We start from the raw sequence: 72089 nt of genomic DNA, 5'->3' as shown, positions 1-72089 counted from the left end.
AAGTAATGGATCATCAAATCCCTGAAGAGTTTAAACCTGTAAACATCGAATCCTACGATGGCACGACAGACCCCGCGGTTTGGATCGAAGATTATCTCCTTCACATCCATATGGCCCGCGGCAAGGATCTCCACGCCATCAAATATCTCCCGCTCAAGCTTAAAGGACCAGCTCGGCATTGGCTTAACAGCCTGCCCGCAGAGTCAATTGGGTGTTGGGAGGACCTAGAAGCCGCATTCCTCGACAACTTCCAGGGCACATACGTGCGACCACCAGACGCCGATGACCTAAGTCACATAATCCAGCAGCCAGACGAATCGGCCAGGCAATTCTGGACACGGTTCTTAACAAAGAAAAATCAAATCGTTGACTGTCCGGATGCAGAGGCCCTCGCAGCCTTCAAACATAACATCCGCGACGAATGGCTAGCCCGGCACCTAGGACAGGAAAAGCCGAAATCCATGGCAGCCCTCACATCATTAATGACCCGCTTCTGTGCGGGAGAGGATAGCTGGCTAGCTCGCAGCAACAACCTCAGCAAAAATGCTGGTAGTACGGATACTAAGGACCACAATGGCAGGTCGCGTCGAAGCAAAAATAAACGCCGCGTTAACGGCGACGACAAGGAGGATACGACAGTCAATGCCGGATTCCGAGGCTCTAAACCCGGTCAGCGGAAGAAGCCATTCAAAAGAACCACTCCGGGTCCGTCCAATTTGGACCGAATACTCGACCGCTCATGTCAGATACATGGCACCCCCGAAAAGCCAGCTAACCACACCAACAGAGATTGTTGGGTATTTAAGCAGGCAGGCAAGTTAATTGCCGAAAACAACGACAAGGGGCTGCACAGCGACGACGAGGAGACCCGACCGCCGAACAGTAGAGGACAGAAGGGTTTCCCCCCACAAGTGCGGACGGTGAACATGATATACGCAACCCATATACCCAATAGGGAGCGGAAGCGTGCACTAAGGGATGTATATGCGATGGAGCCAGTCACCCCTAAGTTCAATCCATGGTCCTCTTGCCCGATCACTTTCGATCGAAGAGACCATCCAACCAGTATCCGCCATGGCGGATTCGCTGCATTGGTTTTAGACCCAATCATCGATGGATTTCACCTCACGAGAGTCCTGATGGACGGCGGCAGTAGCCTGAACCTGCTTTATCAGGATACAGTGCGCAAGATGGGCATAGACCCCTCAAGGATTAAACCTACAAAGACGACCTTCAAAGGCGTCATACCAGGTGTTGAGGCCAATTGTACAGGCTCAGTCACACTGGAAGTGGTCTTCGGATCCCCGGACAATTTCCGGAGCGAGGAGTTAATCTTCGACATAGTCCCGTTCCGCAGCGGCTATCATGCTCTGCTCGGACGAACCGCGTTCGCAAAGTTCAACGCGGTGCTGCATTACACATACCTGAAGCTCAAGATGCCAGGCCCTCGTGGAGTCATCACGGTCAACGGAAATACGAAACGCTCCCTCCGAACGGAGGAACATACAGCGGCTCTCGCGGCAGAAGTACAGAGCAGCCTTCTAAGGCAATTTTCGAGTCCGGCCGTTAAACGGCCGGACACGGCCAAACGCGCCCGGAGCAACATCAACCAAGACCACCTGGCACGTTCCGAGCACGCGTAGCAATGCGGCCCCAACCCCAGCCCTTGCATAATTGCAAGACCAACTCTCCGCGTACATCATTACGCTCTGGAGATACCATGGGCCTAGGGGGAGGGGCACGACCACAACAGACCCAGAGTGCGGCTCGACCACACCAAGGGCTCACAAGTGTGTCGCCCCTTTTTTATTATTTTCCTCCTTTGTATACACAGGACTCCGTTCACCAGAGGCCCCGTCCGGCGGCGAAACCCGCCGAACTCACGATGCAACAGCCAGGGAGGGAGAAGGCTGCGACGAACACTCAGGTGGTCTCCATTACGAGCATTAAATTTGATTATATACACCAGCCCGCAGCCCACCCCTGGAGGGAGACATGTTTAATCAGTCCAATCCCTTGCTTACCGCACTATTTGTATCATTCCGGACTCATAGAAGAATTCCTTGAATAAATAATGCAGCACTTTTTGCCTGTAATTGCATTACATATATGTTCACTAATGACATCTTGCACCCGTATATTTTGGTATGGCCGAATACACCAGGGGCTTATATTCCCCGCATTATGGTGTGATAAGTCCGAACACTTTCACAAGTGCGGCACCCCGAACTTATAGCATTATATGAATCGGCTCCGAATCATGTCTTGGGTCAATAGTTGGGTTTGCCCGGCTCCCACGTTTTGGTACCTTACGTTCCGTTCTGTCGGCTAAGGTGGCACTTGGAGAACCACTGCGATTGCGCCCCGGTTGAGCTGGGCGAGCGCCTCAGTGGAGAAAGCTAAAACTGACTGTCATGATAAGGCAAGAGACTGGTCGCTGTTCGAGAGGTCTTTTCGAGTCCTTAAAGACTTATGCCGCTTCAAGCGAAGAACCGGATAATGTCCGGCCAAGGCATGGATAGCGCCCCGAACTCGGTCTTCCGAATACTAGGGGCTTCGCCGAAATTTAAAATTATAGAATTCTATGGCTAAGTGAGAGTGTTCAAGCATTATAAGTCCGGTTGCCTTGTTCGTTGTGTTGAGCGCCTCCCTAGATGGACCCAAGAATGGGAACAAGAGTGCTCAAGTTTATCCCGAACACCCCAGCACTCGTGGCTTGGGGGCTGAAGCCGACGACTTGCCATCTCTCAGATCTTATGAACGGCCGCACAGAAGGTAATATTTTAAATCAAACAAGCGTTGCTTAGCGCATATGAACAAAGTTTTCAGCGCACAGGATAATACATAGCGAGTCTACTCAATAATTACATCTCTGGGGCACTCATCCGCAATCTTGCGGGCATCCTTCAGGACAGTCTTATAGTACATCTCGGGCGTACGATACTCCTTGCCCGCTGGCGGCGCGTCAGTGATAAGCCTCTCCGCATCCAGCCTGCCCCAGTGCACCTTGGCGCGGGCAAGGGCCCGATGAGCGCCTTAAATACAGGCGGAGCGCTTGATGACCTCCACCCAGGGGCACGCATCCACCAGCCGCCGCACGAGGCCGAAGTAGCTCCCAGGCATGGCCTCTCCAGGCCACAGCCGGACTATGAGGCCCTTCATGGCCTGCTCGACTACCTTGTGGAGCTCGACCAGCTGCTTTAGCTGGTCGCTAGGGGGCACCGGAAGGCCGGCCTCAGCGTACTGAGACCAGAAGACCTTCTCCGTTGAGCTCCCCTCCTCGCCACGGTAGAATGCGGCGGCATCGGATACACTGCGGGGCAGATCTGCAAACGCCCCTGGAGAGCTCCGAATTCGGGTAAGTGTCAGGTAGTTTACATTAACATGCTTGCTTTGCATGAAAAATGCCTTACCCGTCGCTATTTTCTTCACATCCTCAACCTCCTGAAGGGCCTTATGGGCCTCGGCCTTGGCGGCTTTGGCACTTTCGAGAGCCGAGGCAAGCTCGGACTCTCGAGTCTTTGAGTCGCGCTCCAAACTATCATGCTTTTCCATGAGAGCCTGGAGCTCTTGCCGCACTTCCGCCACCCGCGCCTCCTGCTTCTCTCGCTCTGCTCGTTCCGCGGCCGCTTTGCGTTCAGCCACGGATACGGCCTCCTTCAGGGCCGCCACCTCGTTCGTGGCCCCTGCAGTACCCACGTTATCCTTGTTATTTTTATTGCAACCGAAATCCTTTTCTATAAGGTAAATATTCAAAGTGGTGTTACTCACCTTCCTTGTCCTCGAGCTGCTTCTTGGCACGGCCGAGCTCTTGCTCGGACCGCTCGAGATCTTGCTTCAATGCACCAACCTCCGCAGTCAGTGCGGCAGAGGTCAGCAGCGCAGCCTGCAAACCCATATTGACATAATTTTTAGCAACCCTGCGTATATCTTTTTAGATCCTCAGTCCGGCTTTTCTTTCCGAACACCGAACCGAGCATCACGGGCTACTGTCTATGCGGTATTACATTACATAATTTTAACTTCTTACCTCAAAGCCTGTTAGAAGGCTGCTGCAGGCTTCGGTCAGCCCGCTCTTGGCGAGCTGAACCTTCTGAATCACCGCACTCATGATAGTGTCGTGTTCTTCCTCGATGGAAGCGCCTTTGAGCGCCTCCACTAAGTTGTCCGGCGCCTCCGGTTGGACGGGGGCTGCCGGTGTCACGGTCTTGCCCTTCTTGCGAAGGGGCCGCCTGCCGGACTCCGGAACCACTGCGGGTTCCGGTGCGGAGTCCGGGAGGCTGCCTTGCGGCGCCTCCGGAGCCTCCTCCTGATGGGTCCCTTCCTGGGATCCCACCTCGGTGTCCTCAGCGGCGCAAGGGGTGGAGGCAGTCGGAATGGAATCCACATCCGACGGAGCCAACGACCCGCTCGACAAAGCGGGGAGATCATCATCGGCCGGACTGCGGGCAGTATGCGGCATTAGAAGGACACTATGTGACACAAAAAAAATTGCAGATCATTCAGAATCAGGATACTTACGATCTTGCCGGAGGCCTGGCCCTCGAGGGCCACTCTTCTTCGCCAATGTTGGCGTTGGCGGAGCTGTCTGGGGGAATAGTCTTCCCCTCTTGGACTCTTCGGCCTCCCCTGTTGGGGAGGCCTTCCTCTTTCTCCCTCCCTCCTCTGGGAGAGAGTCTTCTTCCTCCTCCTCATCTTCGGGGGAGGAATCCGCCTCGGAGTCGTCGGACACCTGAAAACGGGAACTCTTTCGAGTACCCATGGCCACCTTCTTAGCCTTCTTCTCCGGCACCACATGTGGTGCCGGAACCAGCAGCCCCGCTAGACGGGCGTCCACTGGGTTTTCTGGCATGGGAGCCGGGCTGATGAGCTGCTCGGCCTTCTTCATCCAATCCTGTCAAAGGAAAAGGGAGATTGAAACCCGCTTAGGGTCGAACTATTAACAACAAGTGTCCCGTAAAGGGGTAGAATCACTTACCTCGTCATCCGGACGCTGCGAGTGAAAACCGCGATCTTCCGTCGCGGATGCGGGGGCTTCGGCGCCCTTAAACAGCACCCTCCAGGCGCCTTCGTACGTCGTGTCAAAGAGCCCGCTCAATGCCTGGTGCTGTGCCGGATCGAACTCCCACAGGTTGAATGCCTGTTCTTGGCATGGGAGAATCCGGCGGACGAGCATGACTTGGACCACATTAACAAGCCTGAGCTTCTTGTTCACCAGCTTCTGGATACAGGCTTGGAGTCCCGTCAGCTCCTTCGAACTACCCCATAGAAAGCCCTTCTCTTTCCAGGAGGTGAGCTGCACAGGGATACCAGATCTGAACTCGGGGGCCGCCGCCCACGTAGGGTCGCGCGGCTCGGTGATGTAGAACCACCCCGACTGCCACCCCTTGACGGACTCCACGAAGGCCCCTTCGAACCAGAGGACGTTGGGCATCTTGCCCAACATGGCGCCTCCGCACTCCGCCTGCGTGCCCTTCACTACCTTCGGCTTGACATTGAAGGTCTTGAGCCACAAGCCGAAGTGGGGCTGGATGCAGAGGAAGGCCTCGCACACGACGATGAATGCCGAGATGTTGAGGATGAAGTTCAGCGCCAGATCATGAAAATCCAGGCCGTAGTAGAACATGAGCCCCCGGACAAAGGGGTGAAGTGGAAAGCCCAGTCCGCGGAGGAAGTGGGGGAGAAATATGACCCTCTCATGGGGCCTGGGGGTGGGGATGAGCTGCCCCTTGTCGGGCAGCCGGTGCGCGATGTCGCCGGAAAGGTATCCAGCGCTGCGCAGTTTGGCGATGTGCTCCTCCTTAACGGTGGAGGCCAACCATTTACCTCCCGCTCCGGACATGGTCGGAGAAGGTTGAGACGAGATGCGCGAACTTGGGCGCTGGAGCTCGAGTGCGCGGAGATGGATAAGCAAAGGAGGAAGAAGGCGTAGGTAAAAAGGCGGATCCTTATCCCCTTATATATAGGCGGACGAAGACTATACGTCTCCACCGGCCTGGTAAAACTCGCTTATCTCCCAAGCGCCACCATCAATGGCGCGGTTGGGTTACCCACGTCCGTATTGATGAGGATCCCGGAATAAGGGGAACACGATCTCTGCTTCGACAAGACGTGCCAAGGAAACCGCTTCGCTAAACGCGCTGAGGTGGTGTAATAAAAAACGATTCAAGTAAAGGCTTGGTATTGGCGTGACGTCACGCTACAAGATACGTCAGCAGATTGTACATGTGTACATGATATTCTCTCTACGGTGGAATGTCGAAATTATTTTGCAGAGCCGGACACTATCCTGGTGTTCACAATCTTCTATGGATTATTCGGAGGAGGAACCCGCCTTGCAATGCCGAACATTATGCGCGTCGGACTCATCGTCATTGAAGCCAGGTTCAGGGGCTACTGAGGGAGTCCTAGACTAGGGGGTGTCCGGACAGCCGGACTATCATCGTCCGCTGGACTCCAAGACTACGAAGATACAAGATTGAAGACTCCGTCCCGTGTCCGGACGGAACTTTCCTTGGCGTGGAAGGCAAGCTTGGCGATACGGATATGTAGATCTCCTACCATTGTTACCGACTATGTGTAACCCTAGCCCTCTCCGGTGTCTATATAAACCGAAGGGTTTTAGTCCGTAGGACACAACAACCATTACAACAATCATACCATAGGCTAGCTTCTAGGGTTTAGCCTCCTTGATCTCGTGGTAGATCCACTCTTGTACTACCCATATCATCAATATCAATCAAGCAGGAGTAGGGTTTTACCTCCATCGAGAGGGCCCGAACCTGGGTAAAACCATCGTGTCCCTTGTCTCCTGTTACCATCCGCCTAGACGCACAGTTCGGGACCCCCTACCCGAGATCCGCCGGTTTTGACACCGACAATTGGTACTGAAGGGGAAGAGGGAGATTTTCCTCATCAAATACGAGCGGCTGCCAGATTGGTGTGCTATTTGCGGGCATTTGGGTCATCTGTTCAAGGAATGTGGCACTGGTATCTACCCTCCTTCTGCACTAGTTTTCAAAAACCTACGTGCCAAGTGGTTCAGGGGGGCAGGAAGAGGCCCGGGAGAAGAAAGAGACGCAGGAGGCAGCAGGGGCAGAGGCAGGTCAGGCCGGACCGGAGGTTGCGGTGGAGACCGGACAGGTGGCGGCCCTAGCTCATCCACAAGCAATCCCATCCATGATACAACAATGTCTGAAGTTGATGCAAACAGAAAGAGGGATGCCACAGAGGTGGTTCAACCTCAAGGAAAAACGGTGGTAGAACCGGCTGCTTCTGTTGAGGGGAGCAATCTTCTCGCACTTCCGCCGGCTACAGTACCTCCAAGCCCATCCAAGCAAGACCCAAAGAGGACTAAAACAGTGGTGACTCAAGTCGAAAAGAACTCGGGGAAGATTACCCCAACGAACAAAACTGATGCGCGTTTGGCGGGCCTCCCAGGGGGGTCGCGCCTAGCGCAATGAGTATCCTAACATGGAATTGTCGTGGGGCTGGCAAACCCGCGACAATTCATGAGCTTAGTGATCTAATGAAGCAACATGCCCCCTCTATTGTATGCATTCTAGAAACTCATATACAGGGCTCCAGAGTGGAGAATTTAGTAGGAACTCTAGGTTTTGATAAAAGTTCTGCAGTTAGCAGTTGTGGTAGAAGTGGTGGGCTTGGTATTTTCTGGAAAGATGAAATAAAGGTTGAAGTTATAGGGTACTCCGAATATCATATTGATGTCATCGTTGATGAGCTTGTTGAATCTCAAACAAGGGTGACCTTTGTGTATGGCGAGGCACAAGTAAATGAGAGATACAAAACGTTGGACACCCTTCGGGGAATAGCTGGTGCTAGCAATTTGTCGTGGGTGGTGATGGGATATTTTAAAGAAGTTATTCATGCTCATGAACACAATGGAGTAGGCCAACGTAGTCAGGCCTAGATGGACGCCTTTCGGGATGCACTGGACACTTGTGGCCTTGCTGATGTAGGCTACACCGGAACTGATTGGACTTTTGAAAAAAAGTTGATGAGAGGAACATACACGAGAGTAAGGCTAGACAGCTGTGTGGCAAACACTGCATGTCTCTTGGCCTTCCCGTCTTCGATAGTGGAACACAAGAACGCGGCGTCTTCTGATCATATACCTATCCTGCTGCGGTATGAGGACAAACCAGCAAGCAAGAAGGGCCCTAAACCTTTCAGATACGAAACTTGCTGGGAGAGGGATCCAACACTTGTGGCGGTGTTGCAAGATGGGTGGACACAGACAGAAGGGGTTTTGGTGCAATCAATGCATGAGCTGCTGTCGCGCGTATCGAGAGATCTATCTGCATGGGACAGAAACCACTTTGGGAACGTGCTAAGGGAGATCGCTCAATTGCGGAGTGAGCTGCAGCAGTTGCGTGAGGCACAAGGAAGAGCGGGGCCAACACATGCAGAAATAAAGATCAGCGATCGGCTGGTGGAACTATTCCATAGAGAAGGGATGCTTTGGAGGCAAAGAGCTCGCATTGATTGGCTAGTCCACGGGGACAAAAATACATACTTCTTCCACTTGAGGGCGTGTAGACGCAGGCGGAAGAACAACATCAAATCACTCCTTCGTAGTGATGGCCAATTGACAGAAAACTCAACCGAGATGGAGGAGATGGCAACCTCATTTTATAAAGAATTATACAACTCGGAAGGGGTTCAGGGGATGGAGCAGGTTCTTCAAACGGTCCCAAACAAGGTCACATTAGATATGAATGAAATGCTAAATGCTCCTTATACCCCAAAAGAAGTGAAGACACAGCTGTTTCAGATGTTCCCAACCAAAGCCCCCGGTCCGGACGAGTTTCCAGCTCACTTCTTCCACCATCATTGGGAGTTATGTGGAGAGGATGTAACTTCCGCAGTGTTGAGAATTGTTGAAGGGACCGAATCAGCAGAGAGTATTAATGATACAATATTGGTCCTAATACCTAAGGTAAAAAATCCAACTTTGTTATCCCAGTTCAAGCCTATTAGTTTATGCAATGTTTTGTATAAAATTGCCTCCAAAGTGATCGCAAACCGTCTGAAACTGGTGCTACCGGAAATAATCTCAGAGGAGCAATCAACTTTTGTCCCAGGAAGATTGATCACTGACAACATCATAACCGCATATGAGTGCTTACATTTCATGAAGAGGAATAAAGCAAAGAAACACCAGGCTTGCGCGCTGAAACTTGACATGATGAAGGCCTATGACAGAGTTGAATGGAGTTACTTATGGGCAATCATGCTTAAGTTGGATTTTAATGAGAGATGGGTAAATATTGTCATGAACCTTGTTATGACTGTAAAATTCTCTGTCATGTTTAATGGGAAGAAACTAGAAGAATTCATGAATTCATTCCGTCAAGAAGGATAAGACAAGGGGACCCAATTTCTCCATATTTGTTCTTGCTGGCAGCAGAGGGCCTTTCGTGCCTACTAAAATCCAGAGAGTCATCCAGATTGCATGGGATACAAGTGGCACCGTCGGCGCCACCGGTAAATCATCTTTTATTCGCCGATGACAGCCTGTTGTTCTTCAAGGCAAATAATGGGGAAGCTCAAGAGGTGAACCTAGTGTTAGACCAATATTGTCAAGCTTCCGGACAGAGGATCAATCACGCTAAATCATCCATGTTCTTCAGCAAGGGGGTGCCTGAGAATACAAGGTTAGAAGTCAAAAACTTACTGAATGTTCCTAACGAAACTTTGAATGAAAAATACTTGGGTATGCTGTTCGATATTGGCAGCTCAAAAAATGGTGCATTCAAATATCTTAAGGACCGGTTATGGAGCAAGGTACAAGGATGGATTGAAAACGCTTTGTCCTCGGCTGGAAAGGAGGTTTTAGTGAAGTCAGTAGCACAGGCTATTCCGGTCTTCTCCATGTCATGCTTCAAGCTCCCAAGAGGTCTCTGTGAGCATCTAAACATGTTGATCAGAAAATTCTGGTGGGGAAGTAAGAATGGAAAGCGCAAGCCACATTGGGTGTCGTGGAAAACCATGACGCAGCCGAAGAGTATGGGGGGACTGGGCTTCAAGGATTTCGAGTTATTTAACATGGCCATGTCGGTCAGGCAAGCATGGTGACTTTTGCAAAATCTAGATTCTCTATGTGCAAGAATTCTAAAGAGTATATACTATCCCAACTCCTCGATTCTGGAAGCAACGCTTGGGGGTCACCCAAGCCAAATTTGGCGCGCTGTGGTGGAAGGAAGAGATATGTTGAAGATTGGATTGATAAAACGCATCGGAAACGGCCAATCCACAAGCGTATGGAATGAGAACTGGCTCCCCAGGGATGAAATGATGAGGCCTTACGGCTGCCTGTCACCCAACCCACCTTCAATGGTTTCTGAACTAATTGACGCAACAACAGCCTCGTGAGACAAACAAAGGATCGCTGAGATTTTTATGCCAATGGACGTACAGGTGATAATGGGTATCCCCTTATGCACCAGGAATACTCCGGACTTCTGGTGTTGGCATTTTGAGAAAAGTGGAAACTTTACAGTAAGATCAGCGTACAATATGTTGGTGGCGACCCGGCAGCGAAGGGAGGCATGGCTGGAAGGCTCACCTGGACCGTCGAGCTCAACCAGGGAGGCCACCTCTTGGAAATCACTATGGAAGACGCAGGTCCCAGGCAAGGCCAGGATGTTCTTATGGCAGTGAGGCGGAAAGCAATCCATGAGGGAATTTTTCAGAGTCCACAGTCGATAACCAGGTTCATTGAGCGCTATCTTCAGGAGTTAACTATGACAAAGGATGTGGTGCTGCCGCATGCAAGAACCACAACGGCCCCTATGGGCGTCCCGGTGACGAGACCTAAAGCTCCACCTGAAGGTTATTGCAAGGTGCATGTTCATGCGGGAGTTCATTTTGCAAGACGTGGATCAGCCGTGGCTGTTTGTAGAGATGGCTCTGGAAACTATTTGGGCAGTTCAGCTCTAGTTATTGATAGGATGCATGATCCGGCTACACTGGAGGTCATAGCGTGCACGGAGGCGCTAGCATTAGCGGCTGATCTAAATGTTCAAAACCTGGTGATAGCTTCTGACTCTAAACAAGCTGTGGGTGACATCAATAGTGGGGCAATGGGAAGCACTGGAGCCATTATCAGAGAGATCAAGCTGCAATCTTTGCTTTTTAATTGTAATTTTACTTTCAAAAGTCGTGTCGTTAATTATGAGGCACACGATTTAACCAAAGATTCTCTTAGGCTACAGCATGGTATGGTTAGGCCAACGAAATGATCAAACTTGTATCCCACCTTCTGTGGTTTTCGATGAATAAATTTTGGCCTTCCCCTACAAAAAATGTGTTCTAGAAACATCTTTTCACATGCTTATTTGATACTCCAATAATAAAGAGACCAGAACAATCTGGATTCTAGAGAGATAAGACTAAGTTAATTCTTGTCCAATATAATTCTACGGAAGGAAATACATATTCAAATGTATTTTTCCATGCTTGCATTGCACTTTCAATTTACTAGTACCGTAAGTGACGCAACCACACAAAATGACTTTGCTGCATTGAGTCTTCCAACCAAAAATATGAGCACCGGAAACTTAAGTCATAAATGAACAAACATCGCTTTTATTAAACTGCTGGTAAGCTCTACAGAAAAACAACATGTAGCGCTACCTTATTCGTCTCTCCTGCAAACATCGAATCTACTCTTGATGTTCAAGTTCTCTTTGCACAAAGATGAGACTAGCTAAGTGAATTATTAGCTTTCCCAATACTAAGGTCAACAATAGTTGCTGCAGATCATCTGCTCCATTCGTTTCCGATCAATCGCCCGACTGTGAAGCTTATAGTTAAAAATTAAACCACCGTTGTAACAAATCCAACACATTGCTCCACTATGCTCGATCTGAACCGTACATCATCAATCGGGCAGCCCACGCGCATCCATGCTCAATCTATGGGGAGTTAACCATTATATCTGGAATAAGGTGATTTCATGAGGGAAATGTTATCCAAGGGACCAAAATCCTGGCGAACACCCCCAGAGCCGTCAGATCTATCCTGGCGAACGCCCCCAGAGCCATCAGATCTAGATCTGACGGTGGCAGTTTTCTGCCAAAATCTCCCGGAATTCAAACAAACTGTACACATAAAATGCCACCCCCTGTGTCACCCAGTACACATAAAATGCCATCAGGGGGTTAGCAAATGCCATCAGGGGCTAGCGGGGTCCTTTCAAGATCCCGGCAAGCACCAGGTGTACTGTAGCTGAAATGGCATGTTTTATTTGTGAGAACTTGCTCATGGCCAGAATTTATAGCGCAGTCAAAGCTTTTCACTGAGCTTGCCGCGCTGGGGGAGCTTGACTTGTATGCTGCCTCCAATCTGTGAAGGTGATAAATTAAAGCTGTTAAATGTGTAATACCAAATTACGTACTATATTGACATGTGTGTACAAAAATAAGTTGTGCACACATATTTCTATTTTGTACTTGAAGGTGAAACAAAGATCAGCCATGCATTTAATTGAAGCCTGCATATGTTAAACAGAAGTGATTTCCATAATTGCAAACGATTAAGGGTCTGCACCAGACTCTGTGTGTGCATGTGTGCACGTCGTATGTGTTATTTATTTCTGCTAGACCATCGACATTATTTCATTAGAAAGTAGGTCTAAGCACGGCTTATATTAAAAGCCAGGCTTATATTAAAAGCCAAAAATGATCCGCTCGACTAACTAGCAATATTCAGTACAAGAACATAGGTGCTGCGACTATTCACAATATCGAACTATAAAACATGGTATGAACAGATAAATGTTAGTCTAACTGAAAATATTTCTTATTTAGGCATAACTATAATGTTAAAATTTGTAGCTACGCACGGAGTACTTAGCTAGTGAAAATATTTCTTATTTTTTAAAAAACTATAATGTTAAAATTTGTAGCAACGCACTGCACATACCTCATTTTCGTCACCCATGTTTCCAACTTGAACATTGGCAATGATAGTCCATCTTCGGAGGACATTGATCATTTGGTATGTCACAGTAATTATTGTCGACAGCCTATATTCTCAAGATTCGGACCAACTTGTATACCTGAAAATATGTGTTCTTTTTTTAAGATATGCGTATCTGTCATACAGGCTAATAGTCCTTGTAATCTACATACCTGAGCACTTCTAGATGCTAATGCCAATTCCAAGGAGTTGCGACAGCCATCAGCTCTAGAAGAAAGTTACCCTGCTTAGGTTAGATGCACAGTACTAATACAACCAGAAAGAACAGCAAACAAAAGCATAGATTATCCAGTTGCTGCCAATAATACCTTCTGTCACTAGTCTTTTTCATATACTGACTACTCTTGAGTTCCCCACGGCCACCGTATTTAGTTTCATCCGTGTTTAAGATAAGCTGGTTAAATGTAAAAAAAGGTGAATACATATTAACATAATAATACTAGTTCTTCAAGCATATGAGTTCATTGTTTCGGAATGAATTGCTTCCTGAACTGAATAAATGGTGTTATTCTAGACATACTCCCTCCTTTCCAAATTATATAGTGCATATACTATATTTTTCTATTCAAACTTTGTGAACTTTGACGAAGTTTATAGAAAAAATGTCGATACATTTTTATAAATCAGAAGTATACGCACTATAATTTGGCAAAGAGGGAGTATGAGATAGTAACAGAACTAAATCTGATGTTAGCAAGTATTTGCATCAAACTGAGATTCCATTTCATCTGCAAAGCAAATGGAGTTCATTCTGAGCATTAAATTGTTTAATTTATTTGTGAGGCATTTAAAATTATTATTCTCACCATAATAATAATATAGTTGTAGCTCCACTATATCCATGCTATACTTTTTATGACCACAAAAGCAACACTTTCTTACCCAAAATAGAAGTATCAACTTATCTAGGGCTGTGACATAATATGTTGTTAGCACTACAGCTTTGTAGATGTAATAGCTCGTACCATGCTACTCCCTCCGTCCCATAATGTAAGACGTTTTTTGACACTACATCTTACATTATGGGACGGAGGGAGTACATGATAAAATGTTCTCCCGGTTTCCCTCACTTTGTGGTATAAGACTATGTTTAGAAAAAAAATGAGGTATTTTCAATTAAGATAGACATGATGCAGAGATTTAAGATTGATAGGAACCAGGTCCCTACCAGGACGAGCTCTTAGGTTATAGGGGTGGAAGGGAGGTTGGTGTGGGGGAAAGCGAGGCCGACGACGCTCGGGCGCCGGCGCCGCGCGCGCGAGAGGGAGAGAGGGCGCAGGGGGCGGCGGCTAGGGTTAGGTCTCCCGGTTCTCTTCAGGAAGCCGAGCAAATATGATTGCTTCTGCTTAATCTCAAAACGGGTCCATACATGAGTTTATATAATCCTCCTAATAAGATAATTGGGCTAAGCCCCTAACACGATAAGATAACTTGGGCTGGGCCCCTAACTGCCTGTGCCATGAGGCCTCCTCCGGCTATAGTGTATGCCGGTCATAACATCTCTCCCCACCTGCACAAACAGCTCGTCCTCGAGCTGAAAGTCGGGAAAATGCTTGCGGAACTCGTCGAGGTGCTCCCAAGTGGCGTCCTCCTCCAGAAGTCCCTGCCACTGAATCAACAAGCACCACGCACCCCGGCTCTGCTGGGCCTTCAAAACCTTCGCTGGACCGGGAAGTAGACGGCCCTTGGAGGTTGGAGGAAGATCCGGCGTGGCCGCCGGTGGCTCGCCGCGGAAAGGCTTCAACAAGCCCACATGGAAAACATCGTGGATGCGAGCGCCCAAAGGTACCTGAAGGCGGTAGGCGACGTTGCCGATGCGCTCCAACACCGAAAACGGCCCCGCATAGCGGGGACCCAGGTTGTGCTTTGCGCGTGGGTCCAGTGACTGCGTAGAGCGGTGAAGTAGGCGCAGCCACACCCAGTCGTCCACCGCGAACTCCGCCTCGCGGTGGTGGGCGTCGTAGTACTTCTTGGACAGCCGCTGGGCCTGGAGGAGACGCTGGCGCACCTCAGCAAGGATCTCATCCCTGCCGCGGAGAAGCTCGGCCGCCGCCTCGGTCCGGGCCATCTCAGGCTGGAACGGCAAGCTGGTGGCGGAGGACGACCGTAGACCACCTCGAAGGGCGTGGCACGCAAGGCGGAGTGGTAGGAGGTGTTGTAGCAGTACTCCGCCCAAGAGAGCCAGTCGACCCACGCACGTGGGCGATCACCTGTAACACAACGTAAGTACATAGCAATCACCTTGTTGACCACCTCAGATTGGCCGTCCATCGGGGGGTGGAATGCCGTACTGAGGCGCAACTTCACGCCTGTCATCCGAAACAGATCGCGCCAGACATGTCCCGTGAACACCGGGTCACGGTCACTGACGATTGAGGACGGAAACCCGTGGAGGCGGACGACGCCATCGAAGAAGGCCAGCGCGACGGAGGTGGCGGTGTAGGGATGACCGAGCACGATGAAGTGCGCATACTTGAAGAAGTGGTCGACCACCGTAAGGATGACGGACTTGCCGCCCACCTTGGGGAGGCCCTCGATGAAGTCCACGGAGATGTTGGCCCAGACCTGAGAGGGCACCTCAAGGGGCTGTAGCAGCCCCGCCGGCTGTAGTGTATCCGTCTTGTTGCGCTGGCACGTCACGCAAGACCGCACCCAGTCCCTAGAAATCTGCCCGAAGACGGTGTAGGGTCTTCTGCACGCCCTCGTGGCCGGCCGAGTGGGCCAGCAGCAGGCCCTGGTGACGGAGGTCGCCGTGATCCGGCACGAAGAGCCGGCGCCCGTGCAAAAGCAGACCGTCGGCCAACCGCCATGGCTCCTCCAGGTCGCCATCCGCGAGGCGCTGACGGAGGAGTTGCGCGTCCGTAGCGCTAGCGGTAGCTCGGCGGATGTCGTCGATGAAGGCAAAAGAGGGTCCCAAGCAGATGCAGAGGACCGCCCCCGCGGAGTCGACGGCGTCCGTGTCAAGGTCAGTGTCGCGGCGGGACAACAAACGGTACTCAACGGTGAAGTCAAAGCCAAAGAGCTTGCTGACCCACTGATGTTGCAGCATGGTGGAGAGGCGCTGGTCCAGCAGAAACTTGAGGCTGTAGTGGTCCTTGCGGATATGGAACAACCGCCCCCATAGATACGACCGCCAGTGGCGCACCGCCTGCACCAAGCCGATGAGCTCCCGCTCGTAAGCCGCGAGCTTGTGGTGGCGCGCGGCAAAGGGGCCTGCTGAAGAACGCGAGTGGCCCGTCGCCCTGATGTAGGACGGCGCCAAACCCCACGCCCAAGGCGTCGCAGTCCACCACGAAGAGCTTGTCAAAGTCAGGCATCTGGAGGACCGGCCCCGTAGTGAGGGCCTACTTGAGGGTCGCGAACGCCTCGATCGCCTCAGTATCCCATGAGAAGGCATCGCGGCGGAGCAGGCGCGTAAGTGGAGCCGCGATGAGGCCAAACTCCCGGATGAACTTCCGGTAGTAGCCCGCGAGGCCGAGGAAGCCGCATAGGGCCCGCGGCAACTGTGGCGTTGGCCATGCCACGACGGCCACCACCTTGTCGGCATCCATGGCGACACCCTCCGCCGAGATGACGTGGCCGAGGTAGGCGACCGATGTCGTACCGAACGAGCACTTCGAGCGCTTGAGGTGCAGATGGTGCGCTCGAAGCTCATTGAAGACAACGGCCACATGTTGTAGGTGCTCCGCCCAGGACGAGCTGTAAATAAGAATATCATCAAAGAAAACAAGCACAAACCGGCGCAAGTAGGGGCGGAGGACATCGTTCATCAAAGCCTGAAATGTCGCCGGGGCATTGGAGAGGCCAAAGGGCATCACCAAGAACTCGAAGTGGCTGTGATGGGTGCGGAAGGCCGTCTTCGCGACATCATCCGGGTGCATCCGCACCTGGTGATATCCTGAACGGAGGTTGAGCTTGGTGAAGAAGCGTGCCCCATGTAGCTCGTCCAGGAGTTCATCCACGACCAAAATGGGAAATTTGTCCTTGAGCGTCCTGGCGTTAAGAGCACAATAGTCGATGCAGAAGCGCCGCGTGCCGTCCGCCTTACGAACAAGGAGAACCGGCGCCGAGAACGGTGAGGTCGAGATCCGGATGATGCCCAGGGCAAGCATGACCGCGCACTACCGCTCCAGCTCGTCCTTCTGCAGCTGGGGGTAGCGGTATGGACGGACCGCCACAGGAGTTGTGCAGGGGAGCAGGTGGATGCGATGGTCGTAGACCCGGGCTGGCAGGAGACCCTGGGGCTCATCGAAGAGGTCGCTGTGCTGCTGCAAGAGACGAGCCAACAGGGGCTGCTCGGGCTCGGCGGCGGCCGCTGTCAGCTGTGGGTGGGGCGCTGCTGAGGAAGGGCCACCCACGCCCTCCCACCGGACACGGCGACCCAGGCGCCAGAAGACCATCGTCATGGCGTCGAAGTCCCAGAGGATGGGACCCAGAGTCCGCAAAAAGTCGAAGCAGCCCAAGTCGATGCCGATGCACGTGATGGTGAAGTGCTCGTCGCCGACGCTGATGGGGACATAGCCGCGCAATCCTGTGACAGTGGAGGCGATCACTGTTAGCGACGGTGACCCGGAGTTGCTCCCCGCCCGTCGGCTGGAGTGCCAGGCGGCGCATGGTCGACGCGGGCAGAAAGTTATGGGTGGAGCAGAGCCAGGAGGCGCTCGTCGTGGATCATCACCGGCAGCAGCATAGTCTTCTCCGCTCGTATACCCGCTAGGGCATGGAGGGAGACGACGAGTGCAGTCGCAGGAGCGGGGGCCGGCACGACATCCGCGGCCTCGGGGGCGGGCAGGGCGTCGAGCCCCTCGGTGGTGTCCTCCTCGACATAGTCCACAACCTCCAAGTAGAAGAGCCGCAGGCAGACATGGCCCGGCACGTAGGGCTCGTCGCAGTTGTAGCATAGCCCCTGACGACGACGCTCGAGCTGTTCGGTCGGTGTGAGCCGACGGGACGGGCGAGGCGCAGTCGGGGCGTTGGGCGCCGATGGAGCCGAGGCAGGGCGCCACTGCGCTGGTGGTGGCGGCGGCCGGGGAGGCTGGCGGGCGCCCCGAGACGGTAGTGCCTGCTACACGTCCACCATGCGTCGCTTGAAGGCCCGGGCGTAATACATGGACGTCTGGAGGTCCTATGGCCCGCGCATCTCCATGTCCACACGAATATGATCTGGCAGCCCGCCAACAAACAGCTCGGCTCGCTGGCGAGCCGTAACGCCGGGCGCGTGGCAAGCCAGGGCCTGAAAGTGGTCGGCGAAGTCTTGCACCGTGGAAGTGAAAGGCAAACGCCCAAGCTCCACCAGGCGGCCCCCGCGGATCGGCGGCCCGAACGGTAAGAGGCATAGCTCACGGAAACGCTCCCATGGGAGCATGCCGCACTCGTCCTGTTCGAGGGCGCAATACCACATCTGCGCTGCGCCCCGGAGGTGATAGGAGGCGAGCCAGGTGCGGTCGGACGCTAGCGTGTGCTGCCCCCTGGAAAACTGGTCACACTGGTTAAGCCAATTCAGGGGGTCCTCGGTGCCGTCATAGGTGGCGAACTCGAGCTTGGAGAAGCACGGCGGCGTGTGGCTGTGGCCGATGGGGGGGTATGCCTGTCGGCACGGAGCTACGAGGAGGACGGCGCCGAGTAGGTGGACATCAAGGGCCCCCCCCTGAAACAGAGGCCCGTCGACGCCGCGTAGGGACCAGCGGAACTGGAGGGGCCGCCGAACTGCAGAGGCGACGCCGGCATAGACGGTACGTGCGGCTGACCCGGGGCCATCGTGTAGACCGGCGGCGACGATCCGACCAACCAGGCCGGTAACAGGGACGGCGACGGGGGAAACCGCACCTGGTGGATGGGTACCCCGGCCGCCGTCGTCGAAAGGGCCGGTCCGAAGGTGGCTGGTGGCGGCGGCGGCTGCAGCGGCAGCGGCAAGGCGGGGGCGACGGAGGGCGTCGGGGGTGGCGGCTGCCACGGCAGCTGCAGCGGCCCTGTGATGGTGGCGACAGGAGCTGCGGGCTGCGGCCCATAGGATCCCGCCAGGAATAGGCGGATGCCCTGGACCGCCTCGGTGAGGTCCCAGAGCGCCGCGGACATCTCCTCCGGGGTGAGGACGGCGGGGGCGACCGCGGGGGCCGTCCCGGCGGCGGAAGAGACCGGTCCGGTCAGGAGCCGGGTGCTGCCCGCGGTGGTCATCGGTGATGAGGAGGCGATCCGCAGCGGAACGGTGGTGGTGGGCGGAGGAGCGGACATGATCGAGCCTGAGATAACTTATACCAAATTGATAGGAACCAGGTCCCTACCAGGACGAGCTCTTAGGTTATAGGGGTGGAAGGGGGGTTGGCGTGGGGGAAGGCGAGGCCGCCTGCGCTGGGGCGCCGTCGTCGCGCGCGAGAGGGAGAGAGGGCGCATGCTAGGGTTAGGTCTCCCAACTCCTTCGGGAAGCCGAGCAAATATGATTACTTCTGCTTAATCTCAAAACGGGCCCGTACATGAGCTTATATAATCCTCGTAATAAGATAACTGGGCTGAGCCCCTAACACGATAAGATAACTTGGGCTGGGCCCCTAACTGCCTGTGCCATGAGGCCTCCTCCGCCTATAGTGTATGCCGGTCATAAAAACTGACCAAACATATTTATAAAAGTCTATGAGAATATTATAATTTCAGGTGCCGTAGAATTTTATGATATAATGTATTGAGTTGAATAATTTATGTTGAGAATTTGTTAAATATTCAAATTAAATGATGATAATTTTGTGCATAGCTAACAGAAATAATGCTTGGTATAAATAACTTACTTGGTATTCCCCAGCTTCATCCACACCAACACGATACAGTTGATAGGGGACTTCTGGATTGAAATTAAATACAAAAAGGAAAGGCCCCCTGGTGAAAGATATCACCTGCCAAAGTGAGTAAAAATGATTAGCAACAGTATAAGTTCCTGATAAAGCATAATTGGTTTCAGAATAAAAACAACTGTATGTTTTCTATTAATTTATAAAGTAGGTTTGAGCTATTAATAACTGAAAAACTTCCATACCATGTTTGTATCGTCACAGTGATGAACATTGAGTGAACCTCTCGAAGTTACCCTTTCATTTTCATCCAAGCTCATTATATCCTGGGGTAAAATTGCTGAGTTAGTAGGACTAATCTCCTCAAGGTATAAAATCAACACTTGAATGATCTGAAGCCTATAACAGTTGAGGAAAAAAAATAACTTTTGACGAAACATCAAAAGTTCCTTGCAGATCCAGTATTCTAAATAATAACACTTTTGGGTTGAATATATTGTGACTAGCACAGTGTAGTAAAAAATGTGACACTTCACATTTCTAACTCATGCAATGTCTGACATATATCCCTCAACTTAACTTTAGCTACACATACAGACGAAATATTTAAGATTGGCAACAGAAAATTACCCTCAATAGAAGAGCCAATATTACAAATACACAATTATTATTTTTGTTCAATGAATAAGCTGGTACGGAACATCCAGAATGTAATAATTAATTAGGATTATTAACACGAATAAGAACAAATTCAAGCTACATGACCACTCTATAAGAACTATAATACCGCAACTTTGAAAATCTCCAAAGCCCAGCCCCCATGCTTGACTGGTAAATAAACTAGCATCTCTTTTGTGTTTCATGCTTGCTTCACATGAAGAGTTAGCATAGAGTAACTACATTATAAACCTCAAGCAATATGCCCTTATATGCTACCATACACTTTTAACTTACTTTAAATATGGTTAACCACATACGGGCAACAGGGCCACCTATACATGGGTCAACCCATATAAATGCCCTCCAGTGGGTCCCCAGGTTCACCGTAGTCAACCCATATAGTAGTATTAAGCGAAAGAATGGAAGATCGTTGTTTTCAACCAACACAGGACAGGGATAACTTCTGTGACTAAGTCTAAGCTGATCTTACTAACATGATTTTGATAAAAAAGAAACATGCAAAACATATGCGCTGTATAGCAGACAATCAAAGCTCCATGATCTGGCATAAGAGTTTTAGTTCGCAGTGACAAGTAAACTGACAAGTAATTTTAAATCCCTTCCAAGAAAATAGTTACATACCTTGTCAAAATTGAAAATATGCTTGTGAACACCCTTGTCCAATAGTTCCCACTGCCGACAAGCTAGGTGGAAGGAATACTCGTTGCTTGACATAGGAAACTCAACCCTCTGCAATCATTCAACAAAGAACTTAAACGCTCTTGTACAGATTGAGTACGAATCCAAAATTCTGGGAAGAAATAGAGACTGTTAAATTCTAGAAACCATGTAAGTAGCTCACCTTTGGATGAGCAAATTCATTACCCATGAAATTGAGATATGCACCTCCACTCGTTGTAAAAGTAATTAACTTGATTATCTGAAACACGTTGAAAAAGATTGAAAGTGGCAGGAAGTAATTGTTAGCACTTCAACTATTTGCCAGTAAAGGTTGTTACTAGAAATACCATGAATATAAAGACCCCTCAGTTCACCACTTACTAAAGTCACTTAGCTTTCACAGTTACTAGTTTTAAGTCTTTGACATAAAGATGATAATATAGCAGAGGGCCCTTCCTGTTGATCAAAATAGGACAAGCCCCAGCAGCATACGCCCATGTACCAGTGAACATGGTTGGATATCCAGCCGAGCTGCTTACCGTAACCACTACTCCAGAAAATAAAGAGCTTCCTTAGGAGAAGATCATATTAAGGCTTGCTGGTTCTATGTTTATCAAGTCGCCCATTCTAGGCATCTCCCTGACTGGCAACTGAACTCCCAGTGGTACAGGTGACCAAGTTGTCGACCAGTAAAAAGAAGCAGGTCGAACAGGTTGAATCTGTGGAAATGTGCTTAAAGTTGAGGTGTTTGGACACCCCATATGGTTGTTAGTGATGTCTTTTGACCTTTTGCATTCAGTCTCTTGGCATTCTCCTGTAGCCTTTTGGCATCCTCATGTATGTGTATATATGTTGGCTTTGGCCTCCTAAATAATACAAGTTGCTATTCTCAACATGGTATTAGAGCTCTAGGTATTTTTTTCCGCACGCGCAACTCGTGCTCTCCCGATCCAATCTCCTACACGCCCGCCGTTGCTTTGTTTTCTGCTGGCCCGTGATTCTGCTGTTGCCTGCGTTCATCTCCAGCTACAGGAGCTTCACATCCAGCTGCTGTGTGGAATCCAGTGTTTCAGCGCTGTGTGTTGGATCCCATCGGACTTGGTCCCGATCGATCCAGCCGCTCGTTCCTCCTCCAAGGTCGTCTCCTGTTGCTCGCCCCATCCGCGGCGCTGCTCTTTCGGCCGCCCGGCGCCCCTTCGTCCGCGGTCGCCGGTGCTCCTCCGGCTTGGCCGCCCGGCGCCCCTTCGTCCGCGGCCGCCCGGCGTCCCTCCGACTCCGGCTGCTACCCACCACCGGCCCCTTCCGCTCGTCGCTGCCGGCGGCCCGTCCTGCCTCGCTCGTGGCTCCCTGCCGAGCTGGTGGTCCTGACGCGGGTCGTCGTCTCCACCCACCAATCGCGAAGTCCGGCTGATCGAGGTCCCCTGCTACTCGAGGTTCGACCTCTGCCGTGGGCCTTTTGTCTCTCTGGTCGGCTCGCTGCCACTGTTTTCTGCCTGATTGACTTTCATCTGCGTGGATTGATTATATACTAAAAAAAAGAGAAGAAAAAGACAGAAGAGGAGCATCATGTCTTCGACATCATTGGGCTATGTCGCCGTTCCACGCTGTCCGGTGATTTTTGATGGTGCTAACTATGCTGAGTTTGCTGCCTTTATGCGCATTCACATGCGTGGCCTTCGTTTATGGTGGAGGCTGAGCGCAAACATCGTCACCTTCTTGAGACAGCTCGTGCGATGATGATTGTCGCCTCTCTTCCGCCTCATTTTTGGGTGAGGCTGTCTCTACTGCCACATATCTCATAAACATTCAACCTTCATCCGTTCTGCAGGGTGGTATTCCTTTTGAGCATCTTTTTGATCATTCTCCCGATTATTCAGCGCTTAGGTTGTCTGGTTGTGTTTGCTATGTTCTCCTGGCCCCACGAGAACGCACCAAACTGACCGCTCAGTCAATCGAGTGTTTTTCTAGGCTACAGTGATGAGCATAAGGGTTATCGCTGTTGGGATCCAGTCAGTCGTCGGATGCGTATTTCTCGGGACGTGACTTTTGATGAGTCTCGTCCATTCTACCCGTGACCATCCTCCTCGACTTTTTCAATAGAGGATATCTCTTTTCTCGCGTTTCCTGAAAAACCTCCCTCTGTGCCTAGTATTCCTATTCATCGTCCTGCTGTTGCAGATCCTACCCCATCCTCTCCTACGGTTTCCTCTCCTCCCTCATCGCATGACTCTCCACCTTCATCACCGATATCTTCTCCTTCTCCACCTTCATCACCGATACCTTCCCCTTCTCCACCTTCATCATTGATACATTCCTCGTCTCAACCTGCAGTGATTCCACCTCTTCCCTCCTTTCCTTTCCATTATACTCGTCGTCCACATGTTGTGGATAGATCTACTGAGGTGCCATCTACTTCTGGTGCGTCGTCCTCCTCATCCCAGCCAACTTATGGTCTTCGGGCTCGGCCTCGCCCTCCCCCTAACCGCTATTCTCCTAGTCGATATGGTCTTTCGGCTGTACTTGAGCCTACCTCTTATCGCGATGCTATTGTTCATCCTGAATGGCAGTTTGCGATGGCAGAGGAGCTTGCTGCTCTTGAGCGCACCGGCACGTGGGATCTTGTTTCTCTTCCTTCCGGTGTTCATCCCATCACTTGTAAGCTATGTTACATGGTACGGGGATACGGATACGGGGATACGGGTACGGCGAGATGGGAAAACAGCATTTTCTGAAAATAGACTTACGGGGATACGGCGAGTATATGTACAAATGCGCAAATAATTCAGTGGTTCACGCAGCAGCACACAACAATAGTTCAGTACTGAATAAATAAATGAAACATGGTATAGAAATATGAAGTAAATGTGCTAACTTGAAGGCCAAGGCGTCAGCTTCAGATGATTCATCTCCTACCATCTCTTGCTCAAATATTGGCTGCGGCTTCATGATCTTCCTCGTGAAGTTGCTCGAGGACAGGATGAGCAATCTTGTTACATATCTTCACACCAGAACCTGAAATCTTCAAAAGATGTGCTCTCACTCTTGAATAACTCCCTAGGAAAACCTCATCACAAAAGTGGCATTTAAATCTTGAAATTCCACCACGACCAGAGTTACCACCAGCAGTGTTGTATCTTGTAACATGAACCCACAGGGGATATTTAGGATTGGTATGCAGCGTATGCTGGTTCTCCTCAGCGGCATTACTCCCAAAACGACAAATAGAGCATGGACAGTTCGACATAGACGCCATTCCCTAATGCTGTGGCGCTGCCGGCGGCCCAAAAGAGAGATCAGCCCGGCGCTGCGTCACTGCCGGCGTCCGGCGGGAGAGATCCGCGAGACGCTGCTCGCTGGCAGCAGCGCGGACAGATTACAGATTTGATGTGGCAACTGCCAGATGACGGCGGCGATACGAATGAGTCGTGCGTGAGGGTTTGTTCTAGCGATCATATGGCCATATGAGGCAGCCCACGCCGGCCTCCTGATGTGCCGTGGTTCAAATCGTTACATCCCTATACATATCCCTGAGGTATCCCTTCGTATCCCAGCCGTTTTGCAATTTTTTCCTTTTTTTTAATTCAGAAGAAGAGGATACTTAGGGATACGTGTATCCCCTACGTATCCATGTGTATCCCCGTTCTGGCCACGTTTTTTGCACTGATACGGCACCTCCCCGCCGTATCCCTGCAACATAGCTTGTAAGTGGGTCTACAAAGTTAAGACTCGCTCCGATGGTTCTCTTGAGCGTTACAAAGCTCGTCTTGTGGCTCGTGCCTTTCAGCAGGAGCATGGTCGTGATTACGATGTGAATTTTGCTCCTGTAGCCCATATGACCACTATCCGCACACTTCTCGTTGTGGCTTCTATTCGCCATTGGTCTGTCTCTCAGCTTGATGTTAAGAATGACTTTCTTAATGGTGAGTTGCGTGAGGAGGTTTATATGCAGCCACCACCCGGGTATTCTGTTCCTGATGGCATGGTATGCCGTCTGCGACGCTCTCTCTATGGCCTTAAGCAAGCCCCTCGTGCCTGGTTTGAGCGTTTTGCCTCTGTGGTGACCGCCGCTGGTTTTTCAGCGAGTGCTCATGATCTAGCGTTGTTTGTTCACCTTTCAGCTCGTGGTCGAACTCTTCTTCTTCTATATGTTGATGACATGATCATCACTGGCGATGACCCTGAGTACATTGCCTTTGTCAAGGCCCGTCTCAGTGAGCAATTTCTTATGTCCGATCTTGGTCCTCTTCGTTACTTTCTTGGGATTGAGGTTTCCTCCACCTCTAATGGCTTTTTTATTTCCCAAGAAAAGTATATCCAGGATCTTCTTACTCGTGCGGCTCTTAGTGATGTGCGCATTGTTGAGACTCCTATGGAGCTCAATGTTCACCTTCGCGCTTCTGATGATGAGCCCTTGTTTGATCCGACACGTTATCGTCATCTTGTTGGGAGTCTTGTCTATCTTGCCGTCACTCGTCCAGATATCTCCTATCCTGCCCATATCTTGAGTCAGTTTGTTTCTTCTCCCACTTCGGTACACTATAGTCACCTTCTTCGTGTTCTACGATATCTTCGTGGCACGATATCTCACCGTCTCTTCTTTCCCCGCTCCAGCTCGTTACAGCTCCAAGCCTATTCGGATGCTACGTGGGCTAGTGATCCTACGGATCGCCGTTCACTTTCTGCTTACTGTGTTTTTCTTGGTGGTTCTCTCATTGCCTGGAAGACAAAGAAACAGACCACAGTTTCCCGTTCGAGTGCAGAGGCTGAGTTGCGAGCTATGTCTCTTCTGACGGCACGGCAGAGGTGACTTGGTTGGTTACTGGAGGATTTTGGTGTTTCTGTTACTACACCTACCACCATCTTGTCAGATAGTATAGGTGCTATCAATATTGCACGGGATCCCGTGAAGCATGAGCTTACCAAGCATATTGGCGTTGATGCTTCTTATGTGCGCACTGCTGTGCAGGATCATGTTGTTGCTCTTCAGTATGTGCCTTCTGAGTTACAGCTAGCAGACTTCTTCACAAAGGCCCAGACTAGAGTGCAACATGGATTTCACCTTTCCAAACTCAGTGTTGTGGATCCACCATGAGTTTGAGAGGGGGGGTGTTAGTGATGTCTTTTGACCTTTTGCATTAAGTCTCTTGGCATCCTGTAGCCTTTTAGCATCCTCATGTATGTGTATATATGTTGGCTTTGGCCTCCTAAATAATACAAGTTGCTATTCTCAACAATGGTTATATCCACACTCTACAGTGTCCTGGCTGTTCCTGTTCTCCTGAGCCAGTATATGTTTTCTATCATCTGATTCACACTGATTCATCATATATATCACAAAAAAATTGCACTCATTGACGGCATTCTGGATGGGTTTAGAGATCACATCAATGTTAATGTCATAGTTAAATCCTAAATGTATAAATTTGAGTGTAAGACAATCAGCTATCTCGGACAGCAGTGACATTAAGACCAGGCAGATTCGCCTGATAAATGTTGAAAGTAGTGCACGATCCAAACTACAAGTTTTGCGCTGTCTGTGCAGACTCACAGTAGTATGATCTACTAAAGAATACTAGCAAGGTAGGCCCATTTCCTTTCATCATCTGTCACTGGTTACCCTAATTTATGAATGTAAGCATTGTTGAGAACAAATAAATTGAAGGAAATGACAAGCATGATCCACGGAAATTCACTGTATCGGTAGCTAATAAGTCTAACTAAAGGGGTAATGCAATCATGGATGGGTAAATGGATATACAGTCACAAGCTAGGAACAAACTCATACCTTGAGCAATGAGGAAGCCTTGAAAATCAAATCATCATCCACTGACCCACTAGAGCACATACCTGTATTAAGAATTATCTCGGCAAAAGACTTCCGCCCTGATATTGACTGTCAAAATGTCAGATGTAACAATTCTATCACAAAGTCAATCAAGAAGAATAAAAATATAATTTTATTTTTTATAAAAAGGAAACTACACACTGCAGCTTGCGTTTCACAATACTACATATCATTTCCAAAACCCCACGTTAATTTATTTCCATTTAATGGCATCGACTCCCAACAGGAAAGACCAATTGGTACATCAGGGCCTATTGGGCCATGCGTTGTCAAGGCTACCTTTCGTTGTACAGGTAAGGTAGAAAAACAGCTACAACTCCAACATGTCCCAAATACTTCTTGATGTAGCTATCATTTTGATAAGCTCCACCAAAACAAGTAGACGCCACGCTTTTACCGCCCTTCCAAAAATGCTAACTCGTTTGGGTGAGGTGGCATACAAGCTGCAAGTCTCAGCCAGCCATCGTTAGTTCAACATGATGCTTCTAGATGCAACATCAACACTTCTGTTGATGCACCATGGGCTTGTGTTAGAGTACGTAATGGGCCTAATGGGCCTGGGCTGGCGGTATAGCCCGTTAGTCTTAGGGTTAATTAGAGATAAGGGTCGCTTGATTAGGGGTCAAGAAAGCCTTGCTGGGGAGTCAAGTAAACCTCTCTATATAAGGGGAGGAGATGTATCAATCTAATCAAGCAAGAATTAAGAAGGAAATCCCTTCCCTCTTGCCCGGCCGTGGGCAAAAAGGCCCCCGGCCGGCCCTCTCGCGCCCTCCTTCTAGTAGCCACGTAACATCTGGTATCAGCTTTCCCGGATTTGATCATGTCTAGCCCTCCACCGAGTTCTTCCCACCCGCCGCCGCCGCACACCTACCCGCCGCCACCAGCGTCTTCATCGGCGGTGCTGCCCCACACAGCAGGCGCGCCAGCATTGGGCGTGATGTCGTCCTCAGGGGCGATTGCACCCTCTGCCCCGGCGTCGTCCGCCCTCGTCCTCACCCTGGAGCAGATGACAGCCGCAATCCTGGAATTACGGCAGGCCGTGGCGGGCATCAGGGCCTTCCTCGTCGGGCCCTATGCGCCCCAGCCGCATCCCCAGCAGCCACCTCCTCCGCCGCCACACCAACAGCAGCTACCCCCGCCGCCGCCGCCCTTGGAGGCGACCACGGCGCCGGTCATCTCGTACCAGTATGGGATGCCCTACGACGAGACTGCGACGACCTCGTTCCCATCAGCACCGCCGCCATCCCAGGGCGTCCTCATCCAGCAGATCAAATTCCCGCCATCACCGCTTCCGGCTTGGATCGCTACCAGCCACGTGTCGGCGGCGGTGAGGCTGCAAGCTGCTGCGCGCGGCTTCCTAGCGCGTCGGCGTATGCGGGAGATGCGTGGTCTGCAGCTGCCGCTCCTCCCAGTTGTGCTTCGCTGCGCAAAGGACCTCGATCTCGTCCGCTGCGTCGGGGATCTTGGGCATGCGGTTTTCCCCACGGGCGGCGGGCATGTTGTTTTCCCCACGGACGACAACCTCAAAGTCTGCGACATCGGCGGTTGGCGGGGCGCACCCCTCCTCGCCATTCTCCATCGCAAGCCCTCCACTCTTCTCTGTGCGGTGCAGACCAACAGCCGTTCGGCGGGGAGAAGGCATGGTGTCACCGACAGAAGCGCGTCGTGTAGCACCACTGCTGCATTCCACCGCCAACTGCCGCGAGGGCGCCTCTGCTGGTCGCTCTTGCGACCACTTCCAGGTGGCCATAGACATGCACTCCTTTTGTCCAGATGGTGTCCATGGGATCCAGGTGGCTGTGCTCGTGCACGTCCGACATGCGGATGATGTCCACTTTATGTTCAGGGGTCTAAAACAAAGCGTCCCAGTCCATTTCAGGTTGAGAGTAATAAAACAAGCCGAGATGTAAAAGGCTTGTTTTTAGGTGTTAGGTTTGTGTTGCGCCGAGTCATGGTTATAAGTTGGTTAGGTTGCAGCTCGAGGACAAGCTGCATGTCCAGGTGGGGTGTAGTGTCAGAGTACGTAATGGGCCTAATGGGCCTGGGCTGGTGGTATAGCCCGTTAGTCTTAGGGTTAATTAGAGATAAGGATCCCTTGCTTAGGAGTCAAGAAAGCCTTGCTAGGGAGTCAAGTAAACCTCTCTATATAAGGGGGGGAGATGTATCAATCTAATCAAGCAAGAATTAAGAAGGAAATCCCTTCCCTCTTCCCCGGTCGTGGCAAAAAGGCCCCCAGCCGGCCCTCTCGCACCCTCCTACTAGTAGCCACATAACAGCTTGATTCACCTACTCCCTTGGGCATGTTTTGTGGCAGTCACGCTGAAGATGTATGGTAGGTGCTCGTTCACCAGGCTGATCTCATAGCTACTTGGGAGGATGTTGCGGAGCTCAAGCATCATTATCCCTTCTTCCAGCTCGAGATGAGCCGCTTTTGAAGGAGGTAGAAATGTCTTGGAAGACCTTCCACATGGCCACAGGATCAATAAGCGATCATCCATAGCCAGTTGCTCAGGATTAGAAATTCATATTATTTGTCTATAAAGTTAGGAATTTAAATGTTCAAGGCAAGTTAGGAAAGAGTAGACTGAGTTACTGGGCTATTTTTTTCAGATAATGGAAAATTTTATTAGCCTCATCATAGACGCATATAGCCAAAGTTAGATGCAAGAGGATCAAATTATCAATAAAAAGCAAGCCAGGATTATAATATAGTCTCTCTTTCCCCAGGATTGCAGGCCTCCTAAGCACGTGGTATGCAGCTGTGCAAATCAAGGTCTAAGGCCTAAATCCCAAGCCATAACACCTACAGATATCATGTATGATAGGTTCTGGTGAAGATGCACAAGAGAGCATTTGAGCAAGTCTGAGACGGAAATAGGGTGAAACACAATATAAAGAACAAAAGAAACTAGAAGTTGTTTATGGGCTAAGTGTCTGAGGAAGTGACTCGATCTTAAAAACAAGATTTGGTCTGTATGAAATATAATATGCTCTTTTCTTTCTAAGTATGATGATACAAGTGGCGCCCAGAAAAAGATAAACGCAAACCTGGTTGTGATTTTCAACGTAAGATAGCATATGATGGTTGCTGCTTATCAATACTTTCATAATCTGCAAAATGATCCAAGATAGTTATTAGACATGAAATATGATACTTCTAGTCTACATGGTGCCAATAAGATGATGCCATGCGAAAGGCTAGATAGCATGCAAACCTTGTTCATGCTCCACTCTCTCTCTGGAACATTTTCAAGATGCCACAACCACATTTCTGGAATAGAAAGATTGGCCCAGTAGTCAAATCCTAATCCGCCTTGGGTGGTTGGTTCACACAACCCAGGATAATATGTTGCCTATAAAATAAAATTAAGAAATAAAACAGAACCGCTGGTTGTCTCAACATATATCAGTTGCTGGAATTTGCAAATATCATCCACTGAATAGTTGGTGAGAACAGTTATCCCTAGACACTGAACAAAACTATATGACTTGTATTCTGTTTAGCTCTGTTAGACAAGACTCGATATGAGAATCACTTACTACTTAGTAGTTACTATCTAACAGGTTAACACCACGTTCAACATGGGTAAACTACTCCCTGCATTGCAAAATATAAGGGGGCCATGCATTTCAAGATTTAAAATGTGGGTCATGTGACACAAAAGTGACATATTATTAGAAAATGCTTTTTAATACCAGCCCAATCATGTGATTTTTCATTTTTCTATCACATAACTCACACTTTTTTTTGATAAACTTCTTCTCCTTTATTCATTCATAAGTAAAGTAGCATCGTTTACAAGTAAAGGGATAACCTCATCAGGGGCGTTATCCATCCAAACCCTCAGAGAAGAAAACCTAGCTAACCTTGCTAGTTCATGAGCTACTCGATTACGTTCCCTATTACAATGATCATAAATGACATGGGAAAAACCTAATGACATGAAATAACAGTCGTCTATAAATCACATAACTCACACTTTATAAGTCAGATTGTTGATCAAACTTAATTCATGGGATGTGTGAGGCCTTACATTTTGCAACGGATGTGGTATATGTCCATACCAAATTGCATGCCTAAAGCCACTAACTATTTCACATGAACAAAAAATTACATGAAAGGGACAGCTAGTACAGCAGCAACTTACATCCTCTGCTATTGTTATAATATCTGGATGGAGTTCATGTAACATCTCATTTGCTAGAATTAGGTATATCAACGCATCCTTGTCAACGTATTGATTGCAATACCTATAATCAACATTGGAATGAGCATAAAGAGACTGGGGAAAGGTGACAAGTATATTACATAAACAGCAATGAGTACTGAATGAAGACATGGAGGAGACGTTCAAAAGAGCATGAAAATTGGAACATTGAATAGCACTGGCAGTTCCTCACTGCACACAGGATGACACCAAATTGATCACAAGGATATGCATTCAAGGACCAATAGAAGGCCTTCCCTTTGACTTCCATCTATGTTGTAAGTCAGTAGAACATTGATATGTGGCTTGATTTGTTTAGAATGTTTAGCCGTAGTACCAGCAGCTCCTGGATGGGGATTTGTCAATGACAAATGGATGCAGCTGATCCTTAGCAAACAGTAACTGCCTATAAATAGGCTCCAGCTTCTCCCACACACAACGGGGCACTTTCCTGTTTTGTGATCTTGCTATGTGGCTATAATTGGTTTCAAGCAAGCAGATAACTCCAGCAAAGTAGGAAATATAGATGGGAACAGGGGAACCACACCAAAAAGAAGGTATCATCAATGTTCTCCAATTCAGTTTTACAGGTTTGACATGCTGAGAGTTAACCTAAATCAGATTATATTTAACCTAGGCATAATTCTGGATACAGTTATATGTTATCCAATAGTTGTCAGCATCAGGATCCACGGCTTGACAAGGTTGTCCTCATGTTGACAGGATCAAGATCATAGGATTAATGCTAAGATCACCATAATCTCGGTTCTGAGGAATTGAGCGTTGGTGAGAGGTGTGACTGTACACCCCTTATCGTGAGGTTTGGATCCTCGAATTACAGCCCCATTCTTCTTCTTTGAAGAGCATATAGCTAGATCCTCGTAGATATCCATGACTCAGAATAAATTAAATATCTAGAACCTTGTTTTATAGTGTTCTGCTTAACTTTGATGCTATGTACGACCAGGGTCAGAACGACCACATGTCATTGTAGGCCAGAGAACAATGTTCTCACAACATTGTCTTACCACACAAATACAATTACAGATGTTGATACAAACAAACGAGTAGAATAGAGAAATAGTAGCAGAGTGAGAACAGAAAATGCAATGTTAGTTGGCAGTTGAACTGTCCCCAAAACATGCTAGTACGGAGTGTAGATCCTCCCAGTGCCAGATCTATATTTGATGGATAAATGAGTGTGTCCCATTTCCGTCCAATTGAGAACAATTCAGTAAAATATAATACAAGACGACCAAATAATGTTGACTGTAAACAGTAGTTAACGCTTACTCTTCTATGGCACCAGTAAATGTAGAAAAACCATTGTGAGTATATAACATAGAAGAGAGTGAGTGAAACTGGAATCCATCGATCTTGTATTCAGTGACCCACCTAACAAGTAAGAGATCCATAAGTGCCTGGGTAGATAGGAAACCGAAGAACAAAGAATAGAGTATGAACAGAGCTTTCACTATTTTACCAACTTAAATTAGACAACAGGAAGTGCAGAACATCAACATCATCATATTTGAACATTCTAGTGCCCCAGTATTTGTGATGCCCTCTTTTCCCTGACAAGGATACATTACAACAAACATGTTGAAGTAGCAAAGAGCCAAAGAAGCACACAAGTACCTCGGACAAAGAAATGAAATAGAGTACATAAAATATTCAAAGTGCACAACTGAAAAAAAAAAGATGTTGTTATTAACGTCTTCCAAATCTATTATTAGCATGATTCCACGTGAACACCAACAAAACTTTAAGAAGTAAAAAAAAAGTTGTATTACCGCTGTGGAAGTAACAATCGTTAGAGCCATCAAAAAGGGATAAGCCAACCATTTCGTCCGCTGATGCATAGGAGTGGACAATATCAATAAGAACCAGTAAACCAAGACCTGAGCAAAGAAAAGATGATATGTTAATCGGTGTTTCACTCATTCTTAACATTGAATGGTAAAACAATGTATGCAATCTCAAAACTTGCTAGAGATGTCACTTAAGTTCCAAACTTACATGCACAAGGAAACATGATGGAGGAAAAACACTAGGAAGATGGCCGACCAGCAGTAAAAAAAAAACTTCTATTGTAAAAACACTTCTCAATTACCACGCATAAATGACATCTTATATTAAAAGCAAGGAAAATGGAGAATGGCAAATGGACAACAAAAACGTTCTACTAAGAGGCAATATTACAGGACTTCGACTTAAATGTATCCCATATTCGCCATCTGGGCCAGAATATGATCTACAGAGACAAATAAAAAGAAAAGAGAATGTGTTATAAGAGGAGTACTCTGTTCTGTGTATACTCCTCTCCTATGCTTAGTGTTGTTGTCAGAATAAATGCTGCCATGTTTTATAGGAAAAAAGTGTGCCTGTCACAAATAACACAAGTGGTACTGCATGTTGAGCTAATGTGCACATTGTGTTTTCACTTTTTGGCCTCCTCTATAATTATGTGATCAACATGCACCTACCTATTTTATCGTTTTATACCTCATAATTGAACAAATGAACACTCTATAAATGTCTAGGTATATCAAAACTCGGCTTATGTGTCTGTGTATTTCACATGTGCGATTAGAATAGATTTTGATGGTTACGGGAGTAAGAGAATAATAATGATCTTGAGAAGCAGACCGTGTGCCTCGTCCACTAGTTTCTTGAAGTCATCTGGGGTGCCAAATCTGCTACTGACTGCAAAATAATTTGTGACCTGCAGTTACAATGCTCTTGATCACACACAGACAGAGAGAGGAAATTAACACAATGCAGTGACCACTGCTATCATCTATAACAAATGGAGCAATCATTAAAATTAAAACATCTGGTAATAACTCTACAAATGAAGAAAATAATGCCATTTGCAATTAGTTTAACAATATCAATTACTCCAGCATCAACAAAATATTCATTACTTCATATATCCTCAAACTCAAAGGAAAGCTAGCTGCATACTTGAACATTAGGCAATCTTCTAGTTTTTATAGTAGCTTCTTTAAACTGCTAAAAATTACAATGAAACTATCTGGTATCTCAGCTTAAGTCTAATATAAAACATTCCATATGTGCACACTTGTGACTTGAAACAATGTGGGACAATATAAGTTTTTTCTTAGAAATGGAAGCTTTTATTACCCCCGGCCTCTGCATCATAGATGCATGCAGCCATAAAGATTAAGCAAGCAAGGAGAAAAGGTTCACTTTGGAGGTTGTGAGTTTCGACAATGATCAACCAATACTGAGATTCATGGTGGTTGACAATGGGCTGTCTAAACATATTGTAAGTTCAAAATTGGAGGTTCGTCAAGTACTTCTTCACAATTCTAAAACGACACTATCATGGTCAATTCTGGATGAATCAGAAAGGCTTCAAATGTTAAAACTACAAATCACTGTCATTTTTATTCTGCATGGCAATCTAACATTAATAATGAGCAGTTTAACTCAAAAAAACAAAATTCTTATTGATCGATACTAACTATATCATCATAGTGTCACCTTATAGCCAACGGAGGAGTAATCCTTGTGCTCCAGGACTCCAATTATTTGAACAGCATTATATCCAGCATTTTTTATGTGAGGTAGTACCTAATGGAGATGAAGTTAGAGAAGTGAAGTTAGAGAGTGGCGTTTTAGCACATGGGAGCGTGCGCTCCTAGTTTCTAAAATGCATTTTAAACATATTTTGAAATGTCAAAAAATTCCAAACAAAACTTTGGCGCGTACATCTCGATATTGTACATGCTCACAAAGTCGTTTCACGAAAATCCGACAACTTATGTGTCACGTGTGAAAAAGACAAAATCCGGTATTAAAAAATGCTTTTCACAAGATATCCTTTTGTCTATTTTACACAAGCCACAAAAAATGTTGGTTTCCTTCGAAACTTGACGTGCACACATAAAATGTCAAGATGTATGCGTCAAATTTTTGTTTGGAATTTTTTCAGATTTTTCTCGCATGCAGGAGCGCGCGCTCCCAGGAGCACCAACGGATTTCCGAGTGAAGTTACCACTAAAACAGACAAAACAAGGAGTGGGAAATACGTTGGATGTGAACTCTTGAAACGATGATATCTTTTGCTCAGATCCACTTATTCCAACATGACATTCATATATCCTAAGTGAACCTTTGACTTTCGGTCGTCCAAATCTCCATTTGTAAATTTCTTCTGGAGGAGGCTCCCAATGTACTGCATAGGATTGCATCCCCTCTGTGTCTACGAAAAAGAAAAAAAATGAAGAGATTTAATCAGCATCAATAAGTTATGCATAAAAGAAGCAAAGCAGCATGTTAGATAAGTAAGACCATGTTAAACAAGATAATCCAAAATTGTCATTGCGGAAATAGCAGTAATGCACACACAAAGTACAACAGCTATTTGAAGTGAATTCATGAACATTACAACTCAAACAGAAACCTATGCAAAGAGATAGGGAAGATGTCGGCTCCATTATAATGTCAGTGTGTCATAATTATCCCTGGGAGTCCCATGAAAATAAGCAATAATGAGCTTAATGTTCTATGTTCGCTAGGACTCTCAACCGCTACCAGTCCTTGGACAGAAGTCCAAGTTTTTACTGAACTCCTATCCCACCTCCTCCAACACCAGTGCGAAAGGGAAGAAGAAAACAGGAGGAGGGAAAATAGAACCTTAAATCATAATAACCTAGATTCACTCTCCAAGATACTAAAACAGACTATTTCTTTCTGGCTAGCACACTTGTACTGCATCGTTTTTTTTTTCCTCTCAGGACCAACCATGAAGCAAAAGGTTATGGCCTAGCAACCAATCCAGAACCTAGCTTGATGTGCACTGTTACTGTAAATAATTTTTGCAATAGATTAATAAGTTCCAATATGATGAGAAGCAGTGACAATGGAGGCATCATCATCACAGAGATAAGTAGGAATGAACCTGGAAGAACATAAGTTGCCCAAGCAGGCACGCGTTCTAAAGCACCATCAGGAGTATTAAAATAAATCCTGTACTTGTCTTTATGAGAAATCGCTGGAACATATTTCTCTATCCAGGCTTTTCTTCCTTTCCTCATTTCAACCCAGTAAGCAAGAGGAGTTGCCTTTGCTTGAAACTTTTCGAACGATGCTCGATCAGTTACAACATTGAAAATGTCAAACTCTTGCCCAGTATCAATGATATCGTAGGAAGGCGATGAACTGGATGACTCATCCTTTTGTGTGGCTTTCCAGTTTTTATATCTGGTTTCAGCATCAGGTATTTCACCTAGCTCTTCTTCTGTCTGCGGACCATTTGGGCCAAACATCTGCTCGTATAGCTTAGCAACTGTCTCCCACCGAGACTTGCGTGACGTAACTTCTCCAGGTTCCCAATACTCTTCATTCATTCTACGGATTAAATCTTTAGCATCAACACCATTGTCGCCTTTATCATAATCATCCACATAATTGTACTCCTGAAAAAAGTATTCATCTGGTTCTTGCCCTTCTCTGAGCTTATCTTCAAGTATCACAAACCAATACCCGAAATCATCATGTCCCAAATGGCCTTCTCGTGCACAGTTTTCAGTTGCCGACCACTGATTAAAATCACCAATCAGAGAACAATACCGAGCACCTACATGACAATCCTCCTTTCAATAATTGAATGTAACAAATGTTCAATCTAATGCTTAAGCACAGAAACTTATATCAAAGAGGCTGTAGTAATAATACCCAAATACTCCCTCCATTCCTAAATATTTGTCATTCTAGAGATTTCAACAAGTGACTACATACGGAGCAAAATGAGTGAATCTACACTTTAAAATATGTCTATATACATCCGTATGTGGTAGTCCATTTAAAATCTCTAAAAAGACAAATATTTAGGAACGGAGGGAGTATATAGTAGTCAGAAATCACAAAGTAGCATCTCAATAATCAAGTAAAATGACAAGTTCAAAGTGGCTGACATAACATGTTAAGCTGAAAATGAAATAAGTTACATAGAGAAAAATGTAGGGACCAAAAGAAAACTGACTTATTGAAACAGCAGGGTTACAACAGCCAAGAACTATAATTACAAACTATATAAATTATTACTTTAATGAGTTCAAGTTGTCTATAAGAATATAAAAACCAGAAAGGTGGCATTTTAAGGATATTTCCAGCTGCTCATTAACAAGAAAAAATGTTATTCCATTGATTTAATGGTGGATGTGTATTCTTGCAGAATTGTAGAAAATCAAAATAATAGGACCGCGTTAACTGGCGAACGTTCGCCAGGGAGGGTGGCACATGCGAACGATTTCGTGGCAGTTTTAGTTGCGAGGAAGCGGTGACGGGTGGCATTTTCTTCAGGCGACATGGCAGTTTCTTCCCGAGAAGGCAATTTTCATTTAAAAACTGCCGTCGTTTGATCTTGACTGACAACTAAAACTGCCATCAAATGGCGTTCGCTTGCCACCCCCCTCCCAGCTGACGTTCGCTGGGTAACATTACCGAAATACTATGGGATAAATGAGGGCCCTTGAGTGTTGAAGCTAATCAAGCAGGTCTAAGTCTAACTGCTGGAAACATAAGGGCGGCAAACTTTGCTATGCGTACCGTTTATCCTTAACATCTCCTGAAACTATGAATCTATATTTTATTTTAAATTATCATATTTGACCTAATTGACCACATATCAGAACCTACTAATTCAATCTTAGTCACACCCAAAAATGAACAATACCTGGTGCCCAGTCCATGAAATCCACACGATGCTGCCGATGGCGGTGCATTCCCAATAACTCATACCTGCCAGGAAAACACAAACAGACCAGCATCACCCCCAAAGATCCCGAGCAGAATCAAAAACACTAAATCGAGAAGATGGTGGCAAACTTACCCGGAGGACCCCTCTTTTAGATCAATAAACCGAGAGTACAGCTCCCATCTGCGGCCCTTCAAAGCCTTGTGCCTGACAACAACAATGCAATAAGCAAACAAGCGATTGCTCCCTACCTACTAGTGAACGCTAAGCCAAAACCATACTATTTGCGTATCATATCCATCAAAAACCTCAATCAATTCCCGCCTCTGGTGTCCCACAATGAGAGAACAAAGTTCGATAACGAGGCTGAGCCGGGGTTTGCAGGAAGACGATTCGGGTGCCCATTCCCCCTACCATACCAGAGTACCAGACGGTGGGCGAACGTACCGGTCGCGAAGGAACTGGGCGAATGCGCGGTCGGAGACGCCAGTCTTGACGAGGAAGCCCACGGGGTCCACGGCGCTGCCGCTGCCGGGCCGCTGCTCCGTTCGTTGCTTCCGCTGCCGAGGCCGAGGCGAGCGCTCGCGAGGCCCGGAGGAGGATGAAGACGAGGAAGAGGGGGAGGAGGAGCAGCGGAAGCTCTGCCGGCGGCGGAGGCGGGGGGCACGGCAGCTGGTTAGGGGGTGTGCGCTGCCAGCGAGAGGCGAGCGGCAGTGGCGGGCGGCGACGAGCGGAGGAGGAGGTTGTGGGGCTAGGAGGAACAGAGGGCAAGACGCCATTCCGGTGGGCTTCGTGCTGGTGTAGGTGTGTGGTATGGTATGGTGCGCCGGCGACGGTGAACAGGGGGGAGCCGCGCCGGCCGGTGGAGCGTGGGGGAGGAAGCGAGGCGGAATGGGGGGTTTTGGAGAGGGATAAGCTTGGCACTTCGGGAAGCTTCTCAAAAAAAAATCTTTTTTTCTTGTTTTAAAAAGGTCTTGTTTCTTTCTTTCTCATTTTGCATCCATCTTTTCACTTGATATTCTTATATATTCTCTTTGATTATTACTTATAACTTGTCAAATAATCACTAATAATTGTAATTGTAAATTTGCATAAATCTCCTTGTTTTGTTAAGTTATTGTAGAAATGGGCCTAAAAGCAATGAAATTAGGGCATAAGGTACAAGATCTACAAATCGAGAGGATTGTTCCCATTTAAAAAACTTGGCAGCAGGCTAGCAGCTTCAGTTAAGGATAGCCGAACACCAGGAGTGTGCCCGTTTGTATCCCCCCTCGTACCAAGCGGCAACGGGCTTAGGGTATCAAACTGGTCCATATTCGTGAAGGGCCCCTGATCCATTTCGAAATATTGCGCCTCCAAGACCCTAGTCCAAGGCTGCAACTATATAAAGAGGGAGGACTCTAGAGCCAGGGCTCACTATGACACATTTCCACTCTTTGTCAAATTCACCTATTCATCGCATCGTCCGCAGCCACCATCTCCACCATAGTTTCATCTTGTACTCACGATTTCCTCGTGGTCGACGAGTTTGTAAGACAGTTTAATCATTCATTTAACAAAACTTTTGCAATATCTTTTGTTTGCGATCTGATTGCGATATGTGAGTAGGCCTCACAGGGTAAGAGCGGAGGCGTAGCCTCACAGCCCATATACATGCTTCAGACGGATCCATGTTATGACTATATTTTCTTTGTGCAACATTTAGTCGTTTCGTCTCTTCTCAATCCTAGCACTCACTTGTACTAACGCGTCGAAGGTCAGGCAAAGGAAAGGTAGATTGCAGGAGGCTTAGAGAACTACAACGAAGACCAATGACAACAAGGATTAGTAGGGCATTTGAGCCAAATCCTTAGGGACAAATAATGTAGTCAAAGAATGTTAAGGCATTAGCCTGGTTCTCCTTAATCACCAGGGTAACCCCACGAGGCGGGATATGATCAAGGTAGGACAGTTTAATTCTTGATTCTGTGGTAGTCAGTCATGGTACCCCTTGGACACATCGCCCACTTATCGGTTCATGTGCATGGTGTCTTATTTTATGTATCATACCACTATTAGTAATCTATCTTTTGATCCCACGCATGTGTACAATGTTGCATGTGAAACTCTTTGCATTGCCATGTTTTCTAGATATTGTATACAACTTTCTCTCATTTTTGTAGTAGCTTTGCGTTGCTAAGACTCCCAACATGATCTAGAAACAAAGAACAACTGAGACGCTAAGGACTTGCTAGACGCCCATTGCCAACTTTATACTCCACGTGGTTCGATAAACCTAGGGTCTCTAGGTAAAAAGGCATGATATTGCAAGGATACTATCGAGGTAACCAATCATTATGGGAGTAGCAAGTGTTGATGTTGATGACAAAGGCAACAATTCCCTGTCTGCTAGAGTACCGAACACATGACTTCAGACTGGAGCGTCTCTAAGCGTGAAGTGGTGGCGGTGAAAAAATACAATATAAATTTGATGTGTGTTTCTTGGGAATATACAGTTCAAAGGATCAAATCGGTCGAATAGATGGGGGTGATTAAGCAACTATAATTTTTTAACTTAATTGCTAAATTTAGGGTATTGTGCATAAAGTAGGTTATCTAGATATGCAACTAGGTGAGAACAACCTATGTGGAAAACAAGCAAACAACAAGGTATGCTAGGCGACGAACTAAATAACAATGCAACAAGCATACAAAGTAAGTAAAGGGAAAAAGATTAACCACAAGTGAGTGCAGGACACGAAATTTATCCTGAAGTTCACGCTCTTTGGTGGGTGCTAATCTTCATTGGAGAGGTGGCAAAGCCAAAGCTCCAGGGTGCCACCAGGTGGCTCACCTTATTATCTCTTTAAATCACTCCCAACGGATGAGCATCAAATCATCTAAAATGTATCTATAATTTTTGCTTGTTTCATGCCACAATTATATCACTTTGTCATATTGGCACCAATTTGTATTATTTTTCAGGAGTAATATTCATTCAGTGACCAGTACTAGTTGTTGTTTTCTATTTTTCGACTTTCCACGGAATTAATTTTACGGAACTTAGAAAAATCCTAGAAAATTTCAGAGTTCTTTTTAGTTGAGAAGCTTCTGTGGACACCTGGCCCCACATCGGGAGAGCCATGTGGTCCCCATGCGGGCAGAGGGTGGCTGTATGGGCCCCACGGGACTCTGTCTCACATCTTTTTTCTTCCGCTGCCTTTATATTGATTTGAAAACCCTGAAAATAACTATCGAGGATTTTTTCGGCCACCACCCCTCTCAGTTCCGCCATGATTCAATCTTGAGGTCTTTTTCGGTACCCTGGCGGAGGTGGAATTAACTGACCATCAACCTTACTGCCACACCATGATCATCCGTGAGTAGTTTTCTTTGGAATATGAGTCCATATTAGTGACCGGATGGCAATCTCTCTCTGTTCTTCAATACAATGATTACATGAGCTGCCTTACATGATTATGATCCATCTGATGTAATCTTATGGTGTGTTTGTTGCAGTGTGATAATTGTCATTTTATGATCAGATCTATATATGCTCTATTTATGGATCCATATGAGTTCTTTGTTGCATAATTTATAGACATATATGGTCTCTAATATATTAGTCTTACACTAGACATGTTTAGACGAATGATCTTTAAGAGGGGCTTGTGTATGTTAGTTGGTTCAATTTTCCAAGTAATCTACCGTGGTTACAAAAAGTGAAAAAGGTTTGCATTGTGTTGTTGCCACAACAACAAAGACTTTAGTCCTAAACAAGTTGGGGTAGGCTAGAGGTAAAACCCATAAGATCTCGCAACCAACTCATGGCTCTGGCACATGGATAGCAAGCTTCCACGCACCCCTGTCCATAGCTAGCTCTTTGGTGATACTCCAATCCTTCAGGTCTCTCTTAACGGACTCCTCCCATGTCAAATTCGGTCGACCCCGCCCTCTCTTGACATTCTCCGCACGCTTTAGCCGTCCGCTATGCACTGGAGCTTCTGGAGGCCTGCGCTGAATATGCCCAAACCATCTCAGACGATGTTGGACAAGCTTCTCCTTAATTGGTGCTACCCCAACCCTATCTCGTATATCATCATTCCGGACTCGATCCTTCCTTGTGTGGCCACACATCCATCTCAACATATGCATCTCCACCACACCTAACTGTTGAACATGTCGCCTTTCAGTCGGCCAACACTCCGTGCCATACAACATTGCGGGTCAAACCGCCGTCCTGTAGAACTTGCCTTTTAGCTTTTGTGACACTCTCTTGTCACAGAGAATGCCAGAAGCTTGGCGCCACTTCATCCATCCGGCTTTGATTCGATGGTTCACATCTTCATCAATACCCCCATCCCCCTGCAACATTGACCCCAAATATCGAAAGGTGTCCTTCCGAGGTACCACCTGGCCATCAAGGCTAACCTCCTCCTCCTCACACCTAGTAGTACTGAAACCGCACATCATGTACTCGGTTTTAGTTCTACTAAGCCTAAACCCTTTCGATTCCAGGGTTTCTCTCCATAATTCTAACTTCCTATTTACCCCTGTTCGACTATCGTCAACTAGCACCACATCATCCGCAAAGAGCATACACCATGGGATATCTCCTTGTATATCCCTTGTGACCTCATCCATCACCAATGCAAAAAGATAAGGGCTCAAAGCTGACCCCTGATGCAGTCCTATCTTAATCGGGAAGTCATCGGTGTTGACATCACTTGTTCGAACACTTGTCACAACATTATCGTGCATGTCCTTGATGAGGGTAATGCACTTTGCTGGGACTTTGTGTTTCTCCAAGGCCCACCACATGACATTCCACGGTATCATATCATAGGCCTTCTCCAAGTCAATGAACACCATATGCAAGTCCTTCTTTTGCTCCCTATATCTCTCCATAAGTTGTTGTACCAAGAAACTGGCTTCCATGGTCGACCTCCCAGGCATGAAACCAAACTGATTTTTGGTCACGCTTGTCATTCTTCTTAAGCGGGTGCTCAATGACTCTCTCCCATAGCTTCATTATATGGATCATTAGCTTAATTCCACGGTAATTAGTACAACTCTGAACATCCCCCTTGTTCTTGAAGATTGGTACTAATATACTCCGTCTCCATTCTTCTGGCATCTTGTTTGCCCAAAAAATGAGGTTGAAAAGCTTGGTTAGCCATACTATCGCTATGTCCCCGAGACCTTTCCACACCTCAATGGGGATACAATCAGGGCCTATCGCCTTGCCTCCTTTCATCCTTTTTAAAGCCTCCTTCACCTCAGACTCCTGGATTCGCCGCACAAGACGCATGCTGGTCTCATCAAAGGAGTCGTCCAGTTCAATGGTAGAACTCTCATTCTCCCCATTGAACAACTTGTTGAAGTACTCCCGCCATCTATGCTTAATCTCCTCGTCCTTCACCAAGAGTTGGCCTGCTCCGTCCTTGATGCATTTGACTTGGCCAATATCCCTCGTCTTCCTCTCTCGGATCTTAGCCATCTTATAGATGTCCCTTTCACCTTCCTTCGCGCCTAACCGTTGGTAGAGGTCCTCATATGCTCGACCCCTTGCTTCACCAACATCTCGCTTTGTGGCCTTCTTCGCCATCTTGTACTTCTCCAAGTATAAAAATACAATTGCATAGTTGTCCTTTGTCAATAGGAAATGACACCTATGGGATCACAAGAATCCCTACTAAAGTTGCGGGGCGCTGGGTCGTGAGGAGAGCGGGATCAGCAGTCACTACGAGCACGCGAGTCGTTTACCCAGGTTCGGGCCACAAGGATGCGTAACACCCTAGTCCTGCTTTGATGTGTATATATGTGTTCTTGGAGTTCTTGAGCTAGCTACAATGAGTGTAACTTGTCCCAGGGTCCGAATCCCCCTCCTGGATGCCTTGGGCCTCCTTTTATAGGCAAGGGGGTCGCCACAGTGGCACACAGGAGGTGGCATCAGGGTACTATGGTTAAGCCTATCGCTAGCTATTATGGGACAAGACGCATTTAATGTGCCTCTGACGTGTCCCCTTCACTTTACCGCCGCTTTGTCCTGCCTTGACACGCGCCTGGGCCAGTGAGGCGGTCAGCCCCATGTAGGCTGGCAGGCTGCTGAGGTGGCGTGGCGGTAGGGCCTTCATGAAGATTTGCATGCCACCACGTAGGCATGCGCTGAGTTGGCCGAGAAGCCTCATGCCGACACGCAGGCGCCTGCCCAGCTGGTGGGCTGGCAGCTATATGGGAGCGGTGGTAGAAGCTTGGCCGGTGCGGGCCTGGCTATGGCCTCGCGGACATCCTCGGCAAGGGCCTTGCCGGGGCCCCGGCAAGGGTCTTGACGTGGTGTCGCGGTCGTCCTCGGCAATGATCTTGCCGGAGGTCTTGTGGGTTTCCTCGGCAAGGATCTCGCTGAGGTTCGTCGTCTTCTGATCCTCTTCTGATTTGGAGTGTTTCTTGTCTTCACAAAGATCTGCATGCCATCACGGAAGCGCCTCCCGAGCCCGGTCCCAACGCGGTTGGTGGTGTTGGGAAAACTGGGGCTCAAGGGTGGCGCGCCCTGCTGGCGTCAGGTAGGCTGCCCCGGCAAGGTCCTTGTCGGGGCCGTGGAAGCCTCCCCGGCGGGAGTCTTGCCGGGGAAAACCACTTTGCCTTCTTGCTCTTTATGCCTCTGTCTTGGCGTTGCTTTGACCATCCCGCGGCTTTGATTTCCTGCCTCTGCCCTATTTAAGTGTGGTCGTGGGCGTGGCTCTAACTACCCGTGCACAAATAAGGGGTACAAAAGAGCTCCCCTACTTTGGTACACCGACAGGAGCCCCCGGGCCTGGGCCACACATAAGCACGACACGTTGTTGGGTCAGGGCCAGAACGATGCGCGGGCAGGCGGGGCGGTTTTTACCGCGGCAACTTTCCGTCCGCTGTGCTTCCCCACGACCCACGTTGAATGCGCGATGTGGGGGTCATGCGTGACGTGGGGGGCATGCGTGGGGCGGTCACAGAAGGCATGCATCACGTCGCAATAAATGGGAAAAGAGGCGGCCCACGTCTTCCTCATAAAAAGGAATAACCACGGGCGCGCGGCTCATTTACCCTCCGCGCCTTCCCCAGTCTCACCATCGCCGTCCCCATCTTCTTCCTCTTCAAGCTTTTGCTCGCTGCTGCTGCACCCCACTACCTCCAACTCCTCGCTCTTCTCCCAGCCGCCATGGCGCCCAAATCCGGCAAGGGCAAGGGCAAGGCCAAGGACACGAGGGAGAAAGAGACGCCGGAGAGCGAGGCAGCGGCGTGGCGGGCGCAGGCCGCCTATTTCATCCCGTCGTCCATCGACGCCCTTGAGCTTAGGGACTACTTCAAGCCTTTGTGGGGGGGGGGGGGCACACCGGCCCATCCCGCCACACGCACCCTCCCCCCGGATTGAAACAGGGGCGGCCAAAAACGGTACCCATTTTTCGTTGACTTCTTCTACGGCGGGCTCTGCCCCCCTTTTTTCGACTTCTTCAACGATACCATGCGTAGTTTTGGCCTCCACTTGCTGGACCTCAAGCCGAATGTCGTGGCGTACCTGGGATGCTTTGCCCACCTCTGTGAGGGCTTCGCCGGGGTGGTGCCCAGCACGGCACTCTTCCGCCATTAATTCTACCCCCGCGTCCAGCCCGGGGGCGCCCTTTCCGAACCGTCGCCTGGATCCCGAGAAGCCAGGAGAAAGGCGCGTACCCAGAGGGCGCCACGAAGGAGAGATGGGAGGAGTGGCGGGCCAAGTGGTGCTGGATCGTAGAGGAGAACCCACCGGAGTTCTGCTGGGGTGTTCGTCGGGAGCCGCTACTCCGTGCCGCAGACTGGAGCAACCTCGACCCCAATGACAAGAAGTTCTCGATCGCCACCACCAGGATCCACCATCTCACTGAGGCTGGGCTTACCCTCAAGATGATTGCGGCGTACTTCATCCGCCGTCGAATCGCTCCACTACACAAGAAAGGGAGGCCGACCTGGGATTTCAGGAACGCGGCCGACATCATGAGGCTCCGCACCGGCATGCAGAACAACCTCATGGTGTTGGGGCACTCCTGGTGCTGCCGGAGGCTCTTCCAGCTGGACGTGTACGCCGACGGCAAGGTGGAGAGGACCGGCAAGGCCGCGAAGTTTGGCAAGGTCGTCAAGGGGCCCTTGTTCGGGTTGCCACCAGGAGTGGTCCCACTGAGCAACAACTCCGAGTAGGCCAAAATCCTCGCCATGATGCCGGTCTTCAACGCGCACGGTCTCGACCCGGCCTGGGTCGAGCCCCCGACACGCGAGGTGGAAGATTTCTCCGCCAACATGGTCGAAGAACTTGACCACGACGAGCCGCTGCTCATCCAGGACACCACCCAGGAGGAGCTGAACTACATCGCTGCCAGGGTGATGGAGGCGGAGCTCGCCAGGCTTGCCGGCGACGCCGGCGGCATGGAGAATGAGGTCGCTGCTGCTGCTGAGGAGGAGGAGCTTGCCGAGTGGGTGAAGTTCGTCAATGAGGCGGGCGGCGCCAGCACCGAGGGCCCCCCTGCCAGGGGCATGGGCGAAGAATCGTCCGAGGAGGAGGCCGAGGCCGGTGACCCCTCAGCTACGAAGAAGAGACGCGTCCTGCGTCGGGCCAGATCTGGCGAGCCGGTCCAACCCGGTAGGACCGAGGCGCGGCAAGGGGCTCCAGGGGAGACCGCGCGTGTGATGAGGGCCGCGGCGGCGAAGAAGGAGGCCGTGGCGGCGAAGAAGAAGACCACGATGGCGAAGAAGAGGACAACAACATCTTCTTCATCCAAATGCTATCGGACTCCATCGCCCTCTCCTTCCCCTGCAGGTGCCGGCATGGAGATCGGCTTCGACTTTTCGTCCCTCAGCCCGAGGGGGAAGAGGAAGGCAGTAGAGGAGGAGGAGGAAGACGAGTAACCACTCCGCTCCCCGTCGTTTCCATCCTCACGAATCACGCCGCTTTATTTGATTTGTCTTGCTCTTACAGGGAGACGGAGACGCTGGCCCAGCGGGCGGCGAAGAGGGCCAAAGCCTCGATGGGCAGGCAGCCCCTAGCGGGTACCTCAAAGGCGTCGCTCATGGTGGAGAGCAGCCCGGACAGCAGCCCGCGGCGCAGCTCCCGGCTCAGCCCCCAGCGTGCGTCCACCACCTACCTCCTATCAACGTGCGCCAGGGCGTGATTTCTTGGTACTAACCTTGTCGTAGCTACATGAGGAGGGCTACAGCAGGAAGAGCCACCAAGGACCACCCCCAGCATGCCGCCCCCATCGACCACACTGCCCCGAGGGGCATCCCAGGCAAGGGTGCCAGACACCGAGCCCATGCGCACGGAGGAGGAGGAGGTAAACTTGGGCGCTGGCGACCCCGTCCCGGCAACAGATGTTGGCGGGGAGGGGGCCACTTCTTCCCAGCCCGGCACGAGTGAGTCATTTGTTCTCCCTTGCTCTTCTTCTTTTTCTTCTGAATTTTGGTTTTGGCCCTGCCTCATTTCGTCCTTTGGCATCCAGGGCCCCCCGGCGGACCAGGAGGACACCGACATCATCATCAAGGAGGTTACCACGGACGCCATGGCTGAGGCTGACAAGGTCGCTGCCAAGGAGGCCGCCGAGACCGCGGCCGAGGATGCCGCCACGGGGCTTCCTGGAGAGACCGGCGAGGGTATCGCCGAGGAGGCCGGCAAGGGCGCTGTCGAGGAGGAGGCCGGCAAGGGCGCTGCCGAGGATGAGGTGGTTGACGACTAACCCTCCTCGTCCGCTGCCTCCAGCTCAAGAAAATACCTGAAGGTGAGCGATGATCTATTTGTCCACCTCCCAAGGACGGCAAGCACCAGGGCGCCGACCGAGGGGGAGGTGTTCGACGACAAAGTGCTTGCCGCACCGGGCTCGAGGTCGTCGATGAGCCGAGCGTCGGTGGCGGTGGCACCCAGGAGGAGCAGCTTCTCCGGGCCATGGGTGCCAGCTTCTGGAAGCTGCAGGCGCTCCATCACGCTCGCCTGGACAAGGCGAAGTCCAGGAAGGCGGTTCCGGGCCAGGCAGAGGCGGACGTTGAGAAGCGCGTCGCCAAGGCGCAGGCCTGGTTCCACCAGGCCCACGAGGAGCTAAAGGCCGCCCAAGGTCAGCTAGCGTAATGCGAGCTGGAGCTCCTCCTGACGCAGGCCAACATCGAGAAAGCCCGGGAGGAGGCGAGGGAGGAGGCCTCCAAGGCCGAGGCCATCCGATCCCAGCGAGAGGCTGAGCTAAACTCCCAGGAGGAGGACCTCGCTGCCCGTGAGGCGAAGCTTGCCGCTGCACTCCGCGGCAAGGATGAGGAGGTCGAGAAGCTTGCCGTGGCGCGGACCCAAGAGCTGGAGCACAAGCACAAAGAGGTGCTCGATGCCCAGGCTCTGGCCCACGACAACAAGGTGAAGGAGCTGGAGGTGGAGCGGTATCGCCTGAAGGCCAGGGCCGATTAGCTAGTGAAGGAGAGAGACTCGGCCCGCAGCGCCTTGGTGGTGGCACTGGATGAAAACCTTGCCAAGGCCGAGCAGCTCTCCCGCGGCAACGACTCCATCGATGACCTGAAGCTGAAGCTGGAGGGTCTTGAGAAGACGCTCACGGAGGCCAAGGCCCGGGAGGGAGCCCTGACCAAGAACCTGGCGGAGGAGAAGCAGTAGCGGAAGAACGACGACGCCAACCATGCAGATTATGTGAAGGGCGAGAACATCTGGATCGGCCGCCTCACCGACGTCACCAACGGGATCACCAAGAAGTTGGCCGACATGAAGATGCACGAAGTGAGGTACGCCTCGGAACCGGGCACGAGCCCCAACACCAAGTTGACCTTGTTCTTCGAGGGTGTCCTTGGTGCCCTGGAACGACTCGACTCAAACTGGGCGAGCTCCTTGGCCAACGAGTCTCGGATACTTTGCCAGGGCGCCATGACCAAGGTCCTCACCAAGCTGGCATACTGGAACCCCGACCTCGACTTTGACGCCGCGCTGTACAGCTTGCCGGGCGATGCAGACCTCTCGGTGCTCAAGGAGCGCATCGAGCCCATCATCAGCCGCGTCGGCGGAATTCAGAGGGTAGAGGGCCAGCGCCAGGATTAGGCACCCCGTTTCTTGTTGCCGCTGCAGGTTCACTACCAAGACAATTCATATCTTTAGTTAGAACCACAGCAACAATTGATGTAATATAACTCTGCAGTATTTTAAATTTGATGCATGTTATTCCCCTGTTCAACCCTTCCTTGTATGTCAACCCTATGCCTATCAGGCAGGCTTGCCGGCGCGCGAATCCAGACCGCAATGCTTTGAAGGACGGATCCTTTAGCGGCTAGCAGGGTGTGCTTGCTGCCATGCAAACCACCTTGCTGTTCTTAGTGCGGCCGCTTGAGCTGTCGAGCGGACTCGAGACAGAGCGAGAGCGTTGCCAATAGTGGAAGGCCACCCTGCCATTCTCGACGCAACCGCTAGATTTGTTGAGCGGACTCAAAACAGACCAAGGGCGTTGCCAATAATGTACGGGCCCCACTGCCTGCAGGTTTCTTATACAAAGGAAAGATCTCCGAGGAGGATAACCTTATGTAAAAAGGAATTACTCCAAGTTTTGCATGACTTAGCTTTTTTTTGTCGTCGTGCAAACGCTTGCTGCACCTGCTGATGGGCCTGCTCGCTTGGTCGCCTCCTTCTTTGGAAGCCATGGCAATGAGGAGCTGCTCGACCAGCTGCTAAACCAGATTCTCACTACTGCGCGGCCCCCTACCTGGCGCGCCAAAGATGTCGGTGGGAAACAACACCTATGGGATCACAAGAATCCCTACTATGGTTGCGGGGCGCTGGGTCGTGAGGAGAGCGGGATCAGCAGTCAGTACAAGCACGCGAGTCGTTTACCCAGGTTCGGGCCGCAAGGATGCGTAACACCCTAGTCCTGCTTTGATGTGTATATATGCGTTCTTGGAGTTCTTGAGCTAGCTACAATGAGCGTAACTTGTCCCAGGGTCCGAATCCCCCTCCTGGATGCCTTGGGCCTCCTTTTATAGGCAATGGGGTCGCCACAATGGCACACAGGAGGTGGCATCAGGGTACTGTGGTTAAGCCTATCACTAGCTATTACGGGACAAGACGCATTTAATGCGCCTCTGACGTGTCTCCTTCACTTTACCGCCGCTTCGTCCTGCCTTGACACGCGCCTGGGCCAGCGAGGCGGTCAGTGCCATGTAGGCTGGCAGGCTGTTGAGGTGGCGCGGTGGTAGGGCCTTCACGAAGATTTGCATGCCACCACGTAGGCATGCGCTGAGTTGGCCGAGAAGCCTCATGCCGACACGCAGGCGCCTGCCCAGCTGGTGGGCTGGCAGCTGTATGGGAGCGGTGGTAGAAGCTTGGCGGGTGCGGGCTTGGCTGTGGCCTCGCGGACGTCCTCGGCAAGGGCCTTGCCTGGGCCCCGGCAAGGGTCCTGCCGTGGTGTCGTGGTCGTCCCCGACAAGGATCCTGTCGGCGGTCTTGTGGGTTTCCTCGGCAAGGATCTCGCCGAGGTTCGTCGTCTTCTGATCCTCTTCTGATTTGGAGTGTTTCTTGTCTTCACAAAAATCTGCATGCCATCACTGTCACGCCCAATATGCGACCCTATCGTAAAGGAACTCGAAGGTCCCACCAAGGATAGAAGCGCATATTGGAGACACTTTTGCAAGGTGGATATCATTACATCATACCATTACATAATAGTTGTGGATGTATACAAGAGGCAAGCAATGCCACATGAATTCAACAACACAATACATAAGAGCAACATCTGACTACGGATGAAACACAAACAGAAACTCAAACGACATCCACCCTGCTAGCCCAGGCTGCCGACCTGGAACCTATCCCCTAATCGAAGAAGAAGCAGAAGAAGAACTCCAAAACAAGCAAACATCGCTCTCGCATCATGATCATCGCATAACCTATAGCTGCAACTGTTGTTGTAGTAACCTGTGAGCCACGAGGACTCAGCAATCCCATAACCATGGGTATCAAGACTAGCAAAGCTTATTGGGTAAGGAAGGGGTAAAGTGGTGAGGTTGCAGCAGCGACTAAGCATGATATGGTGGCTAACATACGCAAATAAGAGCGAGAAGAGAAGCAAAGGAACGGTCATAAAGCTAGCAATGATCAAGAAGTGATCCTGAAACTACTTACGTTCAAACATAACCCAAAACCGTGTTCACTTCCCGGACTCCGCCGAAAAGAGACCATCACGGCTACACACGCGGTTGATGCGTTTTAATTCGAATCTGGTGTCAAGTTATCTACAACCGGATATTAACAAATTCCCATCTGCCACATAACTGTGGGCACGGCTCTCGAAAGTTTATACCCTGCAGGGATGTCCCAACTTAGCCCATCACAAGCTCTCACGGTCAACGAAGGATATTCCTTCTCCCAGGAAGACCCGACCAGTCTCGGGATCCCGGTTTACAAGACATTTCGACAATGGTAAAACAAGACCAGCAAAGCCGCCCGATGTGCCGACAAATCCCGATAGGAGTCGCACGTACCTCATTCTCAGGGCACACCGGATAAGTCAAGCTACGAGTAAAACCAGACCTCAAGTTTCCTCGAGGTGGCCCCGCAGGCTGCTCGGTTCGGACCAACACTCGAAGAAGCACTGGCCCGGGGGGTTAAATAAAGATGACCCTCGGGCTCCGGAAACCCAAGGGAAAAAGGCTTAGGTAGGCAAATGGTAAAACCAAGGTTGGGCCTTGCTGGAGGAGTTTTATTCAAAGCGAACTGTCAAGGGGGTCCCATAAATCACCCAACCGCGTAAGGAACGCAAAATCAAGGAACATAACACCGGTGTACAGAAACTAGGGCGGCAAAAGTGGAACAAAACACCAGGCATAAGGCCGAGCCTTCCACCCTTTACCAAGTATATAGATGCATTAATTAAGAGATATTGTGATATCCCAACATAATCCTGTCCATCATGGAGCAATCTTCATCTTCACCTGCAACTAACAACGCTATAAGAGGGGCTCAGCAAAGCGGTAACATAGCCAAGCAATGGTTTGCTAGGAAGGGTGAAAAGGTTAGATGCTGACATGGCAATTTGGGAGGCTTGATCAACAAGAGATAGGTAGCGCGGCAAAGCGATAGAACGAAGCAACTAGCATAGCAATGATAGTAGTGAGATCCAGGGTGATGGTCATCTTGCCTGAAATCCCGCTAGGAAGAAGAATGAGTCCATGTAGAAGATGAAGCCACGAAGACGAACCAAGCGTAGACGAACGAATCCTCACGATCGCAACGAAATATGAACTAACGAGAAGGAGCACAACCGAAAAGAAACAAATAACAAGGTAAACACACAACACATAGACATGGCATGATGCTCAACCAAGTATGATGCATGACAAGGGCTACATGAAGCTACTCATGGCAAGAGATGAAGCATACAAGAATAACACATCAAGGCAAGTTTAAGTGAGGCCGGAAACAACATATGACAAATCCGGTAAGTCCTCATATGCAAATTTCGAATTTGGTCCAGATCTGAATAAACTTTATGTTCAAGTTGTTAAACAGCAAGTTAAGATGCATCAAGATGATCTACACGAAATTCTAGTCAAGTTACATATAAAGTTCATTTAGTTCGGAGCTACGGCCTAGAAGATATGAGCAAAACAAGTTAAACATGGCATTGATGCAAAATGCATTCAAACATCAATCAAACACACTCAAAACATGGATGCAACAAGGTAACATGAAACTATATGCAAAATTAAGCAAGTTTCATATAGAGCACACTCAAAACGGAGCAACGGTTCAACACATACACTCCAAACAAGATATAACCACAATCTGTCCAAAACAGCAACTAGGCATCTTGCAAGCATTAAAACAACATGCTACAGCACCTAAACATGAAAACAAAAGGCATGGACGTGATGTACAGGTAAAGCATGACAAACCATGAACACTGAGCTATCTCCAGAAAACACTAGAACATGCTCAAAAGGACATGGCAAGATTGCAAATAATAACAGTTTCACAGACTTGGCAGAAATCACTGTGCATGGCAGAAATTACATCAGGTTGCAATGTTGAGAGCTATCAAACAACATGTTACAGGAACTTATCATGGAAAACAAAGGCATGGCATGCTAATACTAAAGATAAAGAACAATACTCCCTTACTGAACTAATTCCAAAGATCAACAGAATACATGGTATCATCCATGCAAACTTGGCAAATGATATAACAGATTCAGAATAACAGTACATGCCAGGAACAATGATAAGTAGGTATGTTGGTGACCTTGTACAACTCACCACAGAGCACTTCATGGCATTAAAAGGTGACCAATAGTAAGACTACATATTTATGAAGCTAAACATGGCAAGGGAAAGTTCATAGGGAGCATGGATCACTAGCAAAACACATGACAAAACTGAACTTAATGTTAACAGGCTGACAACAACATTATTTAGCAATTTGAGAGCAAGATTACAACAAGCTAAAGCAGCCTATAAATGCAACCAAGGGCATGGATGGGTAGAGCATGACATGAATAACAAAACATCCTTAGTGAACATCTCCAGATTATGCACAGAATGAATGGTAGCATCAATCAAACACAACAACATGATATAGCAGTTTCAGCCTAGCAAAACAGTAACAGCAAGTACCCTACTACACAAGCTTGATGCACTCACTACAAAACTCACAAAAATACAGGGATTGCACCACTGTAAACATGGCATTATGTAGCTCAAAACTCATGTAGACATCAAGCTCATAGGATGGACACGCAAAATGCAATGAAAAAGACAACAGCAAGTTCTGTTAACAGGCAGCAACTAACATCATATAGCACTCTTGCAACAATGATAAGGGCATCAAGATTGACTCAAACAAGCATGTCACAATTTAATGAAATGTAGAGCATCTCACAATGAACATTTTGATATATTACACGCATAAAACGGAGCAGCACACAGGAAGTTATGGCAGGCCAAAGTATGAAACATAATATGAGTTTCTGGGGACTTGAAGAAAATTATACCCCGCGGAAAAACCGGACGAGGAGGTACGGGATGGAGAGATCCGGGGTCGGGGACGCGCGTTTGGTTCGGTGAGCGGGTGAATCTGATCCCGCTTCACCGGATCCGGCGAACTCCGGCGAGGCGGACGCGGAGCTCCGGCGACGACGTGGAGGCGCGGGGGAGCGGCGGAGGCGGTCGGCGACGATGGGACCCGGTGGGGCGCGGCGGAGGAGCGGCGGCGAGGCACTGTGAGGCTCGACGGCGGAGGGAGAGGCGCGGCCGTCAGCGGTGCTCGGCCGGCGGGGTCCGGCGGACGGCGGCGGAGGCGCGGGCGGCGCTCGGGAGGAGCCCGGCGGCGCGGGACGATCCCGTGGCTCGGGAGCTCGCGGGCGCCTGCGGGCTGCGGCGCAGCGGCGGCTCGGGCCGGGAGGGCCCCGGACGGGCTCGCGGGCACGCGCGGTGGAGACGGCGGCGGGGGCGACGTGGCAAGCCACGATTTGCTGCGGGCGCGGGCGGACATGTCCAGTGGGGCGCGGACATGTCCGGCGGCTGGAGGAGGAAGAAGCTAGGGTTAGGGCTGCGGGATTTTGAGGGAGATGCACATATTTATAGGTAAAGGGAGCTAGGAGTGTCCAAATGGGGAGCGGTTTTCGCCCACATGATCACGATCCAACGACCGAGAGCATGGAGGGGGTTTGGATGGGCTAGGTGGGCTATGGGAAGAGGTGCTGGGCTGCAAGGAGAAGGGGGGTTTCGGTTAACTCGGTTAACCGTTGGGGCATCAAACGACCTCCAAATGGGACGAAATTTGACGGGCGGTCTACCGGTGATATACCAAGGTCACTCGACAAATTTCGGCCCATTCCGAGAACGTTTTTCTCCCGCTCACGAAACAAGGTCTGAGAGGTGCGACGGGCGCATGCAAGTGTGTCTGTGCTCAGAACGGAAAACAGAGAGAACCAACCGAACCCGAACAGATGCATGTTTTGAAAAATATGATGATGCAATGCATATGATGACATGGCAAAACACAACACGCAAGCAAATGACATGGCAACGACGGCGAATAACTGGAACACACCTGGGGCACCAGATCCGGGGCGTTACAATCACGGAGGTGCCTCCCGAGCCCCGGTCCCAACGTGGTTGGTGGTGTTGGGAAAACTGGGGCTCAAGGGTGGCGCGCCCCGCTGGCGTCAGGTAGGCTGCCCCGGCAAGGTCCTTGCCGGGGCCGTGGAAGCCGCCCCGGCAAGGGTCTTGCCGGGGGAAACCACTTCGCCTTCTTGCTCTTTATGCCTCTGTCTTGGCGTTGCTTTGACCGTCCCGCGGCTTTGATTTCCTGTCTCTGCCCTGCTTAAGTGTGGCCGTGGGCATGGCTCTGACTGCCCGTGCACAAATAAGGGGTACAAAAGAGCGCCCCTACTTTGCTACACCAACAGGAGCCCCCAGGCTTGGGCCACACATAAGCGCGACACATTGTTGGGCCAGGGCCAGAACGGTGCGCGGGCAGGCAGGGCGGTTTTTACCGCGGTAACTTTCCGTCCGCTGCGCTTCCCCACGACCCATGTTAAATACGCGACGTGGGGGTCGTGCGTGACGTGGGGGGCATGCGTGGGGCGGTCGCAGCAGGTATGAGTCACGTTGCAATAAATGGGAAAAGAGGCGGCCCACATCTTCCCCATAAAAAAGGAATAACCGCGGGCGCGCGGCTTATTTACCCTCCATGCCTTCCCCAATCTCGCCATCACCGTCCCCATCTTCTTCCTCTTCAAGATTTTGCTCGTTGCTGCTGCACCCCACTACCTCCAACTCCTCGCTCTTTTCCCAGCCGCCATGGCGCCCAAATCCGGCAAGGGCAAGGGCGTGGCCAAGGACACGAGGGAGAAGGAGACGCCGGAGAGCGAGGCGGCAGCGCGGTGGGCGCAGGCCGCCTATTTCGTCCCGTCGTTCGTCGACGCCCTCGAGCTCAGGGACTACTTCAAGCCTTTGTGCGGGGCGGCAGAGCCGGCGCATCCCACCACACGCGCCCTCCCCGCGGATTGCAACAGGGGCGGCCAAAAACGGTACCCATTTTTCATTGACTTCTTCTACAGCGGGCTCTGCCCCCCTTCTTTCGACTTCCTCAACGATACCATGCGTACTTTTGGCCTCCACTTGCTGGACCTCACGCCGAATGTCATGGCGTACCTGGGATGCTTTGCCCACCTCTGTGAGGGCTTTGCCAGGGTGGTGCCCAGCACGGCGCTCTTCCGCCATTACTTCTACCCCCGCGTCTAGCCCGGGGGCACCCTTTCCGGAACCGTCGCCTGGATCCCGAGAAGCCAGGAGAAAGGCGCGTACCCAGAGGGCGCCATGAAGGAGAGATGGGAGGAGTGGCTGGACCGATGGTGGTGGATCGTAGAGGAGAACCACCGGAGTTCTGCCGGGGTGTTCGTCGGGAGTCGCTGCTCCGTGGCGCGGACTGGAGCAACCTCGACCCCAATGACAAGAAGTTCTCGATCGCCACCACCAGGATTTGCCGTCTCACTGAGGCTGGGATTACCCTTGAGATGATTGCGGCGGACTTCATCTGCCGTCGAATCGCTCCACTGCACAAGAAAGGGAGGCTGGCCTGGGATTTCAGGAACGCGGCCGACATCATGAGGCTCCGCACGAGCCTGCAGAACAACCTCACGGTGCTGGGGCACTCCTGGTACTGCCAGAGGCTCCTCCAGCTCAACGTGTACGTCGATGACAAGGTGGAGAGGACCGGCAAGGCCGCGAAGTCCGGCAAGGTCGTCAAGGGGCCCTTGTTCGGGCTGCCGCCGGGAGTGGTCCCGCTGAGCAACAACTCCCGGCAGGCCGAAATCCTCGCCATGATGCCGATCTTCAACGCGCATGGTCTTGACCCGGCCTGGGTCGAGCCGCCGGCATGCAAGGTGGATTATTTCTTCACCAACTTGGTCGAAGAACTTGACCACGACGAGCCGCTGCTCATCCAGGACACCACCCAGGAGGAGCTGAACTACATCGCCGCTAGGGTGATGGAGGCGGAGCTCGCCAGGCTTGCCGGCGACGCCGGCGGCATGGAGAATGAGGCCGCTACTACTGCCGAGGAGGAGGAGCTCACCGAGTGGGTGAAGTCCATCAAGGAGGCGGGCGGCACTAGCATCGAGGCCCCCTGGCGGGGGCATGAGTGAAGAATCGTCCGAGGAGGAGGCTGAGGCCGACGACCCCTCGGCTACGAAGAAGAGACGCATCCTGCCCCGGGCTAGATCTAGTGAGCCGGTCCAACCCGGCAGGACCGAGGCATGGCAAGGGGCTCCGGGGGAGACCGCGCGCGTGACGAGGGCCACGGCGGCGAAGAAGGAGGCTGTGGCGGCGAAGAAGAAGACCATGGTGGCGAAGAAGAGGACGCCAACCTCTTCTTCATCCAAACGCTACTGGACTCCATCGCCCTCTCCTCCCCCCGCAGGTGCTGGCACGGAGATCGTCTTCGACTTTTCGTCCCTCAGCCCGAGGGGGAAGAGGAAGGCAACAGAGAAGGAGGACGAAGACGAGTAAGCACTCTGCCCCTCGCCGTTTCCATCCTCATGAATCGCGCCGCTTTCTTTGATTTGTCTTGCTCTTGTAGGGAGACAGAGACACTGGCCCAGCGGGCGGTGAAGAGGGCCAAAGCCTCGACGGGCAGCCAGCCCCCAGCGGGTACCTCAAAGGCGCCGCTGGTGTTGGAGAGCAGCCCGCGGCGCAGCCCCCAGCGTGCGTCCACCAGCTACCTCCTATCAACGTGCGCCATGGCGCGATTTCTTGGTACTGACCTTGCCGTGGCTGCAGGAGGAGGGCAGCAGCAGGAAGAGCCACCAAGGGCCACCCCCACCATGCCGCCCCCATCGACCACGCCGCCCTGAGTGGCGTCCCAGGAAAGGGTGCCAGACACTGAGCCCATGCGCACGGAGGAGGAGGAGGTAAACTTGGGCGCTGGCGACCCCGTCCCGGCAACAGATGTTGGCAGGGAGGGGGCCAATTCTTCCCAGCCCAGCATGAGTGAGTCATTTGTTCTCTCTTGCTCTTCTTCTTTTTCTTCTAAATTTTGGTTTTGTCCCTGTCGCATTTCCTCCTTTGGCATCCAGCCCCCCCCCCCCCGGCGGACCAGGAGGACACCAACACCATCATCAAGGAGGTCGCCGCGGACGCCGTGGCTGAGGCTGACAAGGTCGCCGCCAAGGAGGCCACCGAGACCGCGACCGAGGATGCCGCCACAGGGCTTGCCAGAGAGACCGGCGAGTGTGCCGCTGAGGAGGCCGGCAAGGGCGCTGCCAAGGAGGATGTGGTTGATGACCAACCCTCCTCGTCCGCTGCCTCCGGCTCAGGCAAATACCTGAAGGTGAGCGATGATCTATTCGTCCACCTCCCAAGGACAGCAAGCACCAGGGCGCCGGCAGAGGGGGAGGTGTTCGACGACAAAGTGCTTGCCGCCACCGGGCTCGAGGTCGTTGATGAGCCGAGCGTCGGTGGCGGTGGCACCCAGGAGGAGCAGCTTCTCCGGGCCATGGGTGCTAGCTTCTGGAAGCTGCAGGCGCTCCATCGCGCTCGCCTGGACAAGACGAAGTCCAGGGAGGCGGTGGCGGGCCAGGTGGAGGCGGATGTCGAGAAGCGCGTCGCCGAGGCGCGGGCCTGGTTCCACCAGGCCCACGAGGAGCTGAAGGCCACCCAAGATCAGCTAGCGCAATGTGAGCTGGAGCTCCTCTTGACGCAGGCCGACATCGAGAAATCCCGGTAGGAGGCGAGGGAGGAGGCCGCCAAGGCCGAGGCCATTCGATCCCAGCGCGAGGCCAAGCTAAACTCCTAGGAGGAGGACCTCGCTACCCGTGAGGCGAAGCTTGCCGCTGCACGTCGCGGCAAGGATGAGGAGGTCGAGAAGCTTACCGTGGCACGGACCCAAGAGCTGGAGCACAAGCACAAAGAGGCGCTCGATGCCCAGGCTCTAGCCCACGGCAACAAGGTGAAGGAGCTGGAGGTGGAGGGGATGGCCTGAAGGCCAGGGCCGATCAGCTAGTGAAGGAGATAGACTCGGCCCGCTGTGCCTTGGTGGTGGCTCAAGACGAAAACCTTGCCAAGGCCGAGCAGCTCTCCCGCGGCAACGACTCCATCGATCAACTGAAGCTGAAGCTGGAGGGTCTTGAGAAGACGCTCACGGAGGCCAAGGCCCGGGAGGGAGCCTGTCACACCTTGATTTTCATGCCACTATACTTAAGCTAACAATCATGATAAAATGTGGTTTGACAAAATCTTTTGAGTGTTTTGGACCTTGCCTTGATTGGTTTTTGTCTGTTGTTTGCAAGTGCTCTAAAAATAAAATAAATCCTCCAACTCTTATACTCCTTCTCCTTGATCCAAAAACCTTTCCCAATGATCATGCCATGTGTATAGGACATAAAAATATCTTCTTGCAAAAATAATTTGGCCAAATAGTATTTTCAAAAATTAGTTTTTCAAAACCCCCTGAATTGAGGTTTGCACTGCAAGTACTTAATTAAGGGCAGTAAAAATCTTTCCAAAAATATGTTTGACTCCTATTAGATATAGGATACCAAGAAACCACAAAAATATAATTTTAAAAGTTATTTTCCTATTTTATTTAAAAGCTTTTTCTTAAGGCCAGCAATGGTCTTTAATAGGGAAAAATTATCTTATTGTTTTAAAAATATTTGACAAAAATCAGGGAAACTCAGTGGGCATATGTTTCCCATATATAGGAGTTTCAACACATGGTCATGTTCAAAATATTGGACAAAACCTCCCAAAACAATTTCTGCCCATTTCAAGGGTTTGAAATATTTCTACAGGAAATATTTTCATAAAATTCCAAGGAAAATCCAGCAAGTCACAAATGCATATTGTGATCACCTTGCAAAGCCTCATGTCAATGAAGGTCATTTTGGTTCACCAAAATGCCCCAAAACCCTCTCTGACCAGAATCAAATTTGAACAACTTTGTACTAACAACTTTCTCTCCTTGACCCCAACTTTTGTGAGCATGTTCACATGACCAAATGAGGCCACTACACCAAGTGGTTCATCAAGGGGGAGTGATTTTCTCAACTAGATCTACACAAGTTCATTTCTGCTAATTTCTAGGGTTTACAAAAGTTGCATTGGCAACTTTGCCCAAATAAGCTCCAAATTGGTGGAAGGCCCTAATTATATGTGTCATTTCACCCTATGGAGTCTCATGTCAGATGGAAATCATCTAATTGCCCAAACCATTATCAAACACCTTCTGACACTTTACCAAAATGCCATTTTTGACCTCTTCCACTAATCTCCATGGGCTCAACTTTGTACCACAGCTGCTCCTGACCATCTCCTACCTCCAGTAACTCTCCCCTGGCCATTGCTCAATAATTAAGGGGTGAAACACCCCCATTTACCTCTCTGGACAGCAACTTCTCTCTCTCCCTCAACTTCCCTCCTCACTCCAGTGGCTCCCCAGGGCATCCAAGGCCATATCCCACTTCTTTACTTCCCCTAGAGCTACCAGACACCTTTGACCGTGACCACATTGCATAGAAAATGGCCATGCCGGCCATTTGGGCGCTCTGGAGTGCGCTACAGTGCGCTCCCGCACTGTAGCCGCCCCCTTCCAACCGCCTCCGGCCACCTCGGGCCTCCCCAGCGTGCCCGATGATGCGCCCCAACATCTGCGACACGCCACGCCTCTGTCCCCCTCCTTCTTCTCCCTCCTCTCGCCCCAGCTCGCACGCACGCCGGCCGCCCGAGAGCTCTAATGGGCAGCCTCACATGCGCGACGCCTCTGACCCGCCCCCGCTCCCTCTCTTCATTCCTGGTGCCCTACTCGACTCCCACGAACGCCGTAGACAGCCCCGGGCCTCCTCCCGTGGCCACTGCGGCCATTTCCGCGGGTGCCCGTAGGCCACGTCCACGGTGAGCCACGACCTCGCTATATAAGGCCGCCCGAGGCCTCTCTCTGGAGCCCTTTCGCCCTCTCTCCCTCCCGTACGTCACCCAGACCCAGCCAACCCTCTCGCCGAGCCCTCCGTCGCTCCTCATAGCCGGAGCCAAGCCGTCGGACTCCACCTAAATTCACGCCCACCACTCCTCCTCCTCCCCTCTAGACCACTCCAGCGCCCCCTCACCACCACCGCCGACTCGCCCCGCACTTCATTCCCTCCTCCCGCGCCTGCCACGCAGTCCCAAACCTCGCCAACGGCCTCCTCCGCGGCCACCCAAGCCATCGCTGCTGCAGCCCTCCACGACATGCGTGCAACACATGGATGGGTGTGGCGTGGCCTCCTGAGCACGCCGGTGGGCGGAGCGTCGCCGGAGACGCTCTGTAGCCCCGGCAATCGCCGGCCGCTCCTCCCCGCGGCCAGAGCGCGCGCGGGAGGTTGAAGGCGACCTGCAGCTGGGCCCCGCGCGTCAGCGACCCAGTGGGCGGGCCCCGCCGTTTAAGTGGAGACAGCTTCGGCAATGATGCCTTCGACATTGCCCTATCGCCCGCGTGGCCGAGCCGCTGGGCCGGCCCAATGCGCTACCCCGCTATGTCTCGCCCAGTGCACGCTGTCGCCGCCCAGATCCAGCCCGTTTGGGTAAAAACCTTGTTCCTTTTTCTTTTCTGTACAACTTGTAAAATCTCCCAAATATTCATATCACCTCCAAATCGGATGATTCAAATTTCTGGTAACTCATAAAATCATGCTCTACCTGTTGGTGCAAGATGCACATTTTTCCAGAAACTTTTTCTTCACAGACATTTATCAAACCTTGTTTTCCCATTTCTGTAATGAACTTTAGAAAATCACAAAGAGCCCATTTTTGATCCAAATTCCATGGTTCAAAATCCTAGATGTCTATAAGTTCAAAACTTAGTTTTTGAACATTTTTAATAATACTTTCTGTACCACCTCAAATAATGGTCTATTTCTTCATGTATAGCCAACTTTGCAAATTCATAGAGAAATCATTTGAACTCCAAATCCAGTGAAACCAATTCCTAGATGCTTCTAAAATCATCATTTGTTAAATGGGTGCCTCTGCTCATTTTTGAAAATAATGTTTCTGTACACTTCTTGCAAACCCATTAATCCCTTGATTCCATCATATTGAAATATTCAGAGATGTCCATTGATCAAATCCTAATGAAACCACTTTGGTCATCCCTCATATTACCAGAGGTATCCTAGAAAAGTCCAACTCATATTTTTAGAGCACTTTTATTTCCTGCCTTGTTGTGTTGCTTATTATGGTTGCTTTCGACGATAGTTAACGAAGTAGACGAAATGCTCGGAGTTGGACCAGAGATATTTGAAGACCTCGAAGACTTTGTTGAAACAGGCAAGCAGCCCTTGACCATGTTTGAGAAACCCTTTTTATGCATGTCATATAGCACCATATTGTTGTTGCAACGGAATCATGATAAGGTGGTAACCACCTTGATGGTTTGCCACCGTTACTTCCTCGTTGATACTTGCATTGTGCATGACCCTACCTTCTTATGAGGGTTATGCCGGTGGGAGTAGATAGGATGCTAAAGTAGATGCTATGCAAAAAGGGACGGGTATATGCATGGTGAAGGAGACAAAGTATTTTCAAAAGACTTTTCGAAAACCCCGTCGGGTGCCACTTATGCCCGAGGGAGATGATGAGATGGGTAAACACTTGATGACGAAGTGGTGTACCGAGGCAAGTGTGTGTGTTGTTTTCGAAAACGGATTAGATTTAAGATTTGTCGACTGTCCCAACCTTACATGCGCAACCACTCTACCCTTTTATGGGAAAGGGCATTATTGATTACCTAGGCTGATACTAGCTTGGAGCCCACATTACTAGTGACGGGGGAGAGTGCTCTCTCTCGGGACGGGGTCGTGCCAGGTAGGGTGGCCATGAATGTTTTTACAGGGCACCGAATACACCATTGCGTCCCCTCTCGGATGTTATGATCTTGAGTGAGTCTCGTATGATGTACATCATGAGGATACGGAACAACGAGTGGACTCCTTGTTAGTGTCGTCTAGGGAAAGATAGTGGTCGGGTGCTTACCCCGGGTACTTGAGGTACAGCGGGTCGTGGACGACACGGAAGTTCCCCGGATCTTGTGGGTAAAGTGTGCAACCTCTGCAGAGTGTAAAACTATTCGAATAGCCGTGTCCACGGTCAAGGACAGTTGGGCGGTGCTGCTTAAACTACGTCCAGAGTTTTACAAACCGTGTGTGTGTTTTGATAAAACTACTTGGGTCAAGTCAAGGGACTTGACATGATTGAGTTGGGTTGATGCCCACTCTATTTATGTTGATATCTGTAACCTGTCCTCATGGTTACTTGAATTCTCCTGATGCATGTCTTACAAGTTGTTGTACATGTCATTGCACTCAAAACTAGCTTTCTGCAAAATTTAGCTATATCATGCATTGTTACATCTTGGACCAAAACATGGGTTGCTTGCGAGTACAATCAAAGTACTCATTGGCTTGCCACTGGTTATTTAATTAGCCAGGCATGGAAGAACAAGAGTTCGAAGAAGAGTTCTTTGGAGACGAACGTGCGAGCTAGGACGCTTCCCAGTCAGAATGCCTGTAGGGTTAAGGCAGATGGCATGGGTCCAAGTTGTTATTGAAGATTTCCGCTGCGATGATACACTCAAGACTTGACCATAATGGTCCTACTTGTGTAAAACGGTATGTATGGATGTAAGACTCTTAATATTCAGCTTCTGTGTGTTCAGTGAGCATTGATCTCTGGGATCACTGTACAAGTACATTCGGTGATCTCGACTTATGAGTCGAGGTCCCCATAGAGCCCAAACCAAGAGCTTGGCGGAGGAGAAGCAACGACGGAAGAATGACGCCGCCAACCATGCAGATTACATGAAGGGCGAGAACATTTGTATCGGCCGCCTCGCCGACGTCGCCAACAGGATCACCAAGCAGTTGGCCAACATGAAGATGCCGTAAGTGAGGTACACCCCAGAACCGGGCATGAGCCCCAACGCCAAGTTGACCTTTTTCTTCGAGGGCGTCCTTGGTGCCCTGGAACGACTCGACTCCAATCGGGCGAGCTCCTTGGCCAACGGGTCCCGGATACTTTGCTAGGGCGCCATGACCAAGGTCCTCACCAAGCTGGCATACTGGAACCCCGACCTCGACTTCGATGCCGCGCTGGATAGCTTGCCGGGCGATGCAGACCTCTCAGTGCTCAAGGAGCGCATCGAGCCCATCATCAGCCGCGTCGGTAGAATTCAGAGGGTAGAGGGCCATCGCCGGGATTAGGCACCCCGTTTCTTGTTGCCGCTGTAGGTTCACTACCAAAACAATTCATATCTTTAGTTAGAACCGCAGCAACAATTGATGTAGTATAACTCTGCAGTATTGTAAATTTTATGCATGTTATTCCCCTGTTCAACCATTCCTTGTATGTCCACCCTACGCCTATCGGGCAGGCTTGCCGGTGCGCGAACCCAGACCGCAACGCTTTGAAGGACGGATCCTTTAGCGGCCGACAGGGTGTGCTTGCTGCCATGCAAACCACCTTGCCGTTCTCAGTGTGGCTGCTCGAGCTGTCGAGCGGACTCGAGACAAAGCGAGAGCGTTGCCAATAGCGGAAGGCTACCCTGCCGTTCTCGATGCAGCCGCTAGATCTGTTGAGCGGACTCAAAACAAACCAAGGGCATTGCCAATAATGGACAGGCCCCACTGCGTGCAGGTTTCTTATACAAAGGAAATATCTCCAAGGAGGATAATCTTATGTAAAAAGGAATTACTCCAAGTTTTGCATGACTTAGCTTTTTTTGTCGTTGTGCAAACGCTTGCTGCACCTGCTGACGGGGCTGCTGGCTTGGTCGCCTCCTTCTTTGGAAGCCATGGCAATGAGGAGCTGCTCGACCAGCTGCTAAACCAGATCCTCACTACTGTGCGGCCCCCTACCTGGCGCGCCAAAGATGTCGGTGGGAAACAACACCTATGGGATCACAAGAATCCCTACTACGGTTGCGGGGCGCTGGGTCATGAGGTGAGCGGGATCAGCAGTTAGTACGAGCACACGGGTCGTTTACCCAGGTTCGGGCCGCAAGGATGCGTAACACCCTAGTCCTGCTTTAATGTGTATATATGTGTTCTTGGAGTTCTTGAGCTAGCTACAATGAGCGTAAATTGTCCCAGGGTCCAAATCCCCCTCCTGGATACCTTGGGCCTCCTTTTATAGGCAAAGGGGTCACCACAGTGGCACACAGGAGGTGGCATCGGGGTACTATGGTTAAGTCTCTCGCTAGCTACTATGGGACAAGACACATTTAATGCGCCTCTGACATGTCCCCTTCACTTTACCGCTACTTCGTGCTGCCTTGACACGCGCCTGGGCCAGCGAGGCGGTCAGCGCCATGTAGGCTGGCAGGCTTCTGAGGTGGCACGGTGGTAGGGCCTTCACGAAGATTTGCATGCCACCATGTAGGCATGCGCTGAGTTGGCCGAGAAGCCTCATGCCGACACGCAAGCGCCTGCCCAGCTAATGGGCTGGCAGCTATGGGAGTGGTGGTAGAAGCTTGGCGGGTGTGGGCCTGGCTGTGGCCTCGCGGGCGTCCTTGGCAAGGACCTTGCCGGGGCCCCGGCAAGGGTCTTGCCGTGGTGTCGCGGTCGTCTCCGACAAGGATCCTGCCGGGTGTCTTGTGGGTTTCCTCGGCAAGGATCTCGGCGAGGTTCATCGTCTTCTGATCCTCTTTTGATTTGGAGTGTTTCTTGTCTTTACAAAGATCTGCATGCCATCACGGAGGCGCCTCTCGAGCCCTGGTCCCAACGCGGTTGGTGGTGTTGGGAAAACTAGGGCTCATGGGTGGCGCGCCCCGCTGGCGTCAGGTAGCCTGCCCCGGCAAGGTCCTTGCCGGAGCCGTGGAAGCCGCCCCGGCAATGGTCTTGCCGGGGGAAACCACTTCGCCTTCTTTCTCTTTATACCTCTGTCTTGGCGTTGCTTTGACCGTCCCGCGGTTTGATTTCCTGTCTCTGCCCTGCTTAAGTGTGGCCGTGGGCGTGGCTCTGACTGCCCGTGCACAAATAAGGGGTACAAAAGAGCTCCCCTACTTTGGTACACCGACAGGAGCCCCCGGGCCTGGGCCACACATAAGCGCGACACGTTGTTGGGCCAGGGCCAGAATGGTGCGCGGGCAGGCGGGGCAGTTTTTACCGCGGTAACTTTCCGTCCGTTGCGCTTCCCCACGACCCATGTTGAATGCGCGACGTGGGGGTCGTGCGTGACGTGGGGGGCATGCATGGGGCGGTCATAGCAGGCATGCATCACGTCGCAATAAATGGGAAAAGAGGCGGCCCACGTCTTCCCCATAAAAAGGAATAACCACGGGCGCGCGGCTCATTTACCCTCCGCGCCTTCCCCAATCTCGCCATAGCCGTCCCCATCTTCTTCCTCTTCAAGCTTTTGCTCATTGCTGCTGCACCCCACTACCTCCAACTCCTCGCTCTTTTCCCAGCCGCCATGGCACCCAATTCCGGCTAGGGCAAGGGCATGGCCAAGGACACGAGGGAGAAGGAGACGCCGGAGAGCAAGGCGGCGGCGCGACGGGCGCAAGGCCGCCTATTTCGTCCCGTCGTCCGTCGACGCCCTCGAGCTCATGGACTACTTCAAGCCTTTGTGTGGGGCGGCGACGCTGGTGCATCCTGCCACACGCGCCCTCCCTGCGGATTGCAACAGGGGCGGCCAAAAATGGTACCCATTTTTCGTTGACTTCTTCTATGGCGGGCTCTGCCCCCATTTTTCCGACTTCTTCAACGATACCATGCGTACTTTTGGCCTCCACTTGTTGGACCTCATGCCGAATGTCCTGGCGTACCTGGGATGCTTTGCCCACCTCTGTGAGGGCTTTGCCAGCGTGGTGCCCAGCACGGCGCTCTTCCGCCATTACTTCTACCACCGCGTCCAGCCCGGGGGCGCCCTTTTTGGAACCGTCACCTGGATCCCGAGAAGCCATGAGAAAGGCGCGTACCCAGAGGGTGCCACGAAGGAGAGATGGGAGGAGTGGCGGGCCCGGTGGTGCTGGATCATAGAGGAGAACCCATCGGAGTTCTGCCGGGGTGTTCGTCGGGAGCCGCTACTCCGCGGTGCGGACTGGAGCAACCTCGACCCCAACGACAAGAAGTTCTCGATCGCCACCACCAGGATCCACCGTCTCACTGAGGCTGGGCTTACCCTCGAGATGATTGCGGCGGACTTCATCCACTGTCGAATCGCTCCGCTACACAAGAAAGGGAGGCCGACCTGGGATTTCAGGAACGCGGCCGACATCATGAGGCTCCACACCGGTCTGCAGAACAACCTCATGGTGCTGGGGCACTCCTGGTACTGCTAGAGGCTCTTCCAGCTTGACGTGTTCGCCGACGGCAAGGTGGATAGGATCGACAAGGCCGCGAAGTCCGGCAAGGTCGTCAAGGGGCCCTTGTTCTGGCTACCCCCGGGAGTGGTCCCACTGAGCAACAACTCCCGGCAGGGCGAAATCCTCTCCATGATGCCGGTCTTCAACGCGCACGGTCTCGACCCGGCCTGGGTCGAGCCCCCGGCACGCAAGGTGGAAAATTTCTTCGCCAACTTGGTCGAACAACTTGACCACGACGAGCCGCTGCTCATCCAGGAGACCACCTAGGAGAAGCTGAACTATATCGCCGCCAGGGCGATGGAGGCGGAGCTCGCCAGGCTTGCTGGCAACGCCGGCGGCGTGGAGAATGAGGTCGCTGCTGCTGCCGAGGAGGAGGAGCTCGCCGAGTGAGTGAAGTCCGTCAAGGAGGCGGGCGGCGCCAGCACCGAGGCCCCCCCTGCAGGGGGCATGGGCGAAGAATCGTCCGAGGAGGAGGCCGAGGCCGGCGACCCCTCGGCTACGAAGAAGAGACGCGTCCTGCGTCGGGCCAGATCTGGCGAGCCAGTCCAACCCGGCAAGACCGAGGCGCGGCAAGGGGCTCCAGGGGAGACCGCACGCGTGACGAGGGCCGCGGTGGCGAAGAGGGAGGCTGTGGCGGCGAAGAAGAAGACCATGATGGCGAAGAAGAGGACGAAAACCTCTTCTTCATCCAAACGCTACCGGACTCCATCACCCTCTCCTCCCCCCGCAGGTGCTGGCACGGAGATCGGCTTCAACTTTTCGTCCCTCAGCCCAAGGGGGAAGAGGAAGGCAACAGAGGGGAGGAGGAAGACGAGTAAGCACTCTGCCCCTCACCGTTTCCATCCTCACGAATCGCGCCGCTTTCTTTGATTTGTCTTGCTCTTACAGGGAGACAGAGACGCTGGCCCAGCGGGCGGCAAAGAGGGCCAAAGCCTCGACGGGCAGCCAGCCCCCAACGGGTACCTCAAAGGCGCCGCTGGTGTTGGAGAGCAGCCCAGACAGCAGCTCGTGGCGTAGCCCCTGGCTCAGCCCCCAGCCTGCGTCCACCACCTACATCCTATCAACGTGCGCCAGGGCGCGATTTCTTGGTACTGACCTTGTCGTGGCTGCAGGAGGAGGGTAGCAGCAGGAAGAGCCACCAAGGGCCACCCCCACCATGCCGCCCGAATCGACCACGCTGCCCCGAGTGGCGTCCCAGGCAAGGGTGCCAAACACCGAGCCCATGCACACGGAGGAGGAGGAGGTAAACTTGGGCGCTGGCGACCCCGTCCCGGCAACAGATGTTGGCGGGGAGGGGGCCACTTCTTCCCAGCCCGGCACGAGTGAGTCATTTGTTCTCCCTTGTTCTTCTTCTTTTTCTTCTGAATTTTGGTTTTGGCCCTGCCTCATTTCCTCCTTTGGCATCCAGCCCCCCCCCGGCGGACCAGGAGGACACCGCCACCATCATCAAGGAGGTCGCCGCGGACGCCATGGCTGAGGCTGAAAAGGTCATCGCCAAGGAGGCCGCCGAGACCGCGGCCGAGGATGCCGCCACATGGCTTGGCGGAGAGACTGGCGAGCGTGCCGCCGAGGAGGCCGACAAGGGCGCTGCCGAGGAGGAGGCCGGCAAGGGCGCTGCCGAGGATGAGGTTGTTGATGACCAACCCTCCTCGTCCGCTGCCTCCGGCTCAGGCAAATACCTGAAGGTGAGTGATGATCTGTTCGTCCACCTCCCAAGGACGGTAAGTACCAGGGCGCCGACCGAGGGGGAGGTGTTCGAGGACAAAGTGCTTGCCGCCGCCGGGCTCGAGATCATCGATGAGCCGAGCGCCGGTGGCGGTGGCACCCAGGAGGAGCAGCTTCTCCGGGCCATGGGTGCTAGCTTGTGGAAGCTGCAGGCGTTCCATCGCGCTCGCCTGGACAAGGCGAAGTCTAGTGAGGCGATGGCGGGCCAGGCGGATGCGGACATCGAGAAGCACGTCACCGAGGCACAGGCCTGGTTCCACCAGGCCCACAAGGAGCTGAAGGCCGCCTAAGGTCAGCTAGCGCAACACGAGCTGGAGCTCCTCCTAACGCAGGCCGACATCGAGAAAGCTTGGGAGGAGGTGCGAGAGGAGGCCTCCAAGGCCGAGTCCATCCAATCCCAGCACAAGGCCGAGCTAAACTCCCAGGAGGAGGACCTCGCTGCCCGTGAGGCGAAGCTTGCGGCTGCACTCCATGGCAAGGATGAGAAGGTCGAGAAGCTTGCCGCGGCGTGAACCCAAGAGCTGGAGCACATGCACAAAGAGGCGCCTCGATGCCCAGGCTCTGGCCCACGGCAACAAGGTGAAGGAGCTGGAGGTGGAGCGGGATGGCCTGAAGGCCAAGGCCGATTAGCTAGTGAAGGAGAGAGACTCGGCCCGCTGCACCTTGGTGGTGGCGCAAGACGATAACCTTGCCAAGGCCGAGCAGCTCTCCCGCGGCAATGACTCCATCGATGACCCGAAGCTGAAGCTGGAGGGTCTTGAGAAGACGCTCACGGAGGCCAAGGCCCGGGAGGGAGCACTGACCAAGAGCCTGTCGGAGGAGAAGCAGGAGTAGAAGAACGTCGCCGCCAACCATGCAGATTACGTGAAGGGTGAGAACAACTGGATCGGCCGCCTCGCCGACGTCACCAACAGGACCACCAAGCAGTTGGCTGACCTGAAGATGCCGGAAGTGAGGTACACCCCGGAACCAGGCACGAGCCCCAACGCCAAGTTGACCTTGTTCTTCGAGGGCGTCCTTGGTGCCCTGGAACGACTCGACTCCAACAGGGCGAGCTCCTTGGCCAACGAGTCCCAGATACTTTGCTAGGGCGCCATGACCAAGGTGCTCACCAAGCTGGCATACTGGAACCCCGACCTCGACTTCGACGCCGTGCTGGACAGCTTGCCGGGCGATGCAGACCTCTTAGTGCTCAAGGAGCGCATCGAGCCCATCATCAGCCGTGTCGGCGGAATTCAGAGGGTAGAGGGCCAACAATGGGATTAGGCACCCCATTTCTTGTTGCCACTACAGGTTCACTACCAAGACAATTCATATCTTTAGTTAGAACCGCAGCAACAATTGATGTAATATAACTCTGTAGTATTTTAAATTTGATGCATGTTATTCCCCTGTTCAACCCTTCCTTGTATGTCCACCCTACGCCTATCGGGCAGGCTTGCCGACGCGCGAACCTAGACCGCAACGCTTTGAAGGATGGATCCTTTAGCGGCCGACAGGGTGTGCTTGTTGCCATGCAAACCACCTTGCCGTTCTCAATTTGTCCGCTCGAGCTGTCGAGCAGACTCGAGACAGAGCGAAAGCATTGCCAACAGCCGAATTCCACCATGCCGTTCTCGACGCAGCCGCTCGATCTGTTGAGCGGACTCAAAACAGACCAAGGGCGTTGCCAATAATGGACGGGCCCCACTGCGTGCAGGTTTCTTATACAAAGGAAAGATCTTTGAGGAGCATAACCTTATGTAAAAAGGAATTACTCCAAGTTTTGCATGACTTAGCTTTTTTTTGTCGTGGTGCAAACGCTTGCTGCACCTGCTGACGGGGCTGCTCGCTTGGTCACCTCCTTCTTTGGAAGCCATGGAAATGAGGAGCTGCTCGACCAGCTGCTAAACCAGATTCTCACTACTGTGTGCCCCCCTACCTCGCGCACCAAAGATGTCGGTGCAAAACGACACCTATGGGATCACAAGAATCCCTACTACGGTTGCGGGCGCTGGGTCGTGAGGAGAGCGGGATCAGTAGTCAGTACGAGCACGCGGGTCGTTTACCCAGGTTCGGGCCGCAAGGATGTGTAACACCCTAGTCCTGCTTTGATGTGTATATATGTGTTCTTGGAGTTCTTGAGCTAGCTACAATGAGTGTAACTTGTCCCAGGGTCCGAATCCCCTCCTGGATGCCTTGGGCCTCCTTTTATAGGCAAGGGGGTCGCCACAGTGGCACACAGGAGGTGGCATCGGGGTACTGTGGTTAAGCCTATCGCTAGCTATTACGGGACAAGACACATTTAATGCGCCTCTGACGTGTCCCCTTCACTTTACCGCCGCTTCGTCCTGCCTTGACACGCACCTGGGCCAGCGAGGCGGTCAGTGCCATGTAGGTTGGCAGGCTGCTGAGGTGGCGCGGTGGTAGGGCCTTCATGAATATTTGCATGCCACCACATAGGCATGCGCTGAGTTGGCCGAGAAGCCTCATGCCGACACGCAGGCGCCTGCCCAGCTGGTGGGCTGGCAGCTGTATGGGAGCGGTGGTAGAAGCTTGGCAGGTGTGGGCCTGGCTGTGGCCTCATGGACGTCCTCGGCAAGGGCCTTGCCGGGGCCCCGGCAAGGGTCTTGCCGTGGTGTCGCGGTCATCCCTGGCAAGGATCCTGCCGGGGGTCTTGTGGGTTTCCTCGGCAAGGATCTCGCTAAGGTTCGTCGTCTTCTGATCCTATTCTGATTTGGAGTGTTTCTTGTCTTCATAAAGATCTGCATGCCATCACGGAGGCGCCTCCCGAGCCCCGGTCCCAACGCGGTTGGTGGTGTTGGGAAAACTGGGGCTCAAGGGTGGCGCCCCCCGCTGGCGTTAGGTAGGCTGCCCCGGCAAGGTCCTTGCCGGGGCCATGGAAGCCACCCCGGCAAGGGTCTTGCCGGGGGAAACCACTTCGCCTTCTTGCTCTTTATGCCTCTGTCTTGGCATTGCTTTGACCGTCCTGCGGCTTTGATTTCCTGTCTCTGCCCTTCTTAAGTGTGGTTGTGGGTGTGGCTCCGACTGCCCGTGCACAAATAAGGGGTACAAAATGTTGGGGAACGTAGTAATTTCAAAAAAATTCCTATGCACACGCAAGATCATGGTGAT

The 72089-nt window shown here is 51.1% G+C and overlaps 1 protein-coding gene across 1 annotated transcript; it reads right to left on the bottom strand.

Annotated features, from left to right (window-relative positions):
* Positions 1–11590: 11590 nt before the first annotated feature.
* Positions 11591–38775, bottom strand: LOC123162636 (1,4-alpha-glucan-branching enzyme 3, chloroplastic/amyloplastic). The gene is made up of 22 exons (XM_044580401.1): positions 38353–38775; positions 38041–38112; positions 37885–37949; positions 36109–36786; positions 35237–35409; positions 34689–34778; positions 33828–33903; positions 32972–33079; positions 32662–32752; positions 32472–32573; positions 31119–31221; positions 30186–30323; positions 30019–30081; positions 26911–27018; positions 21307–21384; positions 21087–21194; positions 20030–20110; positions 19785–19889; positions 13314–13399; positions 13158–13212; positions 12949–13084; positions 11591–12369 (listed from the first exon to the last, which is right to left on the bottom strand). The coding sequence occupies exons 1-21, from the start codon at positions 38682–38684 to the stop codon at positions 13052–13054; spliced, it is 2745 nt and encodes a 914-aa protein (XP_044436336.1). The 5' UTR covers positions 38685–38775; the 3' UTR covers positions 11591–12369; positions 12949–13051.
* Positions 38776–72089: the final 33314 nt, after the last annotated feature.

This window comes from Triticum aestivum, chromosome 7B, assembly GCF_018294505.1.
Source record: "Triticum aestivum cultivar Chinese Spring chromosome 7B, IWGSC CS RefSeq v2.1, whole genome shotgun sequence".
Taxonomy (NCBI): domain Eukaryota; kingdom Viridiplantae; phylum Streptophyta; class Magnoliopsida; order Poales; family Poaceae; genus Triticum; species Triticum aestivum.
This window is presented reverse-complemented; position numbering and strand designations above follow the sequence as displayed.

Coding starts and splice junctions, on each gene's coding strand:
- LOC123162636 (XM_044580401.1), bottom strand. CDS start 38,684: ATGGCGTCTTGCCCTCTGTTCCTCCTAGCCCCACAACCTCCTCCTCCG. Junction 31,222..32,471: donor TTTACTGGTGCCATAGAAGA/GTAAGCGTTAAC, acceptor TGTTGATTATAG/GTATTGCAATCAATACGTTG. Junction 19,890..20,029: donor ACTGTGACGATACAAACATG/GTATGGAAGTTT, acceptor TCACTTTGGCAG/GTGATATCTTTCACCAGGGG.